Source organism: Gymnoscopelus microlampas (assembly GCF_963454915.1).
Source record: "Gymnoscopelus microlampas genome assembly, chromosome: 16".
Taxonomy (NCBI): Eukaryota; Metazoa; Chordata; class Actinopteri; order Myctophiformes; family Myctophidae; genus Gymnoscopelus; species Gymnoscopelus microlampas.
In genome coordinates this window covers 49,053,713-49,123,054 of record NC_139953.1, presented here as the reverse complement: position 1 = coordinate 49,123,054, position 69,342 = coordinate 49,053,713, and the positions used below count along the sequence as shown (strand labels likewise).

The following is a 69,342-nucleotide window of genomic DNA, read 5'->3' as shown; positions in this document are numbered from 1 at the left end:
AATGGATTGATTGGTCTTTAAAGCATGATCTGAAAAGGCCCACCCATCTGTCCACTTAACACGGCTGCCATGTTAAGTGGTCAGATCCAGAATAAGGTTGAGAACCACTGATTTACACATTTCAAAGATCTACAACTACAGCAGATGAAAACATAACCCTATGGATTAACACTCTGTACATGAACATTTAATGAAAGATCTACAACTACGGCAGATGAAAACCTAACCCTATGGATTAAGTACATGAGCAACATGTAATTAAGTTTCACAATTAGATTGACATTTTTAGAGGAACTTTATTTTATTTAACATTTTTTTAAAGCTCTGTGGACGTTGTTTTACTTTGTTTTAATAAAAACCTGATAATGCTTTTAATCGGGTAAATGACATATAGATCACAAAACTTACAAGTGTGAAATAAAATCTTGACTCCTCCAACCAATTTTATATTTTTAAAATTTGTAATAATGTAATCATTTACAGACCATAAATGGGTAGCTATGTTAACATCTTTTAAAAAAATAAAAACCGATTGAAGAAAAGACTCACTCCACAAAAACCTTATGAAAAACTCCTTAGACAGAGACTAAGTAAATATATTAGTGTTTTATTTTTTTATGCTCATAAAGAGCTCTAAGTGCTAAAAGTGAAAAGTGCAGCAGCAAACGTTTGGGTCAAAGGACCATTATCAGTGCATCGCCTACTGACCGCTGTGAATAATGAAGCTTTACCCACAAATGACAACACAGAAATCCACATCACATACTACACTACACTACACTACACTACACTACGGTCATTATGTGATGTGGACTGACGTGATGAAGCTTTAATTGCACTGACGATGGTCCTACGACCTAAATGTGTGTTGCTGCACTTTTCACTTTGAGCACTTGGAGCACTTGATGAACATAGAAAAAATAAAATAAAAATATATGTTCTTAGTCTCTGTCTAAGGAGTTTTCCTTGAGGTTTTTATGGAGTGAGTCTTTATTTCTGCCAGTTTTCATTTGTTTTTGAGATCAGTCAGTAAATATTCCTCTTTCCTTTTAGTATCCTACATTTGTTTTACATGAATAAAATAACATATTTAGAGTAGTAAAACGTTCTTATGTTTCAAAAGAACCCGATACATTTAAAAACAAAAATCAAAGAAATTCCATTTAAAATAATAAAATAAGAGTAATGAAAATAGCAGATCTACAAGCCGAGCTTGCAGCAGATCTGCTATTCTCACTAGGTCCCAGGGAGACATCACATTTCTCTTTTGGGTCTCGAGCTAAAACGTTATGAAAATCTTTACACTGAAATGTTTACATTCCAGTGTGTTTTTGCCATTGCTTGTTTATTGATCATTTCAGATCCAGATTCAAACATTGACAAATTTTTGTTTGGGGTCAAATAGTAAAATTAAAATGAATTAAAAGCACATATAAGAAGCAAGCAAAATAGAACATGTGCTATTTCGTGAAAACAACAAATCTAAGCAATAAATTAGAAACAAAACAAAAAAAAGAGGTTGTGAAAATAGATTTACATGCTCGTTGTGAGCTTGCAAATCTATTATCTTCACTAGTTTGGGTCCTGAGCTAAAAGGTTTGGGAACCTCTGCAGTGGCACAATGCCTGGTAGCTGTTAAATATAGAGCTTACAAATTTTGAATGACATCAGTTATGACTGTAATGTTTAGAATGCAATCACACAGTTATGACTAAAGTTTATTTTATTTTCCAGGAGTAATACAGTCTACAGTGACTGAACTGCCTCTTACACAGTGTCACAGTGGCTGCTAGCTGATGCCTATGAGTTCAATTCAAAGTTTACAATTTAAATGGTGAATTTATCTATAGTACCTTTAACCAAAGCACTTTGTAATGTGCATTACATTCACCAACATACTTAGCAGGGGTTGAGATAGAGAGATGAGGGATAGAGATAGAGAGATGAGGGATAAAGAGACAGAGAGAGGGATAGATAGAGAGACTCGTATAATTTACATCATTTGTGAACGATTGACATAAATCATACGAGGCGCATATGGCAACAGCATTCTTTGTTTCATGTTCTCTGCATCAGTCTCAGTCCAGCATCAGTCCATTTTCTTCATTATTCTCCTGCCAAATGACGAGCATTGTACGCAAACAACGTGAAACGAAGTCCACATCACATACTGGTCATATGGTTGTATGTATCGTTTATATTATATTATTATTATATTATTATTATTATTATTATTATTATGTGATGTGGATTGACGTGATGAAGCTTTACTCGCAAATGACGGCACAAATAACGAGTAACTATACGTGATGCACATGCCGACATCCGTCAAACACCTTCACATCACATACTGGTCATATGCGATGTGGATTGGCGTGATTAAGCTTTACCGCAAATGACGCAACGCAAAATCAATTGTGCCAATATTTGTCAGCAATACAGCAACAGCATGAATGACATTAGAACACAACACTATGAATGACATTAGTACACAATATACAACACTATGAATGACATTAATACACAACACAAGCAACAGGAATAACCAAAGTCATTAAATGCATATGATATGAATGATGGCCCTACATCTCTCCCTGTTCTGACCTACTGTAAACAACGGCGTGTACCTCGCCTAAAAGAAAAAATTGCCGACCGATGTGAATGACGAGCTATCCGCAAATGTCGTGAAATAATCACAAAATCACATAAATCCACATCACATATAACCCTAACCCTACGACCAGTAATGTGATATTATTATTATTATTATTATTATTATTATTATTATTATTATTATTATTATTATTATTATTATTATTATTATTACCCTTATTATGTGATGTGGATTGACGTGATGAAGCTTTACTCGCAAATAGCCTGAAACGGTACAACGGCAATAAAATTTCGCGAAACGACATGCATCACATACCTCCACATATGTTCATATGTGACGTGGACTAACGTGATGATGTTTTACCCGCGTATGTTGTGAAATGACACAACACAAGACATACATCACATCAATGCACATCACATACGGCCCCCGTGTACGGTCATATGTGATGTGGGCTGACGTGATGAAGACTTACCTGCATATGACGGAAGCGACGTGAAATCAAATGTAATTTTTACCCGCATGTGTTGTGAAATGACAACACATACATCACATCAATCCACATCACATACTACACTACACTACACCATGGACTTATGTGATGTGGGCTGACGCGATGAAGACTTACCTGCACGGATATGACGTGAAATCCTGAGACGCGACGCAAATCAAATCAAAACGCAAATGACGCGAAATGCTACGAGACATAAATCACACAAACGCTGGCTGTGACCCAATAAAAAAAAACTGGTCCAGTCCCTTACATATTCTTCACGAATGACGGGCATTGAACGCAAACGACGCAAACCGCTGGCCCGCCACCCGTTAAATGACGCAACGCAAGCGCCGCTGATAGTGCAAATTTTACAGTTAAAGCTAAAAAAATGTTTAGTTGATACTATGACAGGGCAAAAAAATGCTATATTTTTAACTTTATCAAAAATAACAAACTCACATAGTTTACATACTGTACCCTGTCACTATATTATACAGCTTAGCGTAAGCCTACATATACTGTACCCTGTCATTACATAAACAGCCTGGATACGTATACTGTCAGTACTACAAATAGAACCAAATGGACCAGAGTCCATTTGGTTCCATTTGTAAAAAACTCAAAGACACACTAGAAGGAAAAAAAGTTATAACTTTATTCAAGCAAATAATGAAGAGAAAAGAGGGGAAGTTAAAGTATGGAGGTCAGGCAGAAACCTTGTATGTCCAAAATTGTTACTTTTTAAAATAGACACAAAATAACCTGTGTGCCAATGGATCCAATGTAATTATCATGATCTTTTGCGTTGTGAGCTTGTAGATCGGCTGTTTGTACTGCTTTAGTGTGTGACACCGTCACACGGTATGACCAAGTAAAGAAATGTATTTACGACAAAAAAATAAATTATATATATATATATATAGATATATAGATATATAGATAGATATATATATAGATAGATAGATACAAGGTTTCTGCCCGACAACCAATGATAGACCGTGTCACTACTATCACTTACCTTGAACAGCAGCCACGACTCAGACAACAGCAAATGAAATTGAAAAACACTAAGAAAGAAGCAAATGACACATCGGACATCATTTGCTTTCTCTTTTAGTTTGCACAGACCTACAGCATAGATGACTGTTAACACAGTGTTAATGGGGCTACATGCTACCATAATGATACCAGACATAAATCACATAGCTCCACATCACATACATTTGTACACACAAACCACTAGTGAAGTGCAATAGACAGGCAAGAAGAAAGAAATGTGTTTGTGAAAAGAAAGATAGACAAAAATAAAAAATCGATCAAACAACTCAGACACAAAAGTAAATAAAAACAAATAATCTTGTTATTGCTTTATTAAAGCAAAGAATAGAGAAAAAGAGGAGAAGTTACGACCACATATGGTCGTATGTGATGTGGACCGAGCTTTGGGCGCAAATTACATGAAACAATAAATAAAATCACATAAATCCACATCACAGAAAGGCACATGGTCCTATGTGATGTGGACCGACGTGATGAAGCTTTACCCACAAATGACGCGATGCAAATGACGTGAAACGATAGACGACACAAATGACCACATACATGGTATGGTAGCATGTAGCCCGCTTAACAAGCAGCAGCTGCAATCAAAAGGTTCCTACCTTCCTGCCATCTTCACTTACGGACGTCTTCTTCTTGTCATCTTCGTGTTCTGTAAAGACACAAAAAAGAAAACAAAAACGTTGAGTTGAGCAGGCCTTACAGGGTGACATTTTGGAAGCCAAGATGGTCTGTAGAGCCATAAGCTGGTCACTGACAGGGCTGTGTCACCATTATGGCATTTTACTTGAGTAATTGTCACAAATAATTGTGATTAAGGATTTAATTGTATTGTACATGAACATGGAACATGTTTGAAAATAAATCAACATCCTACTATAATTCTAGTAACCTCTGTCTGTCTGTAGTGGTGTCACTACCCGGTTCTCCTCAGTGGCTGGACCAATTACTCTGATTTTGCACACAGCCATTGACCATTACCATCTGAACTTAACTGTGAAGCCCGTTTTTCAATTTCATCAAATCTCAGCTTCTTATTAGCGTTTATGTGTCAAACAATGTCGCCTCCCGGGTTGCCAGATCATGTGCGCATATCCCCCCACGGATGCGTCGACCGGGTATGGTCTAGTTTTTGTAACTAGAAGAGTGGGCACCTGGGAAAAGTGGGCACTTCAATGTGTAATTGGCCATTTCTATTCCTCAAAGTAAGTAATTAAGTAACTTAAGGAGTAGTTCACCCACCCGGTAGGAGACACAAAGTCAATTATTTGTGTCTCCTACCGAAAATACACCCGGTCATCAAATTATTGGCTTAGTAATGAGACAAAAACTAAATCATGAATTCAAGGCTTCATGGGGTGTGCAATTTATAGAAAATAAGTATTTTTTTGGGTGAACTACTCCTTTAAGTACATGCTTTGAAGATGCTTGACTGGCCTACAGCCACTGTGGGCATAAAACCATATGTTTTAGGTCTGATAATGATGTACCCACCCGTACATGTTCACATCATGTATACTTTACATTACTTAAAAAGGGATAGTTCACCCAAAAACATACTTTTTTTTCGATTAGTCACCCCACGGAGCCTTGAATTATGGACCGGTAGGCACAAAGGAGACTCTTTGTGTCTCCTACCGGAACCGCTGCCGGTCATCAAATTATTGGTTTAGGAATGAGACAAAAACAAAAACATATCCATGAATTCAAGTCTCCATGGGGTGACTAATCCATAGGAAAAAGTGTTTTAAACTATCCCTTTAAGACAGGGGTCTTCAACGTTTTCAGGCCAAGGACCCCTTAGCTGAGAGAAAGATGAAGCAGGGACCCCCTCTATATTGTAGAGCGCGAGGCGTAGTGAGCTTGTAGATCTGCTATTTTTGGCTTAAGTTCTCCTCAGCAAAGGGATGCTAGGGTTCAAGTGGTTAATGTAAAAAAATATTTGGCGGACCCCCTGTAGTAACTCTGGGTCCCGGACCCCCTGTTGAAGACCCCTGCTTTAAGAACATTTTGCAAATTCTTCATTTGCTTTACATTTTGGGAGAAACATTGCCAATTTAACAACGAGGTGCCGTCTATTCCTGTATCAAACACCATGTTCAAGTAAAGTCTACAATGCTTATCATTTCATCAAGTTTCAGAAACAACTAAAGACATTGGCTCTCAAATGTTTCCATATCAAGGACCCCCACATGAATATTCATTTGGCCAAGGATTGGGCCTCTTCCTTACTTCCTTCACATTACCAATGATACAAATGAAGGCTCTGTTCCATTTAGTGTAGCACAGTGGTTCTCAAAGGACACCCATAACTCTGAGAGTGTACAAATGGAACCAAATGGACTGTAATTTGTTTCCATCTGTACACTCAAAGAGTTACACACCCGTAAGGGTCCATTTGGAACAGAGCCTTCATTAGCATCATCGTAACACCTGTGAAGGGAAATGAGGAAGAGGCCCGATTTATTTCCAATATGGCCGCTGATTCCAAAACTCCAGTTTGTGCCTCCTACCTCCAGCATGGTTGTGTGTTACAGTGAAATTGGTGACCTTCAGAAAACATGCGACCATCTCGTGGACTTCACAAAAACATCACCATGTCCAAATGTAAATAACAACCGTTTGTTTATGAACAGAGCAACTCCGTTCATAAACTAACAGCAGTGATTTACTTTGGATGTTTGACATGTGATGGACACGATGGACACATCTTTTGTCAGGTCACCAATTTATCCATAACACTGGAGGAGGCAGAATGTTGAGGGTTGGGATTCGGCTTAAAAATAAAACCACAGACGTCTTGGTTCAGCTCTGAGCCGCTAGACCAGTGGCTCTCAAAGTGATGTCTGATATCAGCCATCAGTTACCATGAGTATATACTAGATCGGTCACAATTATTACGCAATAGCCTAATTGCAATTATTTGAATTTGCAATTATGTTTTGCATAATCGTCATAACCATTACCATGTTAAAAATGTCCATATATTTTCAAACATTTTGTGGAAATAGCAGATCTACCAGCTCAAAACGTGTTGCGATGCGACACGTTTTGAGCTTGTAGATTGGCTATTTCCACTCTGCTAATCCCACTATAAATGTATTTGTTGTAATTAAATGATGTATATTATGTGTCATATCTACCTTGTGCAACTTTTGTTTACGAAGCCCTAAAAGCCAAAAATAAATTACATTTGTTTTCATAATGTTCCAATGCTCAACGTCAAACACAATTAAATCTTTGATCACAATCAATCATGTGACAATGAATCGTCAACTTCCATTTTGTAATGTGACACAGCCCTAGTTTATAATGGCCAGCAGTGGTGGAAGAAAATACTGATTTGTTTTTACTTAAGTAAAAGTATCACTACTGCAATGTAGAAATACTCTGTTACAAGTTAAAGTCCAGAATTCAAAATTCACTTGAGTAAAAGTACAAAGGTACAGGTATCAAAATGTACTTGAAGTACCAAAAATAAAAAAAAGTACACATTATGTAGAATATCCTGTTTCACAAGTTTTCAAAATATATTAAAATCTTTTGAAAATAGCCGATCTACAAGCTCACAATGAGTTGCATCGCATTGTGAGCTTGTAGATCGGCTAATTTCAAATGGCCAAAATGTATGGCTGAAGTGGTTAATACATTTTTTGTAATTATAGTCAAAATCTACAAAGTAACTAAAATAAAGTTTTCAAATAAATGTAGTGGAGTAAAAGTAAAAGTATTGAAATTTGGAAATACTCAAGGAAAGTACACATCCCTTGAAATTGCACTTAATACAGTACTCAAGTAAATGCACCCAGTTACTTTCCACCACTGCTGGCCAGGGGTGATCCAGGTACGTACCGTGCGGGGCCTTCCGCCGCGTGGTTGAAGATAGCTGGTATTAATAGAGCCGCGTAGGTTGTATGGCACCACGTCCCGAGCACCGTACGCCTTGTATCTCAAACGGAGAACGTTCGTTGGCACCGTTATACGTTTCAGCTCTCAGGGCCTCGTTGCTGCGTCGACGCCATCGAGGTTCCATCTTCAAGCCCCTTGTCCTGAGTTACAGACACTCTATTACCAGCTATCTCCTGATGACTCCATCCATCCTTTGAACCTTCCCTGAAGCATTCATACAGCGAGTCAAACGCTGAGTCATAGCTAGGAGCCATGACTCAGCGTTTTTAACTCACTGTATGAAGTAGATTTAGTCCACTCTGCAGAAGGTCACATGATTAACCTGCAAGACACAGATATATACCAACATTAAATTTAATACATTGTATAATAATAACAATAATAAAAGAAAATACAGTTTTTAAGTAGGCTATAGCAGTGGTTCTCAAACTTTTCCGTGCCAAGGACTCCCAAATAGACACTTATTAGCCCGCGCGGACCCCCATTTGAAAAGATAAGCCAGGGACCCCCATAATAGAATATTTTTACGGCTCTCTAGCAGTGATTTTCAACCATTTTAATTTCAAGGACCCCCAGTGTGACATGCATTAGGGCTACGGACCCCCATTTAATGGTATGTCTCTGGGACCCCAATTCACATTGTAAAATCAATGTTAATTTAACTCTGAGAGTGTACAAATGGAACCCGTTAGGGTACATTTGGTGCCTAATCTATCATTTAGCTGGGGACCCCCCGGAACTCCCTCAAGGACCCCTGGGGGTCCCCGGACCCCACTTTGAGAACCAATGGGCTATAGTGCAGGGGTGATGCAACTTTGATGGTGTAGAGGGCCACTATATTTCCACACTCACTCCAGAGGGACACATTGCATATTATTGTTGTTGTCGGGCAGCCACCTCTTATCTCCATATTTTTTACTTTTTTTGTAAATTAAATTCGTCATTCTAGTATGTCACACAAAAGTAGCAAAAATAGCTGATCTACAAGCGAATTGGAATCCTGACAGTTTTTTTTTTATTTAATTTCAAATGGATTTACTTATAATTAAGTTAACTTTATGAACTTAAATACAAATACATTGGATATAAAGTCATTGAACTAATAATATAGACTGAAGTAATTAAAGCGGGTCATGATTGCATGTTTGGAATTGGAACAGCTGAAATCAATAATATATATCACTATTAACCTGCATTAAGCCGCATTACGTTAAGGTGAGGGCCGCCAGCTGCCCATGTATGCTATAGTGTTAACCCTTTAAGACCGGGAACGCGTCAGTGTAAACACCTTAACCATTATCTTATACTTTGGCTATTCAAAAATAGCAGATCTACAAGCTCATAGCGCGGCACCGAGTGCCGCGCTATGAGCCTGCATATCTGCTATTTTTTTTAAAATTGTGAACATTTCTGAATTTCTTTTACTAAAATTGTTGCTTCTGGGGGGTCCCTGGAACAAATATACATATCATTTTGGGTGGTCCTTGTCCTTGACATGAAAAAGTTTGATTATAGCAACATGAGTTTTTTTTCAAAAAACGTATGATTTAGAACATTGGTTCTCAAAGTGCAGTCCGGGGACCCCCAGGGGTACTTAAGAGGGTTCCAGGGGGTCCCCAGCTAAATGATGGACAGGGACCAAATGGACCCTTATGGGTCTGTAACTCTGAGAGTGTACAAATTGTACACTCTCAGAGTTAAATTAACATTGATTTTACAATATGAATTGGGGTCCCAGAGACATACATGCCATTAAATGGGGGTCTGTAGCCCTAATGCATGTCAAACTGGGGGTCTTTGAAATTAAAATGGTTGAAAATCACTGCTAGAGAGCCGTAAAAATCTTCTATTATGGGGGTCCCTGGCTTATCTTTTCAAATGGGGGTCCGCGGGCTAATAAATGTCTATTTGGGGGTCCTTGGCACGGAAAAGTTTGAGAACCACTGATTTAGAAGACATTTGTAGAATCTCCCCAGAAGCAAATATTAGTGTTAAAAATGTTCGCTTTAAAAAAACATATTGAAAAATGTGGACACATTTTCAAGTAGTACCATCAACAGTAGCAGATCTACAAGCTTGAAACGTGGCACAAAGCAACACGATTTGAGCTTGTAGATCTGCTACTTTTGCCATTTTTTAAATCCTGAAAAGTAACAGTTTGGGACATTCTATGGTTTCCTCCCGACAGAGACGATATTATAGTTTCATCTTAGCCTTAGATCAAGACTCAGATTTCATATCGATTTTGATATTGATATTTAGTTTAGATTACTTATTATCCTGCCTGAGTGTTATTTATCTTATGTTACAATTTAGCTCAGTTTAATCTCTATCCAATAGGCTTTTACATTTGTTTTGTTCTAGATATTTCATGAAAAGTATAAAATGTGAAAAGTGCTGTACAAATAAAATGACATTATTATTATTATTATTATCCTCCTATCTTTGACATTCTTAACACTCTCTAAAAATAGTGTTTGTAGTTAGTTCCATGTTAAAGTCTCAAACATCTTGATAAATGTATGTTACTCTAAATATAACGTGTTTATCCCAAAGCCACAGATGTTATCCCACCATACAGATCCTTTATGTTCAGTAATATTCCGTATTATTCAATAAATAAATGTTTCAATCTGGTCTGTCTGAACATCACTGTATATATCATTCAATGGGTGTAAGTGGCGCTGTTGCAGGTGAACACCGGTATTACACCCCATGTAATCCAGGAAATACAATGATGTTCATCCACAGAGGGGATTAAAACACTTCTTTATTAATCTATACTGAACATTAACTGAACACTAACACCCCGTATGTACGGATAACATCTGTGGCTTTAAGATAATCACTTTATATTTACAATGCATACATAAGTATAGACGCACGAGCCTTAAGCACAGAACCACAAACTATTTGGTAAAGTGGCGCTGTTGCAGCAGTTAAATGTCCATGTAAATGTGGAATTAGAACGGCGTTCAGACACACGTGACTAAAACGCGTCTTTATTAAACTACGTAATATTACGGAACACAAAACAGACCGGTATGGACGGGTAACATCCGTGTCTTTGTGTTTAAACACTTTATATGTTGGATTGGGTTCATTTATGGGGATTTATGATCCGTTTAAAACTACCAACAAACATCAGACTCGACCACCATAAATAATACAATCCCTGACGGGCCGTCTTGGTCCAAGGCTAAAGTAGATTTATAAACACACATGAACATATGGCAGGGTTAGATCTACAAACCCCCACACAGTGAGTGTTTAAACTTTAGATATGAATCAAACATTAGTTTACCTTCAGCAGAGCGGCGCGGCGTGTTGCAAGTCAAAATGTTTGAAAGCACTGCCAAGCAGACGTAGTGCGCCTGCATCTAATTTAAATCCGTATTCACATCCGGTCTAAAGCCCCGCCCAGCGGCGGACTGGCCATTTGGCGTACCGGGCAAATGCCCGGTGGGCCGCTGGGCCAGTGGGCCACTGGGCCAAAAAAAAAAAAAAAAAAAAAATTTTTTTTTTGCAGAGTGGTCCGGACCAAAATGCCAGGGCTGAATTTGGGTCCCAGTCCGGCCCTGGCCCCGCCTACTGGATCCGGTGCGTTGAACACGTTCACCCGGACGTCACATGGACAAACCATTTCCGTTTTCTGACCGGATCTTCATCCTGCAGAGTGAATAGATCCACAGACTGCTTTTCACTCATCAACACTAAATCATCTTCACCTGTGCAGAGCAGCGGTGTAAAGTAACTATGTACTCAAGTACTGTACTTAAGAAACAATTTTGAGTTATTTGTACTTTACTTGAGTATTTCCAATACTTTTACTTCTACTCCACTACACCTCAGGGGCAAATTATTGTACTTTTACTTCACTGCAATTACTTGAAAACTTTGGTTACTTTATAGATTTTTTATATTATTACAAAACGTACATTAACCACTACAGTCCTATGTAGGCCTATACTTAGGCTATTTGAAATCTACAAGCTCACAATGGTTGTGAGCTTGTAGATCTGCTGTTTTTTTTTCTTCTTTTCAAAGCATTTTTACACATTTGGAAACGTGTGAAATGGGATATTCTGAAAAAATGAGTACTTTTACTTTCAAGGTTCAACTTTATTAATGTCCCAAAAGGGCAAATAGGTTTACAGTTAGCAAAACATATTACATACATTAAACATATATCTCTCACTGCCGGTCTCTGCGTGCGCATGCGCCCTGTTCCCTCATTGCAAGCAGAGGGAATCCTTTTATTTTTACTTTCAGCACTTAAGTATATTTCAATGTGAATACTTTTGTACTTTGCATATGTGAATCGTCTATATGGACCCGTTAGGGTCCATTTGGTTCCATTTGTACACTCTCAGAGTTACAGACCCACAAGGGTCCATTTGGTCCCTGTCCATCATTTAGCTGGGGACCCCCTGGAACCCCCTCAAGTACCCCTGGGGGTCCTCGGACCCCACTTTGAGAACCAATGCTCTACAGCACGTGTGTGGACCTTGTAGATCTGCTCACAAGTCACAATGCGACCAGTTATTGAGCTTGTAGATCAGCTATTTGTGGCCTTGTAGATTTGGTGTAGAACTTTAACGTCAACATTAATGTCACATCACAGCCTGGTTTACAGGTGAAACACAGCAGGTGGAATTATGTTGCATTTTCCAGGAAAGGGAAGAAGAATAGAAATAGAACGAAAGAACAAGAAAACATTCACACTTTCCTGATGAGTGAAATATAAACTATAAAGAATACATCACATGGATGCACCTGGGACGTATCATCAGTGTTGTAGCCTGGGGTCATCGGGTGTTTCGGGTCTCGCAACAACATACACCCTCGCCCAGGTGACCCAGCCGGGGTCGATCAAGCTCCAACTTACATCCCAGGTAGCTGACCCACGGTCAGTCCTCTAGGGAAAGACAGGGCCACTCAGTCCGCTTCGCTGAAACTACTCTGCCTGAACACGGGGGAGGCTCTGGCACATGGAGGGACTAGGCTCTGTGGATGGCCTCCTGGCGCACCTGATTCGGATGCTATCAATGCATTGAATGGGACATTATCACCTTTTATTAGACCATTGAATGGGCGAAGTAGGCGACCTACTTACATACCCGCGATTTATCAGACCATTCATTGGGTGTTATCAAGACATACTGACCTACCGACGGAGATGACTTAAATAGTTCAGTTTCGGTTTTGGTTGTGGTTGTTTCGGTTTCGGACCATGACGGAGGCGCGCAGTCTCAGGCGAACTGGAGCCCCGCGAAGGACCACCGAGGGAGCTAAAGCGACCGAGTTGCCGTCCTGAGCGGTGCGACGCTCGCCTGAGCCTACTCAGCGCCGTTGGAGTTATGTACCGATAGGCACAGAATCGTAAATATTGTTGTGGGACTGCTCCGCCTCCAAAGTAGGTCAGTAGCTCCTGATTACGCCCGATGAATGGTCTGACAAATCGCGGGTAGGTCCGTGTATCGCCTACTCAGTCACCTACTCGTCACCATTCAATGGTCTGATAAAACGTGATAATCTCCCACTCAATGCATTGATAGCATTCGAAGCCGGTGCCTGGCCGGGCTCCTCCTTCGTCTCACCAGGTCCATGACCTGAGCGCCGTACCAAATCCGCTGCATCGCCCCGATCCAAACATTTCCTTCTGGCGTAGCAAGTAGGTCAGATATGAAATGAGGCAATGTTATGAGGCAGATACAATATATGTAACATATATACAAACATGAGGTTAAATTGCTTTTCACTGTTCTCAGGTCAAATATTGATATGCGATTAAAATGCGATTAATTGTGATTAATTAATTACAAAGCCTCTAATTAATTAGATTAACTTTTTTAACCGAGTCCCAGCCCTAGTTAAAACATATAGCAGCAGATATACTAACCAGTGGTGTGAAGTAAATGAGTACATTTAATCAAGTTCTGTACTTAAGTACAATTTTGAGGTCTTTTTTTTTTACTTTACTGGAGTATTTCTAATTTTCAATACTTCTACTCCACTACATCTCAGAGACAAATATTATATTTTGACTCAATTTTTACTACGTCCTGATCTTAAGGCTATAGGAATGTATAATACATAGTTCAATGTTAAAATATAACCCTACTACACACATTATAGAAGATAATATATAGGGCTCCCCCAAAAAATGCACAAGTCTGTAAACTGTTATTTATTTAAAGCGTTTGCTTCGTCTCATTTGACAGGATTTCAAACACAAGTAGGCTGGATATTCAGTGCATGAAGACCATTAACTCTTCCACAGGCAGCAATAGAAAAAGTGGATCATATAAAAACGGTACAAAAATAAATAAATATGCTGATATATAAAATAGAAGGAACAATAAATCCCTCATAGGTTTGTGGTAGAAAAAATATACAGTAGGCCTATGTTTGTATCCAAAATCATGTACAAAAAACAATTTCCAGACAATATTCGATTGAGAGACACAAGGTGGCAGAGTGGAGTTAGGCTGAGGAGAGAAGGAATGTACTGAGGTGTAACAGTCCATGCTAGGAGCGACAGAGGACATTTTACTATAAACTATACAGTTCCACAGAAGCCTTGGGAACCAATGGTTCCTAAGCCATGTGGCCCCATAGATCAGGAGCCTTGTTGTGTGTCGTACTCAAAATCACCGAGATGCTAGCATCGGTATCGGTGAGTATGTCAGGCTATAACATTCTGATATGTAATTCATCACATTTTTTCTTTTTTTCTATGGATTAGTCACCCCATGGAGACTTGAATTCATGGATATGTTTTAGTTTTTTTTGTCTCATTCCTAACCGGCAGCGGTTCCGGTAGGAGACACAAAGAGTCTCCTTTGTGTCTCCTACCGGAACCGCTGCCTACCGGTCCGCTGGTCATCAGATTGGAGCTCTGGAATGAAGGATCACTGCCGGCCAATTAAAAATGTGCGTGTAATGAGCCGATCCCCGAGAGGACGGAGGTCACAGAGAATATTCCATGATGTTTCAAAGGTACAGTAAGATCGCCGCTTTCACTAGCAAGGGGACCGGAGACGGATTAGTTAATGAATTAATTCCCGACAGTGAATGAGTTAACTATTAACACATTGACTGCCAATCACGTAGATCTACGCGAACCTATTTAAAGCCGACACGACACATTTCATTGTAGCACCGCCGGAAACGGAATTATCCGGGATCCGTTTTTTTCGATCCCATCCGCTTCCTGTCTAAAACGAAACCTAGAAGTCGATCTCGGTTGTTGTTTTTCTCCTCGCTGATCACTGTTTAGCGTTCACCGCTGTAGCTTCAAGAAGGCGGATCGCAAAGCGAAGCAATCTTCACTCTCAGAGTTACAGACCTGTAAGGGTCCATTTGGAACCCCCTCAAGGAACCCTGAGGGTCCCTGGACCCCCCCCCCCCCTTTAAGAGCCAATGTCCTCTTTTTAAATGACTCACTGGTATCGGATACTCGATATCGACCGATACGCATGTTATGGGAATCGGTATCAGGAAGGACAGAATGGTATCGGTACATCTCTAATTCCTGTCTTTGTCTCAACGACGGTGCAGCAGACATTCAGTCTTCATCCTCATCCATCGTTGAAACCGCAGCCGCAGCGCTGCTGTACCAGGGCATTTTCTTCAGAACAGGAAACACAGCCGTTAGTTTTGGTTCTTGTAGCAGAGACAGGAATTCCCTGCATTGTGGTTCTCCCTTTGAACGTATTTTGTCCACAAGTTCACTAGCTGCCCGGGACGGGGGAGAGATGTTCTTCAGGTCTTCGTACTGAAAATCCACCAGTAGCTCTGCTTCAAACACCCACTGGATGACTTGTTTAATTTCTGCCGCGAGGATAGCTTGAAGAGTTGACTTGTGTTTTATGATCAGCTTGTCAGCCGTCATCCCTGGAAGAAAAGGGATCAAATTAAGACTTTCATTGCTCATGAAACATTTCCTCTGCTCCTCCCTTGCAATGAAATGGTCCTGGACTCTGTGATGTGAACCATCATATTCTGTAATATTATAAAACCATCAAATATCTACTCAGACACACAAGACACATTTATATACCGATACGGACTGCAGATTCTGTTCATATTAATGCCATGTCTGATATGTACTGACTGTTTTTCAGTACTACACTCCACTACAGAATGTTCACTGCCACCACAGACAGACAGACAGACAGACAGACAGACAGACAGACAGACAGACAGCTGCTAATGCAGCTTGGGATGGGATCATCACAACACATGCACCTAAACAAGTGCAACTCCTAAACAACGTTAACTACTTAACAACCATCTTTCAGAGGCCATGGGCTGTTGTTTTATCAAAGGTTACAGTTGTCACAAATTCATTAATCTCATGAGTAAGGACATGTAAAATCACCTGGCTCCTGTAGGAGACAACATCTCTTACTGGGAGTTTCTTCCTCTGCTGCGTCGCATCTCTGTGTTCCGCCTGTAAAAGAGAACATTAATTACACTCTGGTTGTAATAGAGATGGACATTACACTCTGCTTCTAAAATGCTGAAAATACTATTATATCACACAACATTAAACTAATGTATCATGCTTACATAAAGTCCTTTTGCTTGGCCTTTTCTCTGTGCTGCACACCAAGTCACCTGACAAGAGAACAAAAGATAGGCCTCCTCATTCAGAAACACACTGCAAAGTTACATAATTATATACAGTATAGCACAAATAAAAAGAGACATTCAAGTACAGAGTAAGAACTCAAAACTGTCACGTTTGAATAGAGCTGACCTCATAATTTATTTATTATGAACGGCGCTGCACACAGGGCCGGCCCACTCAATTAGCATACATTTTCGACCCGAAGCTGTCAGGTCGGCTCGGGTTCGAATTTGAGAACTCAAGGCAGAAATGAGCAGGGCTTGTATGTAGAGAGGAGATTTCTTTTTTGACGGTACGACCTATGATTCAAGAATTATAGTTTTATAGATGCAAAGAACAGACCGACAAACGAACAGGGGCAAAAATGTAATCTCCGGCCTTTGGCCGTCCGCAGATAATAAATAGATCTACAAATAGATAGACTGTGTACATCAGTACCTTTTAGAATGGTTGTAGACCATACAGTATCGCCTGTACCACTCGCTTTAAGCTGGAGTTGAAGTATGAATTTGATGCAAGGTGGCTCATCGTACTGTACTTCAAAGAAGCCTTTGAATAGCATTTCTTCCAGTGTGAACATCAAGCCCTGCAAAGGCATATCATATGAATGATTAACTTGCGTCACACATTCATAATAAATACATACAGTACAGTATGTGGTATTAGCTACACACCTGAGGATCAATTCGTACTCCAGTTTGGTCGCTCATAAGATGGTACTTGTTCGTCTCTACAAGTATACAGTAGGGATTCTTCTCAACTCTACCGAAACGCTTCGTAGAGCAGAGCAAATCCTTCTTGATGTCCTACCACACACAAGGACAACAGGTGGACAGGGTGATGGTGGTTTGGGAGGGAAGAGAAGAGAGAAGGTAGAAAACAAAATCCAGTCAGTTCCTTCCAGCTCAATATTGAAGAACATATTCGACCCAAAGAAATTGAAATAAAGTGATTAAAAAAAAAAAAAACATTCTTGAGAATTGGGACAAATCATGTCCTACCAAAACATTTCAAATTATTATGAATTAACACACTACCGTAATTTAAAAAAGAGTTGGGTGAAAAATATTCTTAAAGGATGTATATATATGAATTACATTTTTTATACAATTACAATTTATACAATGTTTCAGTCTGGTTTCCTGGTTTTATATTTAACTTGCACTCTGCCATAAAACACCCTTGTCTCAGACAAAGATTCACAACTTCAAACATTTTATTTATGTTTGTGTTAAAAGCATTAGAAAAACTAACCATGTGTATAATTGATAACATAGGTGTAAGAATGTACAATTAATATCATCTTTGTTTATTTTTTATTTTTTTGGTAAAAGATGTGCCCTTTAAAGTTGTGTACAACAAGCTGTCATCTCTGTCAGATTTCTAAACATAATTTAATCAGGCATAAACTGGTTTAGCTATATCCTAGGGTCCCCTGTCTTACTGCCTGGTTTAAAAAAAGGCAGGAAAGCTGCGGAAGCTCTGGTAAGCTTTCTATCTTTTGATAAATGCATTAAATAATATCACTATCTGGTGTGTTCAACCATAACATGTCAACTCCATCAGTCCTTCTAAATCCAAACCAAATAAAAAATATATTTTACAATGTGTAATTCTATTACACATCTATAGCATTAATAGAACTTTTAATACAATAATTGATAGAATTGTAAACTCACTACGACGTGTGTAATAAAAAAAATACAAAAAAACATTTTGTCAACTCCGTCAGATGTCAACTGTGTCAGATATGCCATCTTATGGAGTTGACATCTAAAAAAAACTGTGGGAGGTTGGCCCATTACATGGTTTAATATTCAACACTTTAAGACCTTTTGAAATATCCTTTCCCAGCAAAATTGAAGAATATTAAAAATACATTTCATGTTTTAGTATAGTCATTTAAATATAATAGCTGCTCATTGATCACTATGATCAGTAAGTATTTAAACAGGCCTGTACTGTGCTCAATGGCTACATCCAAAACAGATCATATTTAGGCATTATGTTTTATTTCATATTTGTCTTGACTTCTGCATATCTTTTGACTGAATGTAGTGTTGTTACAACAGTCAGTTCAACCATACTGGCCACTAGTCTAGTTCTAAAGAAGAGTCATGTGTGATGAGTCTAAACCAAAGTTAAACTGTCTCTCTGTGTCTCTCAGATAACCCAGTACAGGTCAGGGAGTGAATGAGTCTTTCAACCATATAGCCTAATCTATACTGTGTCATCTCTGTATGAGATACTGCTGGAACTATGAGCCATGGCTTCACTCACACAGTATTATTGTTCACAAGTAGATCTGAGCTCCATTGCACTCATTTGTGTTAAAATAGCCTATGGCTTCAAGAACTCTAAAAATGTAAATGCCATGATGCAGTTATGATGATTAAGGAACAAAAAAGAAAAAAGTAAAAAGGTTACTCTAGGCCCAATGCTAAACTGGAAGCACAAAGGCAATCTTTCTGTTTCCACCTTGGAACAATCCTCACCTCAACATGTGACGGGCTGTTGTTGGGGGCGAGGTAGATGCGTAAGATCAGAATCTCATCGTCGCTGCTCAGATCCTTGTAGACCATCACCGCTCCGTGGTATTGGTCCGGCGGGGTCTTCATGACGATGGAACCGACAGGAGACAGGGAGGACACCGACCACTTTAGATGGCTACCAGAGTACTCCACTGGCTCGATGACAGGATCCTCGCCAGTGATGTGTAGGACACCAAATACCTTCTCCTTGTCCAGGCCTGGGTGAAGACAAAGTGAAAGCTTTGCAGAGACAACAAGACAAAATGCATTGAAGACAAAAAAGTCTGAACACAGACAGTGAAACACATGGAAGATGTTTAGCTGTACACCAATAAATATCTGTGGTCCACCAATGAATTCCGGAGGGAACAGTGTTGCTGTCGGGCAGAAACCTTGTACAGTATCTCCATATTTCAACTTGTTTTAATTTATTTTAAATGAATGCCCTACTTCATAACACAAAAGTAGCGCATAGGCTTGTAGGTCGGCTATTTTTGCTATTTCTATTGAACCCACAAGCTTGTGACTAAATAATAACTACATTGGATCTTTGGAACCCAGGCTCTTTTTTCCATTTCCTGAAAGGTACCCGATAAGGACATACAAAGTTTCCACCTGACAGCATCTATATATTCTCACCAGTCAGGCACATGGAGTGGGGGAACTGGATGGACTTGAGGGCAGATTCATCCTTAGGGACCGTCTCCACGTTGAATATGGATCCAGCGATCATCCAGGGGTTCTGGAGGAACTTGCTGAACTTGGACCAGGGCAGGACAGAATAACCAACCACCACTCGCTCTGACGCCTCAAATATCAAGCCTGTCAACACACACTCGTATGTCCCTTCTGCTTCCAGCTGTGCTCTGGACACACACACACACACACACACATGCACACGCACACGCACACGCACACGCACACAAGCGATGGAAATACATTTTTGGTTGTGTTTATGTCATGATGAATCAGTCTATAATTAAAGCAGATGACAGATGATGTCAAAGTGATGTTCAGACTCACTGATAGCGTCCTCTGGAGAGTTTCTCAGGAATTATCTTCTTACTGCCGTAGCTCTACCAAGCAAACACACACAGGAGATCATTTAGGATCATTAACAGACAGAAACAAGAGTATCTGCTTTGAATAAACTGACCTGCTGGACGTGTTGGCATCTTTCACAGCATGATCTTCTGTACACCTCATCTGGAGAAACAAATAACAATAGTTACACATATGATACAGATATTGGTGGTGATATTAGATATATTATACAGTATGTTTCCCACTGAAAACTTTAACTCCATGCAGGACCAGGATTTAACTAACTATCAGAGTCATCAAACCAAATCCTATCATGATAGGAAAGAGGTCAACCTATTGAGAGGTGATGTGTTCCAGAATGTTATTTTGTGTCTGTCATTCATTCATTAATATCTCACCTACCATTATCAGAATCATCCAGGTCAGGTTTCATGAGCTCTGCAGGAAGACATTAAAGAGAATAAATATAGGTAATCCTTCATTTTGTGCAGGAGACCAGGACTGAGAGATCATTGTGCGTGCGTTGCCTCAATGACTGGTTGGTCTCTGTGACCACAGCTTGCAACATATAAACAGCGTCACTAGTCTTCTCCTCCCTGGATACCTCAGCTTCACAGCCCTAAACTGCCCTGATCTTCTACATTGTTCCCTTGTCAGGTATGAAAAGTGTTGACACTCTTCGTAAGTCAACATTGGGAACACAGCAACAGAACAACGATCAGTCAGATATAGAGATTCTACCAACCTGTTCACATACGTTTACTACTATTTTGTTTCCTACATTTTTTATCCCACGATTTTGTAAACCCATTTTTTACACCCAGTGCCAATTGTCTATGTAATCCTGGGCACTACCTTCCCTCTGCCAACCTAGGGAGGCCAGGGCCGAGCTCATGCCTCCTTCAATGCATGAGAGCCAACTGACCTTATAATCACCTGACAGGGGAGAGCACGTTATTCCAACCAGTTCCTTTCCCCTCCATCAGGCGCCCCGGCTGAACAGGGGGAGGCAGTATAGAGACCAGGATTACTACATGTTTTTGTGGGGGTATTAACTACCCTAGGAGACACGGGGAGAACATGCAAACTCCACACAGAAAGGCCCTTTCACCAACCCCACCTAGGGTATGGGCACTGATGACGCGGAGGAGAGAACACGCCCCCAGCGCCCACAGCGTACCCAGCTAGAAGCAGGACCTTCTAGCTGTGAGGCGACAGCGCTACCGTGCCCCCTGGTTTATTACTATTTAATCCTAACTGTTCTATCTGCTAACCTGCTTTTAAAATATATATATATATATATATTTACCCCAGTCCTGTTTTGTTTTTTTGTCACTGTATATTTGCACATTTGCACATGAAATTTGTCCCATCCTATAATCACTAGGAGCAGTGAGCAGCCATTGTACGGCTCACTGGGAGTCTTGCTCAGGGACGAGAGCAAGACTCTGGAGCGAGAGGATATCGCACCAGAGGAGTCAGAGCGCGGTGGGAACACAACGATGATCCATCGCCCCTCAGCTATGGCCACCCTGTGTGTGTCTATTTCACGCAAATATAAGCCCTTACTATCTGTATATACATAGTTGAGATCAACTTACATACAGTATCTGATCGTTACACTATGATCCTGGCCAAAATAAAAAAGTCTGTCAGTGACCAGAAATTACAAAGTATTATGATACTACACCTTATCATCAAGTCATTATAAAGTGCTTTATAATGTGTTATGGTTCTTGTTATAAAATATTCTGAATATGTATGTGCATTATAGTGCTTATAACTATAAGTATACAGTGTTTTAAGCAGAGTGTAATACATCATAAGTAAGTATGTTTAATAATGTATTATAGACATGTGGGCTTCATGATATGGCTATATGTAATGTCATTTTCCTACTTGTCTCATCTGTTTAAGAAAGTAGGTAGCTGATATATTGCACTTTTACCTTAGCGTTAGGTATACTCTTAGTTGCTTGTTTTAGAAGAGAATGCACTTAAGACTTCTGGTGATTAGTAGTTTTCTTGCCTACCTAGGTTGAATGCACTTATTGTAAGTCGCTTTGGATAAAACCGTCTGCTAAATGACTGTAATGTAATGTAATAATGATACGTTTTATCCATGTGTTACCTTCCTCTTCGCTTTCTATCTTCAACATCTCCATCATCTCCATCCAGCGTTCTGTTCAGAGTAGAGACAGAGGACAGTTAGTGGATCAGAGGCAGTCTGGAGGCTTACAGGATAAAAGAGGAACATGATCCATGACTCACCAGAATCCTCATCATCTTCTTCCTCTGATGAGCTTTTTACTGACTGCATCTGGAATGATGAGATCAAATCATTAAACTTAAATTCTGACAAGATATGTTCATGAACGTACAATTGACCACACTGTACATGAATGGGCTATTTACAGATTTTGGATTTGGCCAGTCTACAAAAAATAAGAATGCTATTATACAGCATCATTTTATGTACAGAAAGCATTATATAATGTACAGCCTACATTGCAAATGCTTTGCAGATCCTGCATAGAACCAAGAGCAATTCAACAGGGAGACATAATTATTCATAGATTTGTAAAAAGACATCCATTGACCAAAGACTTCAGATATCTCACAGGTATTTCATGGACTTAAGAATGATTTACCTCTGTCTTCATCGGCTTCTCTTCCTTGAATGCATCAGGGAGTTCAGAGGTGGTTGATGAACCACCTAAAAAAATAGAGGATACAGTATGAATGCTGCATACATATTGTATAAGTTATTTTGTATTAACATACTCTACCATACATATTCTCACCTACCATAATCAGAATCAGAATCATACAGGTCAGGTTTCATGAGCTCTGCAGGAAGACATTAAAGAGAATAAATATAGGGCTGTGTAATCCTTTATTTTGTGCAGGCAGACCAGGACTGAGAGATTATTGTCTCCGCCAGGCCGAAGGCATGGCGAGAGAGTATGTTTTACCCTCCGTCCGTCCGTCCGTGTGTCCGTGTGTGTGTCCTGTCTGTGTGTTAGCAGCTAATCTCTGGCACCGTTGGCCCTGTCGCTGCGATACTGTGCACACACACTCCCTGGATGCCAATTCAGAACCTCTGCCTCAAATTTTTCACATGGGTCTGTTATAGCGCCACCTGGAGGCCGATTTGTGCAAAACCCATTTTTTTACATTACTCCTACAGATTTTATCCAAACGTCATGCAAATCGGTACACAGTATCTCTATAGTCATGTGATCAACATGGATCTGTCCGATTTTCCATATTCCATCCTCATTGGCTAAGGTTTGCTTCCAAAATTTTGTAGGATTGGTCCGTTTTGAACAAAATGCCTCAAATCATGAACGCAGCTGGCCATTTACGTTAAATTTCACAAAAACATTCCCACTAGGCCAAGGAAGAAATGCCACCCTTTTTCACATTGGCATGTTATAGCGCCACCAGCAGGTCTAATTTAGCAAAACACATTTTTGGAACAAAATGCCTCAAATCATGAATGCAGTGTCCGATTGATGAATAAATAGCACCCTTTTCACATTGGCCTATTATAGCGCCACCAGGAGGCCACAATATCGTCCCTGACCTGGCGGAGACCTGTGATCCGAGGAGCACTTTCTCTAGTTGTGTGTGCGTTGCCTCAATCACTGGCTGGTCTCTGTGACCACAGCTTGCCAGATGTGAAAAATGCAGGGCAAAGGTTTTTCTTTGACCTCTAGGGAGTGTGCATACAAAGTTTTACACAGATCGGTGCAGTTATAGGTAAAAACATGAATCGGCCTGTTATAGCGCCACCATGAGGCTGATTTGAAAATGTTCAAGTGGGATTTCTTCCTTGGCATAGTGGGAATGTGCGTGCACAATTTCACAGAAATTGCATGCTGTGTACATGATTTGAGGCATTTTGTTCAAAACGGAGCACTCCTGCAAACTTTGGAAGCCATTTTTCACCAATCCAGATGGAATATGACAAATCCGAAAGACCTATTTTATCTGTAGGAGTACTGTCAAAAAATGCGTTTAAAAAAAAGCGGCCTCCTGGTGGCGCTATAATAGGCCAATCTGAAACATTTGGGGCAGAGGTTTGGCTTTGGCATCCAGGGAGTGTGCGGCCGTGCCAACAGTGCCAGAGATAGGCTGTTCACATACAAACACACGGACACACAGACAGACGGACGGACGGACAGAGTGCAAAACATACTCTTGCCATACCTTTCGGCCTGGCGGAGACAATGAGGCTGACACACCCACCGTCATCAGTGGAAAGAGGGTTGTACCAGGGCATTGTCTTCAGATCAGGAAACACGTCCGTTAGTTTGGGTTCTTGTAGCAGAGACAGGAACGCCCTGCAAGTTGTTTCTCCCTTGTTCAACATTTTGTCCACGAGCTGCCAAGCTGCAACGGCTGGGCTAGAGATGCTCTTCAGCCTCTTAAAATCAAAGGCCACCAGTAGCCCTTCTTCAAATACCAACTGGATGATAAAGTGATTGTCTGCCATCAGAATATGTTGCAGTTGTGTCTTGTTTTGTCTGATAACATTAGCTGTCATCCCTGGAAGAGAAGGGGAAATAATATTGATACATTCATTGCATATGAAACATTTCCTCTGTTCCTCTTATATGTAATATGTAATACATGTTCTCTACCACAACCTTCAAATGGATATGAAACTAGAAGATCAGAGCTGATCCCAAGTTGTATTCAGTGAATACACGCAAGTTAAGGGCATACAGTAGGTGTGTTCTATGGCTGTGTATATGTAATACAGGAAATGTATGGAATATCACAGCCATTGTAGGGCTAAAGTAGGTTTTATTTGTTCAAGTTGCATCTTGTTTGCTGCGGTAAACAATGTATAATATGCGGTTTAAGGGGTTAACAGATCACTTTAAAAGAAAAGGCTGGGAAAGTTCTATATAGGAAGCGGTGTGTGTGTGTGTGTGAGAGAGAGAGAGAGAGAGAGAGAGAGAGAGAGAGAGAGAGAGAGAGAGAGAGAGAGAGAGAGAGAGAGAGAGAGAGAGAGAGAGAGAGAGAGAGAGAGAGAGAGAGAGAGAGAGAGAGAGAGAGAGAGAGAGAGAGAGAGAGAGAGAGAGAGAGAGAGAGAGAGAGAGAGAGAGAGAGAGAGAGAGAGAGAGAGATGCATCAAAAGTGTACTTTACTGTTGATCCAGTCTGATGAAAAATAAAATAATAATAAATGAGGCTGACAGACCCACCTTCAGTGGAAAGAGGGTTGTACCAGGGCATTGTCTTCAGATCAGGAAACACGTCCGTTAGTTCTGTGTCTTGTAGCAGAGAAAGGAATGCCTGGCAAGTTGTTTCTCCCTTGGAAATCATTTTGTCCACAAGCTCAATAGCTGCCATGACTGGGTCAGAGATGCTCTTCAGCTTGCCATACTGAAAGCCCACCAGTAGCTTTGCTTGAAATACCAACTGGATGATAAAGTGGATGTCTGCCATCAGAACATCTTGCAGTTGTGTCTTGTTTCTTATGATCAACTCTTTAGCTGTCATCCCTGGAAGAAAAGGGGAAATAATATTGATACTTTCATTGCATATGAAACATTTCCTCTGTTCCTTTTATTAACGTAATACACGTTCTCTACCACAACCTTCAAATGGATATGAAACTAGAAGATCAGAGCTGACCCCAAGTTGTGTGTGTGTGTGTGTGTGTGTGTGTGTGTGTGTGTGTGTGTGTGTGTGTGTGTGTGTGTGTGTGTGTGTGTGTGTGTGTGTGTGAGAGAGAGAGAGAGATGCATCAAAAGTGTACTTTACTGTTGATCCAGTCTGATGAAAAATAAGATAATAATAAATGAGGCTGACAGACCCACCTTCAGTGGAAAGAGGGTTGTACCAGGGCATTGTCTTCAGATCAGGAAATCTCACTAACCGTTGGACAGATCAGCAACAATCTTAGTATGCACAATAGGCCATACACCTATCTCCACTGTTCTTTTTTCATATATGCTTTATACTATTTATACAAGAGTTTAAATGTAATAATAGCAGTCAGTTGACCCATGTTATACCAGCATGATTTGACAATTCAACCCAGGAATTACTGTTATTCTTATTGGAATGTCATCGTGTTCAGTGACTGCTATGGAAACTATTTGAATCTCCATTTATAGTCAATCAACTTTAAACAGCACTCACCTGAGACAGATGGAGACGCTCCTTCATGTTGAGCTGCGAGTGGAGTAGAAGGCTGAGAATCCCTCCTGTGAGATGCAATATATGTTTACTATCCATAAATCTACCAATCCTAAATATTATACTGTACTACTGCTTAGGATCAAACATTTAACAGTTACTTATTCAAAGCTTATGAACAATGTGAAAAATACATACAAGTACAAAAACCCCAGAATACATTGTTTGTCCCTTGAAGATCACTTTGCGTGAAGTTAGCACCACAATAAAAAACAACAAATACAATTTAAAAAATACAAACATAAAAACAACTACATCCCTGTCATAATAATGCAAATCCAGGGGAGAAAAAAATATACTATTTGTAAGAATTATGAATTGAAAAAGGAACAATGAGTAAGATAATACCTAAAGATTCATGGCCTGAAAAGGTAAATTATCTTGTATTATTACAAAGTTTGGCCTAAAAATGAATTTAAATGAGAATTACTTACAGATAAAAAAGAAGTAACGGCTCGTGTTCCTCAAGACCTTTGTAGAAAATGACTTTGGATTTGCTGGAGTTCAGGTATTTAGAGATGAGTTCCCTCATCTTATCCTGACTGGTGGGCTTAGACATGACATCATCGTAGCCCTCTTTGGTGATGACACCCTCCTTGTAGAGCAGATCCAGGATGGGGTCGACCCTCGTCACCCTCTGAACCAGGGAACTCTGGTGTTGGTCAATAAAGTCTGAAGATAAGGGGAATGAAAATTGAGATGTGTTGGTGAAACTACATGTATTTAGACTTAGGTTATAGGTTATTTAAACACATATTTTTCTCAACAAAATAACTATAGGGAACTTAATACAGTATGTAGAGCCAGACCCATATACAGTATCATATAACATTAAACTTTCTTGATGACATCTGATCAGTATCAGTAGTTAGTATTAGAGATGCCACGATCCGATTAACAGATCGAATATTGTCAAGATGTCAGCTAATATCGTTTTGGCTGAATATCAACACTCGCTTTAGCGACGCAAGCCTCTCTCTCGCAGTGGTGTAAAGTAACCAAGTACATTTACTCAAGTATTGTACTTAAGTACAATTTTGAGGTATATTTTACTTTACTGGAGTATTTCTAAATGTCAGTACTTTTACCTCTACTCCACTACATCTCAGAGGCAAATATTATACTTTTACTCTACTACAATTATTTGAAAAACTTTAGTTAATAGTTACTTTGTTGGTTTTGATTATTATTACAAAACATACAGTAACCACTTCAGCCCCTATATACATTTCGTCCATTTGAAAATGGCAGATCTACAAGCTCACAATGTTTGTGAGCTTGTAGATCTGCTATTTCCACCACTGCTCTCTCGAACCTGGTGATTAATCATTAACCCACAGGATTTATTATGCCTACATAAAAGGGAAACTTAGATGGCGTCTTTTGCAACATAGTAGTCCTAGCTGTCCATCCAGGCTCTTTCTTTGCACTGATGGGGACGCATTTGGGATAAAAGAGAAAGTGATTCAGAGATTTCAGCAAAATATTTTTTCTTTTTTTCTGAGCGGTGTGCGGAGGGGGGGTCAACATGAGATATACAGTATTATAGAGACTATTATGTGCCGTATCGGATCGGATCTGTTTTGATGCTGCCTGATCAGAATCGGATCTGAAAAACCTTGATCGCAGCACCTCTACTAGCAACCAACTCAACAATGAAACTTTGATTGAACTTGCAACTCCTTGTGACTGGGCAATACGCTGCATTATGACTGTTATAGGCAGCAAGTAAGGCTCCAAAACAAGCCAGTCTAATAACGCTGCGACCTCCATGTCCAATATTTACTGTAGCTGTTGATATTAGCTGTTTAACAGTGTTCACGTCATGTCAATCAAACTGGCCACGTCATGTCGACTAGTGGTATACCGTACTTAACAACCACATCATGTGTTATCATAGAACGCTGAAAGGCACTGATTATGGATTTCCTGCTGTATCCTCACCTCCCAAAGGTACCTTACCTGGAGGTGCCTCTTCCGGCCAGCGGTACTCTTGCAGCAGCACTAAAACACGCATGAGACACAAAAAATAAAATCACACCCAGTGTGAAGTGAGCGGTGTTATTTAGCAACAACAGTGGTCATCACAGTGATGGAAGCTCACGTATTTTTTTTTAAGTGCGTGGTGCTATTTATAGGGTATTAATTTCATCATGCGTTTCGCTAGCCAATCACAGTACTGAGCAAAGGGTGTGAATAGAGTCAGCCAATCACAGTACAGCGAAAGACAAATTTTCACTACAGCCTTTTCACGACGGTCCCAAACCCACTTATAGGAGCGGCTACGCCGCTCAAAAATGACAGGAGCGTTGTGGTTGCTGCGGGGTATTTAATCACACCTAGTATCAATTTGTGTGCCCCAAGAGGATTGCCATGGGCACATTCTCCAGCCATTGCTCCTGCTTTGACGAGTAGCAAATGCCGTGATCTTAGTTTTATATTAGTTTTGTAGTTTTATGATGTATTGTTGTTATTAGCCTTTTAACTTATTGAGTGCCAGGATTGCCAGAATTATTTCAGAATTGATTCTGAAAAGTGCCAGAGTTTTTTTCACAGAAAACAAAAAGTGCTTAGGAAGCGAGATACAGCCTTTTTCAGTTCTAAGTTAAACAAGGAGTGGATGGAGCTGCATATCTTCAGATGATATCTTGGGGTTTGAACATGTTTTTCAAAAAAAAGAAAAAGAAAATGTATGCTAATTTTTCAAAAACACGTGAAACACGTTAATGGCACCCAGCGCCATAGCGGTAAAAACACGTGAAACACGTTAATGGCACTCAGTGAGTTAATAATTAGTCTGTATTTGGTGCTATTGGTAGTAGATTTTGGTATTACGGATGTCATGTTTGTCTTTCTTATGTCCTGTAATGTTGTTACTGGCAGAGCTGTGTAACATTTATTTGCCTCTTCTCTTGGCCAGTGCACACTCGTAAAAGAGACAATGGTCTCAATGTGATTTTACTGGTTAAATAAAAAATAAATTAAAAAAATACCGTATGAGCTCACTGAGTTCACATTGTAATTAGTGCTGCTGTGAATGTGGTTCCGGCACCTACAGAGAATGTGGTCCACGTGAAACTCATGGAAAAGTGGAGATATTACTAAATACACGTTTTCTGCCACAACTTTCAAATGGATATGAAACTAGATGATCAGAGCTAACCCCAAGTCACAGCAATGAATTAATCAGTGAGCACACATGCAGTTTTTATGGCTGTGTATATGTAATACATGACACAAATGGCATATCACAGCCATTGTAGGCCTGAAGTAGGTTTTATACAAGTTGCTTCTTCTTTGCTGTGGAGAAATACCTCCAACCAGTTTGTTTACATGCATTCTGATTTGGTCTATATATAATAATAATGAATCAATACTTTGACTGGACATTTTAATTCTTGGTATAAGAGATTAGCTGGAAATCCTACATATATATAGACCTACAGTACACAACTTTCACATTAATGTACATTTTGTGTAGGGTTAGGGTCCTCTGTTCGTCAGTTCTTGTAAATACCTTTACATTTTGTAAATTTTACTATCAAAATATACTTATTTAAACTTTAACCAATTGAACCTGAATATAGCAGATCTACAAGGTCACAATGTAACACGTTGTGAGCTCATAGATCTGCTGTCCTCTGTAAAGATATTTTGTGTAAAGAGGAAAAGTAAGGGGCTTTCTATACCCTGGGGGACTACGGTTTAAGGGGTTAACAGATCACTTTAAAAGAAAAGGCTGGGAAAGTTCCATTGGGAGTGCTGTGTGTGTGTGTGTGTGTGTGTGTGTGTGTGTGTGCGTGCGTGCGTGTGTGTGCGTGCGTGCGTGCGTGCGTGCGTGCGTGCGTGCGTGCGTGCGTGCGAGAGAGAAAGATGCATCAAAAGTGTACTTTACTGTTGATCCAGTCTGATGAAAAATAAGATAATAATAAATGAGGCTGACAGACCCACCTTCAGTGGAAAGAGGGTTGTACCAGGGCATTGTCTTCAGATCAGGAAATCTCACTAACCGTTGGACAGATCAGCAACAATCTTAGTATGCACAATGTCAATAGGCCATACACAATTTATACAAGAGTTTAAATGTAATAATAGCAGTCAGTTGACCCATGTTATCCCAGCATGATTTGACAATTCAACCCAGGAATTACTGTTATTCTTATTGGAATGTCATCGTGTTCAGTGACTGCTATGGAAACAATTTGAATCTCCATTTATAGTCAATCAACTTTAAACTGCACTCACCTGAGACGGATGAAGACGCTCCTTCAAGTTGAGCTGCGAGTGGAGTAGAAGGCTGAGGATACCTACTGTGAGATGCAATATATGTTTCACTATCAAAATATAAATCTACCAATCCTAAATATTATACTGTACTACTGCTTAGGATCAAACATTTAACAGTTACTTATTCAAAGCTTATGAACAATGTGAAAAATACATACAAGTACAAAAACCCCAGAATACATTGTTTGTCCCTTGAAGATCACTTTGCGTGAAGTTAGCACCACAATAAAAAAACAACAAATACAATTCAAAAAATACAAACATAAAAACAACTACATCCCTGTCATAATAATGCAAATCCAGGGGAGAAAAAAATATACTATTTGTAAGAATTATGAATTGAAAAAGGAACAATGAGTAAGATAATACCTAAAGCTTCATGGCCTGAAAAGGTAAATTATCTTGTATTATTACAAAGTTTGGCCTAAAAATGAATTTAAATGAGAATTACTTACAGATAAAAAAGAAGTAACGGCTCGTGTTCCTCAAGACCTTTGTAGAAAATGACTTTGGATTTGCTGGAGTTCAGGTATTTAGAGATGAGTTCCCTCATCTTATCCTGACTGGTGGGCTTAGACATGACATCATCGTAGCCCTCTTTGGTGATGACACCCTCCTTGTAGAGCAGATCCAGGATGGGGTCGACCCTCGTCACCCTCTGAACCAGGAAACTCTGGTGTTGGTCAATAAAGTCTGAAGATAAGGGGAATGAAAATTGAGATGTGTTGGTGAAACTACATGTATTTAGACATATTTAAACACATCATTTTCTCAACAAAATAACTATAGGGAACTTAATACAGTATGTAGAGCCAGACCCATATACAGTATCATATAACATTAAACTTTCTTGATGACATCTGATCAGTATCAGTAGTTAGTATTAGAGATGCCACGATCTGATTAACAGATTGAATATTGGCACGATATCAGCTAATATCGTTTTGGCTGAATATCAACACTCGCTTTAGCGACACAAGCCTCTCTCTCACAGTGGTGTAAAGTAAGTAAGTACATTTACTCAAGTATTGTACTTAAGTGCTTGTGAGCTTGTAGATCTGCTATTTTTTTCCACCACTGCTCTCTCGAACCTGGTGATTAATCATTAACCCACGGGATTTATTATTGTCCGTCTTATTAAAAAAGACAATGCCATCGAGGCTCTTTCTTTGCACTGATGGGGACGCATTTGGGATAAAAGAGAAAGTGATTCAGAGATTTCAGCAAAATATTTTTTCTTTTTTTCTGCGCGGTGTGCGGAGGGGGGGTCAACATAAGATATACAGTATTATAGAGACTATTATGTGCCGTATCGGATCGGATCTGTTTTGATGCTGCCTGATCAGAATCGGATCGGAAAAACCTTGATCGCAGCACCTCTACTAGCAACCAACTCAACAATGGAGAAATGAAACTTTGATTGAACTTGCAACTCCTTGTGACTGGGCAATGTGTTGCATTATGACTGTTATAGGCAGCAAATAAGGCTTAAAAAAACAGGCTAATAACGCTGTGACCTCCATGTCCAATATTTACTGTAGCTGTTTTTTTTTTTTTTTTTGTTATTCAATTTTTATTGATTTTACATTTTCACAAACAAATATGCATTACAATAAAACAATAATCATAAATAACAACATTATCCCCCACCCCTCTCCCTTTACCCCCTCTTCAACCCCCCATCCCATCCCTCCCTCCTTCCACATAGTCACACAACACAACTCCAGCATTATCGAGTCAATAGATCTTTCAGATCAGATATCAGATTTGTCCACAGATCGATTGTGCCCTGTTTGGCATGATTAATCCTGGCCGATGACAGTTCTAGATAGGCAATGTCCAAAAAGCTCCTTAGCCAATGTGTTTTGGATAAGTCATGAGGAGGTTTCCAGCGTTGGACAATAATCTTTTTGGCTGCTGTAAGTCCTGCTAGCCATACTTTGCGTGCCTTTACAGTAAGAGATAGTTTAGAGTCATCATTCAAAAGATGTACAAATGGATCCATTGGCAGTTGTACTCGCATTAATTCTGATAAAGTCCCCAACACATTCCCCCAAAACTCCATAATCCCCGGACATTCCCATACCATGTGTACAAAAGAGCCCAAGGTTCCCGGGGCACAGAATGTGCAATACGGGTCAGGTGCCAGTCCCATTCGGTGCCTGATTCTGGGCGTTACATATGCTCTGTGACAGAACTTAAGATGTATATACTGATGATTTGGATTTTTTGATGCACCAGCTACGTTGTCCCAAATAGCATCCCAGTCCAATTCTAGCCCTAAATCTGTTATATCACAATTCCAGGCTTTCATCCCTGCTGAGGTTGTATATTTTTGAGAATTTAATTGATCATACAAATATGACACTATTCGTTTAGGAGCTCTCTGGAACCAGCTAAGAATGGGATGGTCTTTTAACTCAGTGCCCCAGGGAACCCTATTGGCCCTACAAACGGATCTCACTTTGAAATAAAAGAATAGAGAATGCCTATCGACACCATATTTTGAGACTATATCTTGAAAATCTAGAATGTTAACCGAACCATTAATATCTTGGAGAGTCCTAATGCCCTTCTCCTCCCAATTTCTGTTAACCAGTGGTCTCCCCCCAGACAAAATGTGGTTGTTATTCCATATCGGAGCTGCTTTACACCATTTACTTTTAAATCCTATGAATCTCTCTACTGTTCTAAACACCTGTAACAAATATGAAAAAATCGGTCCATAGTATAGATTACATTTTCTGGTAGAAATACCCATCAGGAGGAAATCCTTCAATTGTACAGGGGCTAATAAGTCACACTCCAATTCTTTCCATGAAGATGTAATAACATCCTCCATCATGACATTAAGACTTCTTAATACAAATGACCAGTGATACAGTTTGAAATTAGGACATGCCCATCCCCCATCAGACTTTCTGTATTGAAGCACAGACCATTTTATGCTCGGCTTTTTACCATTCCAAATGTATTTTCTTAATGAGGTATCCAGCTTTTTCCAATATCCCGCTGGTGGTGCCAACGGGACCATTGAGCTGATGAAGTTGATGCGTGGTAAGATATTCATCTTAACCACCGCTATACGCGCTGGTACTGACGATGGCAGATGTTTCCATCTATTGATATCGTCTTCTATTTTTGTAGAAACTAATGAAAAATTTGTTTTAGCTATAGCCGCTAGAGAAACACTAATTTTGATACCCAAATAAGACACTTCATCAGTAACAATAATCTGGGGAGGAATGGTCACGTCACATTGGTCCACATTCACAAGCATTAATGCAGTTTTTGATAAATTAACCTTACAACCTGAAAAGTACCCAAAATTCTCCAATATTTCCAACACAACCGGGAGTGATCTCTGCACATCCGCCATATATATCAATGCGTCATCAGCATACATCGAGACGGAATGTGATGTCGTGCCCACCGTAATAGGAGAGATCCGAACACAGCTCCTAATCAATTGCGCCAATGGCTCGATGGATAAATTAAAAATGAGTGGCGAAATCGGATCCCCTTGCCTAACCCCACGTTTTATATCAAACAGTTCCGAGAGGCCTCCTCCAACATTGACCCTAGCTGATGGAGTAGCATACAAAGTTCGAATCATATTGATAAAATGGTTTCCAAATTTGAATTTTTCTAATACCTTCCATATATAGGGAAACTCCAAGCGATCGAAAGCTTTTTCGAAATCAATAAACAGTAGGCCACATGCAGGAGGAATCTTGCCTGTTGCACTCAGAATGTGGAGGAGTCTACGAATATTGTCAGCGGCGAGACGGCCTTTAATAAATCCAGTTTGATCAGGACTAATTATTTTCCCAATGACCGTCTCAAGCCTGCTGGCCAGAACTTTAGAAAATATTTTTAGGTCTGCATTTATCAATGAAATTGGTCTATAATTTGCACACTCCAGGGGATCCTTTCCGGGTTTTGGAATAACTGTAATCAGAGCTGTGTTCAGGTCTCTATGAAAAAAACCCTTTTCAATTGCATAGTTCAAAGTTTCCAACCATATAGGACCAACAACCTCCCAAATTGCTAAATACAGCTCCACTGGGATACCATCTATACCAGGTGAACGGCCCTTGTTAGTATCTTGCACAGCTTTAAGTAATTCCCCTAATGAAATAGGCGCATCCAATTTCTCTGTCTCCTCTGATGTTAAACTAGGCAAGTCCAGTCCTTCAAAAAACTCTGTAAAGTCCTCCTCTGATGGGACACCACCCCCTGTATATAGGTTTTTAAAAAAATCTTTAAATGTCTCATTTATTTCCTCTGTTGATGAAACCACACCTCTTTTAACACATTTAATAGCTGGTATAGCCCTCTTAGCTTCTTGTCGTTTAAGTGTTAATGCCAGTAAATGGCTAGGCCTGCTGCCCTCTGCGTAGTACTTGTGTTTAGTTATGTGAATCATGTATTCTGCCCTGCGTCTTAATAAATCATTTAATTCTGCTTGTTTGGATTTAAGCTCGTTTTCTATAGACATGGTGTAGTTCCTTTCAAGCGTGTCTTCTAACTCCTTACATTGTTTTTCCAACCGGGAAATATCTTGCAGTCTGGTTTTATGTAGATGGGAACTAAACCATATTGCATTATTTCTAATAAACCCTTTAACCGTGGCCCAGACTACAGTCATATCCGCAACACTGTCTTTGTTTATAGAAATAAACTCAGCCAGTTTCGTCCTCAATTGAGTAATAAATTCTTCATTTTTCAACAAAGTGCAGTTAAACCTCCATCTCGAAGCCTTATTTTTAATATTTCCGTAGTCAAATGAAGATATCACCGGGCTGTGATCCGACAGAAGCCTGGGTAAAAATTCTACTGAATGTACAGTGGACAGCAAGCCAGAGGAAATTAAGATGTAATCAATTCTACTGAAACTTTTATGCCTAGGGGAGAAATAGGTGTAGTCCTTCTCAAAGGGGTTGTGCACTCTCCATACATCCACCAGGTGGAGATCTTTAACAAAACAACTTAATGCTTTGGATGCAGAGTCCTGAACAGATGCCATAGATAAAGAGGATTTGTCTATTTTGCTATCAAATAGAGCATTCATATCTGAGCCGATATATAGCTGATAATCATTTAACTTTAGAAGTTCTGCAGTGATTGAGGGGAAAAAGTCAGCTTCAAAAACGGTTGGTGCATAAATGCTAACAAATGCAACTTTTTTGCCCTGAATGGATGTACAGCAGAATGCCAAACGTCCCTTCCTGTCTGCGCCTATCTTATCAACGGTAATATTTATGTTGCGCCTTGACAATATCATCACTCCTTTTGTACGCGTACCATCTGATGAGGCCACAACTGATTTATAGAACTTATTTTGAACTCTGGGGGTGTCTTCAAGTTTAAGATGCGTTTCCTGCAAAAGAGCAATGTCAATTTTCTTCCTTCGTAAGTAATCTAGGACCTTAGAGCGTTTTTGTGGTGTGTTTAGACCTCTGACATTAAAAGATAATACATTAAAGGACTCTAACCTTCCCATGTCATTAACCTTGCCTTGGATTTGTTGTGATTTGTTAGTGGAACTTCGAGGAGTCCTTCCCCCCACCCCCCTCCCTCTGCCCGCCCCCTCCCACTCGCCCCCCCCTCCCTCCCACTCGCTCCCTTACTTCCCCCCACCCCCCTCCCCTGACTTTGTAACATCAGTGAGAAACACTTAGCAACGTCTGTCACTGAACACTGTCTGCCCCCCCCCCCCATTATTAATACAATGATGAAACCTTACCCACAGATACAAAATAAATGATAGAAAAATAACCTACATAATCCTAGGTAAACACAACTCAAACATACGTATTCGTTGATACATACTTATTAACTATGTGACCGAAAAGACCATCACACCAAAGGGTGGCGTCACTCTCACCGCGGCTCCAGTAAAACGAACGGAGAAGAGAAAAGAAAAGAGAGAAAAAAAAAGAAAAAACATTGGAGCACGGAGCCTTTCGGCTACCGTGGCGCAGTTAAAACTCAACCTAAACATACACCTCTCTTCCAGGTTTAGCAGTCCACCGCAAAAGAAAAGAACATTGCATTTTAAAAATAAAATAAATAAAAAAATATATATAAAAATATACAGACGACTATTTACCTCGTATAGTCTTATCATATGCAATGCCCTGAACACAATATACTATATGGACTGTAAAATACTTTCTAAGGTGCCTTGGTTTTCTTCAAAACAAAAAATAAAACAAACAAGCGAATATGCATATAAATGTTTCAAAAAATCAAAAAATTAAACCCCCAGTGCAGTCGCTTGTCCATGTCTGCCCACTCCACAGCTCACCCATCTCCATTACGCATCGTTGTTGTCGTTCTCGTTGTCGATCTCCGCAGCCTCCTCCTCCATCGTCTCGCCCTCCATCGCCGCTGGATCCAAGGCGTCTCTCGCTTCCTCCGCCGTGTTAAAAGACATTTTCCTGCCCTTGTAGTTGACTTTAAGAATGGCCGGGTAGATGAGATACGACTCGATGCCTTTTTGCCACAATTTGGTGCGTATTTCTTTGAACGCGCGGCGGTCTTTCGTCGTACCAGGGCTGTAATCGGCAAAAAACAGCAATTTGGCTCCCCCAGGTAGAGTCGGCTTGGCTTTCCGTGCTCCCTCCAGGATCGCCTGTCGGTCGGGGAAGTGTAGAAGCCTGAAGATCATCGTTTTCGGTCCCGATTTCTTGTTGGAGAAGATTCTATGTGCCTTGTCGACGGTCACCACCGCATTACGCAAGCTCTTCATGGTTGGAATCCATTTGGGTAACATCTTCTGCAGGTAACCCCTCGGATCATCTCCTTCAGCACCAGTCGGCAAACCGACCAATCTGACATTATTAATTCTGGCCCGATCCTCCAGCTCGTTCAGCTTCTTCTGGACCCTAATCAATTCAGCAAGGCAGGAATCATTGATTCCCTCGCCCGTGCGTACATCCGCTTGCAGGCTATCTAATCGGTTGGACATCGTGTCAAACTTTTCAGCGTGGACCACTAGTTGCCCTTTCAGGGACTTAAGCATATCGCCATTATCTGCCAAACCTTTCTGTATGGGGACCATAGCTTGGCCAATTGCATCTTTTACGATGGAAGCTACTAGTCCTTGCCAGGTTCCCATCTGCGATTCAATTGTTTGTTTGATTAGCGTAGCTATATCCCCCGTTAGCATGTTAGCCCTCGGTCCGTCGCCCGGCTCTTGTTGTTTGTAAGGCGAGGAAGCGAAAGGGTCGGATTGTCCATCCATAATGGTGAAGTTTAGATCTTAAATTGTATCAACGTTGAAAAAATTGTGGAAAAAAAGTAGTCTATGAGTCGAAAAATATATATAAAAAGAGGAAAGTTTGTCAGCGCTCAGTGCCGTGCGGCCATCTTGCTTCGTGCCTCACGTTTACTGTAGCTGTTGATATTAGCTGTTTAACAGTGTTCATGTCATGTCAATCAAACTGGTCACGTCATGTCGACTAGTGGTATACCGTACTTAACAACCACATCATGTGTTATCATAGAACGCTGAAAGGCACTGATTATGGATTTCCTGCTGTATCCTCACCTCCCAAAAATGCCTTTTCCGGCCAGCGGAACACTTTGTGGGGGTTAGCAGCATCGTTCTTGTTATCAGACACCAATTTAAAGCCCTTGGCACGGAGGGCACTGCGGAAGTTCCTCATCCAGACAGAGGTGTCTCCATGAGCCTTTCCATTACCACTGACCTCTGCCCAGGCCTATAGACGGACGATCACAAAGGACACAAAGTGAAAGAACACGAGAAGAAAGGATTAAACCGGTCTGCTGACATCAGAATTACAGTATATGGCACATCATGTGTGATGGATATGCATGTCAAATGTATTACAGATTATTATGCATGATGAAACAATAGGTTTACCTTAAAGATTAGCACATCCCTGCTAGTGGAATCCTGTCTCAAAGCATGCTTCCATGGGATGGAGAACGCTGTATGCTCTGGATTTGTCCAGACAACCCCAGGGTACATCTCACTGTCAATCTTTGTCCGTAACCAAGGAATGAGGAGTGGTTTTGAAAAGGACTTTTCTACAAGATCACCAGAGACAGAAATGTCAAGTAGCTTCTGTGACTGAAAAATGCTTTCACTTTGTAGACTTAATTAGGTTTAGCAATAGAATGGCTGTGATATCACATACATTTATGTATTACATATACACAGCCATAGATCATGGGCTTTGAGTGATCATTGCTTCCTTCAATAAGTGATTCACAGCAGCACTAAAATGTTAACGTCCTTCAATTAACACGTATGGGGGACAAGAAATGACAAGAGCGTTATGGTTGATACGGGGTATTTAATCACACCTAGTATCAATTTGTGTGCCCCATACCGTATGAGCTCACTGAGTTCACATTGTAATTAGTGCTGCTGTGAATGTGGTTCCGTCACCTACAGAGAATGTGGTCCACGTGAAACTCATGGAAAAGTGGAGATATTACTAAATACACGTTTTCTGCCACAACTTTCAAATGGATATGAAACTAGAATAGATGATCATAGCTAACGCCACCTAGGGTACTTTATTAAATAAAGTAACAAAGTAGAAGCCATGCCTGGACTCTTTCATTCTCCTTAAACAAGGGCAAATAGTCCCACAGATTAATGCACTATACCACAATAGTTAACAAGTTAATTCTGACAAGCAATAAAGAAAGAAAAGAAAAGAAACACATTTTATCAATCAAGCTAAAAGGAGACCAAAACAAAAACTATGGTCTCGTTGCCCACATCGACAAACAAACAGATACAGACATACGCAACACAATTATAGCAGATGAGGTGACCTAGGGGAAGGCTTTCCTGAACAGATGTGTTTTTAGAAGTGATTTAAAAGATGTCAGAGAATTGGCTTTTGTGATTGCCAGGGGTAGGGCGTTCCATAGCCTAGGTGCTTGGACGGCAAAAGCCCGATCACCCTTTATTACTAGGGGTGTCGTGGGGACCTGTACGAGGTCCCCACGACACCACTTTCATCCTGTGTGTTTTATGTATATATATATACACACATTTAACACATTTAACTTTTTTAATTATTTTTATTTAACCTTTATTTAACCAGTAAAATCACATTGAGACCAATGTCTCTTTTACGAGTGTGCACTGGCCAAGAGAAGAGGCAAATAAATGTTACACAGCTCTGCCAGTAACAACATAACAAGACATAACAAAGACAAACATGTCATCCATAATACCAAAAATCTACTACCAATAGCACCAAATACAGACTAATTATTAAAAGGCTAATAACAACAATACATCATAAAACTACTAAACTAATACAAAACTAAGATCACAGCATTTGCTACTCGTCAAAGCAGGAGCAATGGCTGGAGAATGTGCCCATGGCAATCCTCTTAAAACTCACTAGGGGGTCAAAGAAGCCAATTTTAATCTGGTCTGTAGGTCATTCCACGACCAGGGCCCAAAAAATGCAAGGCTTTTTTTCCCTGCCTCAGATTTGGTGTCTGGTATGACGTAGCGCATCCAAGCATTTCATCTGAGGTTAAGCGAATTTTGGACTAAATTAAATTTTGAACAAATATAACTAGGGAGATTACCAAGAATGGCTTTGTAGATAAAAGTGTGCCAATGTAGCAACCTGCGAGATGCTAAGGAGGACCATCCTACTAAAGAGTACAGAATACAATGGTGTGTCCTGTAGGTAGAGCTGGTAATAAACCTCAGTGCAGCATGAAACAGGGGATCAAGTCTGCCCAATGTTGAGGAACAGGCAAATCGGTACACAACATCTCCATAATCAAGTTGCGACATAAAAAGGCTAGTGACCAGCCTTTTCCTTGAGGCAGAAGAAAAACTTTGTGCTGTAAACTCTGGCAGTGGTGGAAAAAGTACTCACATTTCTATTTCTTACTTAAGTATCAATACTGCAATGTAGAAATAGTCAAGGTTAGGAATTCTAAATTTACTTGAGTAAAAGTACAAAAGTATTGACATCAAAATGTACTTGAAGTACCAGAAGTAGAAAGTACTCAGCGCAGAATGTCCCGTTTCACATGTTATCAAATGTATGAAGATCTTTTGAAAATAGCAGATCTACAAGCTCACAATGTGTCGCGATGCGACGCATTGTGAGCTTGTAGATCTGCTATTTTCAAATGTCCGAAATGTATATGTAGGACGTGCATGATATTTAGATTCTCAGACTCGAACAAAGTGTGTGTGTGTGTGTGTGGGCATGGGGAAATCATGGAATGGTTTTAACTAAGATAATGTAAAAAAGGCCTTTTCCCTAATTCCAGTTTTATAATCTGACTTTTTATTTCACAACTTATTCCCCCACTTCCATTGGGATCTATGGAGCAAATGAACGAGTGTGGCAACAGAGTATTTGGTTTGGAACAGACCCATCTTGTCTCTTTCTGTCATAGTGACATTGTCCTGCATCAGATCATGTGTCCCTATCCAAATCAGGTTCTCCAATAGCCTCTTCTGGGTTTTTTTTGAGTGAAAAACAAAAACAAACAGTGAACAAACAGACAGACATCTGGAATGACCTACACAAACAAATGACGTGTTTCACACACACAAACCACCTGGTTCACTCCTGCCAGTTAACTTCCTGCAAAAAGTTTCCACCAATCACGGGGGGTTAAATAATGTATGTTTTGTGATAATAATCAAATCTACAAAATGACTAGTAATTTAAGTTTTCAAATAATTGTAGTGGAGTGAAAAGTACAATATCTGACTCTGAGATCTAGTGGAGTTGAAGTAAAAGTACTGACAATTGAAAATTCTCCTAGGAAAGTTAAAAAAAAAAAATCACACCCTGTGTGAAGGTAGCGGCGCCTTTGATGAGCCCCGTGCTCATCCATGGAGAGTTTGTGTTGTCATCAATATTTGTTTATAGCGCAGCCAATCAGAATAGCGGACGGACATACACCCGACCCAGACACGCGACACGCACACGGACAAAGTCAGATATATAACATTGTACTTAAGTACAGCTCTTGAGAAAATGCACTTAGTTACTTTCTGTGGTGTGATTGTGGTGTGCCAGAAAGACTACAGAGTCGACGTGCTATGACGTCACTAGTGTGCGACCGAGCGGGAGCAACACACTAAACTTGCAGTGAATCAGAGAGAGAAACATGTGAAAGAGTTGAATAAAAGTTAACCACGTGATTAAGACTTAATAACTTTTAGTCCAACTGTACTTAATAATTAAGTACAGTTGGACTCACGTGTGCGTTATTCAATAACAGACACTTTCCACTGAACTCTGTCTGTCTGGACATCAACACAGTCTAACTGTTAGACTAACTGAACTTACCCTCCATTCTTCACACGTTCCTCTGTATCATCAAGTCAGAAACATCAAAGGTCTTCTTCTCTTCAGTTGATGTACAATCATGAAATAAAAGTAAACATGTTAATGACCCGTTTAGAGTGTTTTATAAACAGATAAAGTGTCGTGGACGACTCGACCAGTCCAGCGTCTATGCGTCCATTGATGAACGTTGACTGGGCAGGCTTGAGGCTTCAACCAATAGGAGAGAAGCGCAGAGGTTGAGCCCACGTGGCAGCCATTTTGTTTGTAGTTTTCTTTCAATGGAGCCTACACTCCAAACGAACTACAAACCACAAAATTGTCTACATGCCTAGCCCCATATAGTACCTCTCCCTCCGCTATGTAGCTCCGAGATGAGGTCCTATATCGTTCTCTGCCGTTCGGCTGAAAAATGTCCGCACATTTGCCACTTTACATGTTTCTTACCCCTTTCTGCACATCGTATCCAAAAAGTAAAGATATTCTGAAATGATCACAGATGTTTGAAATTTAACTCACCATAAAATCTAACAAACGAGTTGAAAAAAGTGTTTAAATCGCTTCTCTCCTGAGCCAGTTCAATAATATTATGCATTAGAAGATGCAATTCAACATTTGACCAGTAGGGCAATCAGTAATGTTATCTCTATGGGCGCAACTCTTGCGCAATGTCTTAAAAACATGTAACCGGCGGAGGAGAGAGGCGAATAAAGTGCTTTTTTCAACTCGTTTGTTAGATTTTATGGTGAGTTAAAATTTCAAACATCTGTGATCATTTCAGAATACCTTTACTTTTTGGATACGATGTGCAGAAAGGGGTAAGAAACATGTAAAGTGGCAAATGTGCGGACATTTTTCAGCCGAACGGCAGAGAACGATATGGAACCTCATCTCGGAGCTATACAGCGGAGGGTGAGGTTCCGATTGGAGCTACATGCCCACAACAACCCCACAAGACTAAACAAGTTTTACTATTGTAATTAGCTTGTTTCAAAGTAACATAATCACTGCTGAGATAAATGTCTTTAATGTGATATTTATAGTTTTATAGAGTAGTTATCTCCTCACTTTCTCCTCACTGCTGTTGTAGTTTTAGTGTTGTGCCACTAGAGGGCAGCCTGTACCTATCTACCACAGACAGGTGTGTTGCTTTACATTAGAATGTGACTGTGATATGAAATGACTAACTTGTTGTTTTACTTGTTGGTGTTGTAATATTAACATGCTCGTTGCCGATGAATACATTTTAAAAAATGATTCTGTATTTTAGGACAATAAAGAGTTAAAAGCAAACCACGAATTATAATCATCATCTGAGGAACGCACTTTTATTATATTTTTCTTTAATTAAGTGGATATGTTTGATGAATATAAATGTGGGTTTAGACTTCTATCTATCTATCATTCTACCTATGTTCCAATCACTACTACATTATGATTATTTATGTGACCTCACTCATAACATCAAATATTGTATATAAAAATAAAAATAAAACATGCCAGTACTTTTTCCACCACTGAGCACTGAAAAGTCCATTCTCTTCAGGTTTTCATGTTGTGATGAAGAGTCTCTCCTGTCAATCTTCCCTCTTCCTCTTCAACAGTATCTGGTTTATCTTATCAGGGTTCACAATCCCATTGACATCAAATGAAATAAAACAGCAGATCTACAAGCTCTACAGCGCGTGTGTGGACCTTGCAGATCTGCTCACAACGCGACCATTTATTGAGCTTGTAGCAGCTATTTGTGGCCTTGTAGATTTGGTGTAGAACTTTAACGTTAAACTTTAATGTCACATCACAGCCTGGTTTACAGGTGAAACACAGCAGGTGGAATTATGTTGTATTTTCCAGGAAAGGGACAAACATTCACATATTCCTGATATGAGTGAAATATATACAAGCAGGTGAGATATGAAATGAGGCAACGTTATGAGGCAGATAAAATATATGTAACAGATATATACATGAGGTTAAAACATATAGCAGCAGATATACTAACCAGTGGTGTAAAGTAATAGAGTACATTTACTCAAGTACTGTACTTACTTAAGTACACTTTTGAGGATTTCTTTTTACTTTACTGGAGTATTTCCAAATACTTTTACTTCTACTCCACTACCTCTCAGAGGCACATATTAGATTTTTACTCCATTTTTACTCATTCCTGATCTTAAGGCCATAGGAATGTATAATACATAGTCCCCCCCCCCCCCCCCCCCCCCCCCAAAAAAAGCACAAGTCCATACTGTAAACTGTTATTTATTTAAAGCCTTTGCTTCGTCCCATTTGACAGGATTTCAAACACAAGTAGCTGGATATTCAGTGCATGAAATGCATTTAACTCTTCCACAGGCAGCAATAGAAAAAGTGGATCATATGAAAACGGTACAAAAATAAATAAATATACTGATATATAAAATAGAAGGAACAATAAATCCCTCATACAGTAGGTTCATAGTAGAAAAATATACAGTAGGCCTATGTTTGTATCCAAAATCATGTACAAAAAACAATGTCCAGAAAATATTCGATAGAGAGACACAAGGTGGCAGAGTGGAGTTAGGCTGAGGAGAGAAGGAATGTACTGAGGTTGTTTAACAGTCCATGCTAGGAGCGACAGAGGACATTTTACTATAAACTATACATTTCCACAGAAGCCTTGGGAACCAATGGTTCCTGAGCCATGTGGCCCTTAGATCAGGAGCCTTGTTGTGTGTCGTACTCAACATCAGCAAGAGAACACACCTTACCAACAAGAACCTGTATGAGGAAATACCAAGGGTAAGCGAGGACATTTAAGCAGAATGAGACTGTCTATAACAGACTGTCTGCCAAAGACATCAAGAGCTGCCAGCTTTTGTCACATCACAGGTTTACAAAGGTAAAAAAGTGGGTGAAATGTGTTTTTGTGCATAGTTCCCATCATAATTATCATTATTTCCATAGAAAAAAAGAAGGGGAAGAAGAAGATATAAGATATCTTATATGTAGATAAAAACAAAAAGTTGTCTACATATTTACACAAGTACCTGAGATAAGATATAAAGGTGCGTGAGCATTGCAGCAGATGTATACTGTGCATGATATACTTATGGAAAGCTAGAAAAAAAACACAATAGGGAGGACGTCCCACACTAACAAACATGGACGTACTCAAGAAAGACACAGGAGCGCGAGGCACTGACGAGCTGGTCAGGTGTATGGAGAACCGGGATGACTGGAAGCGACGAAGGAGGGCTCGTCTGAGGACCGCCTAGAGATGTGGTGTGATGTATGAGTACAATCCCTGAATATGATATTTGGTATGTCGCAGGGACCCTTGATGCAGAGTGTCAAGCAGGGAGACATCGGGTCCCATTTTTAAGTGTCTTTTGTTTGACCCGGTTGGGGAATTGAACCCCGACCTCCCAGTCTCAGGGCGGACCACTGAGCTGGTCCAGTTCCACAGGCGGCATTAGAAAAAGTAACCCCCCCCCCCCCCCCCCAAAAAAAATCATTCATTGCTAGTCATTGCTGTGTTTGTTCAGTAACAGGGGTCACATTTTACCATGTTCCAGTTCCAATTTTGTCTGATCAACTTTTTTGTTACATCATCCCATACCCTGTATGAGTTACCTCTCCTGATTGGAGAAAATTGGTATCCCGACCTGCAAATGCTTTTTCTCTGTTTACTTAAGTTCCATGTGTACAATCTCAGAGTTAGACCTGTAAGGGTTCATTTGGAACCCCCTCTAGGAACCCTGAGGGTCCCTGGACCCCCCCCCCTTTAAGAGCCAATGTCCTCTTTTTAAATTACTCACTGGTATCGGATACTCGATATCGACCAATACGCATGTTATGGGAATCGGTATCAGGAAGGACAGAATGGTATCGGTACATCTCTAATTCCTGTCTTTGTATCAACAACGCTGCAGCAGACATTCAGTCTTCATCCTCCTCCATGTCCATCTCTCTAACCTGAGCTGCATCAGAATAACGTGTGGTTGTGTCCGTTGAAACCACGGCCGCAGCGCTGCTGTACCAGGGCATTGTCTTCAGAACAGGAAACACAGCCGTTAGTTTTGGTTCTTGTAGCAGAGACAGGAATTCCCTGCATTGTGGTTCTCCCTTTGAACGTATTTTGTCCACAAGTTCACTAGCTGCCCGGGACGGGGGAGAGATGCTCTTCAGGTCTTCGTACTGAAACTCCACCAGTAGCTCGGCTTCAAACACCCACTGGATGACTTGTTTAATTTCTGCCACGAGGATAGCTTGAAGAGTTGACTTGTGTTTTATGATCAGCTTTTCAGCCGTCATCCCTGGAAGAAAAGGGATAAAATTAAGACTTTCATTGCTCATGAAACATGTCCTCTGCTCCTCCCCTGCGATGAAAATGTCCTGGACTGAAACCAGTCTTTGTAAACTCTGTGACGATGTACTTCCATGTACTGTTGTTCTCATATCTTACTAAATAAAGTACATCAATCAAACATGTGAACCATCATATTCTGCAATATTATACAACCATCATATATCTACTAAGACAACATTTTTAAACAGATATGGACTGCAGTTCTGTTCACATTAATGCCATTTATGATATGTAGTGATGTTTTTCAGTACTACACGGCACTGGAGAATGTTCACTGCCACCACCTAGTCAGACAGGTAGGTTACAGTTGTCACAAATGCACAGGGCCGGACTGGGACCAAAATTCAGCCCTGGCATTTTGGTCCGAACCGGCCGGTTCATGTGCAGCCCAGCCCTGCACATGAACTCTGCAGCCGCACTGAGGCCCCTGCTGGAAAGCATCCCAGCCCAAACATTAACATAACTAATAATTGGGCCGCGCGACCCGGAAATTAGCGTAATAATCCTAAAACGGGAGCAAAAATATTAAAAAAAAATATATATATTTTTTAATATATTGTTTTGGGCCCAGTGGCCCACTGGCCCAGCGGCCCACCGGGAATTTGCCCGGTATGCCAAATGGCCAGTCTGCCGCTGCAAATGCATTGACCTCATGAGTAAGGACATGTAAAATCACCTGGCTCCTGTAGGAGACGACATCTCTTACTGGAAGTTTCTTCCTCTGATGCGTCACATCTCTGTGTTCTGCCTGTAAGAGAGATGAACATTAATTACACTATGGTTGTAAGAGAGATGAACATTACATTATGGTTGAAAGGGACATGAATTTTATACTATTGTTGTAAGAGAGATGGACATTACACTATGGTTACAATCCTGATATCACACAACATGAAAAGAATGTATCATGCTTACATAAAGTCCTTTTGCTTGGCCTTTTCTCTGTGTTGCACACCAAGTCACCTGGCAGGAGAATAAAAGATAGACCTTCTAATTCAGAAATGCACTGCAAAGTTACATCTAATATAACGTCTACCGTTTAAAAACGTCCGACTTGAGGACCATTTCTCTAGCCCCAGTCATATATACAGTACAGTATATAGCACAAATAAACAGAGACATTCAAGTAGACAGTAGGAAAGTGTCTTACACGTGGGAGTGTGTCCAGCGCAATGGTCCCATCTAGAGGACACTAAAATGTGGCCGCTATGTGTCTGAGCCTAACTGGCTCTAAGGGCATTGAATTGTTCATCATGGGTGTGTTTTTGGCATTTTGTTGGTAAAAAAAAATCAATCAGTGTCGGTTTCCATTACCTTTAAGAACAAGGTTGTGGCTTGGCGTGAAGTGCAGTGCTATCTAAGTGGTGGAGACCAAAAGACGCACAGAATTCTTTCCTACTGACAAAACCAATGTCCTGCATGATGTGAACGTCTATGGGCGCACTTGGAGCAGCATTAATAATGTGATTTAATGATGTCAGGGGACGGGGAAATAAAATCTCTCTGCTCAGCAAAACACTGAAACAGCGATTCATCAGCTGCATGAAGATGTTTATCCCTCTATCTCTTTTATCACAGAGGCTCTGTATTTTGGAGAGCTCTGTGACGCTGCTGTCCAAAATGTGCAGTGTGCACAGATTCTTCATTTACTTGGTTGTGCGCCTGCTAGAGCTGCTCCAAAAATATCTCACTAAAAGCTCACATTGCATTGCTCTGTCATGCGTTGTGAGTTTGTGGATCAGACATTGTCGGCGTGCATGACTGCAGCACGCAACTAAATTGAGGCATGCACCTTCTCTCCATCACCGCTCATCTGTTAACACGCATTAAACAAGTTATTAAAGCATGACGGACGAATGTGTGCGACGTGCGTCATCATCTCCTGTTTGATGATGGCCTGTAATGTGCTGAGCATCTTTGTGCTGTGTAGATAGATACTGATAAACAAGTTGCGCTTCACTGCGCTCACAGATAAGACGAGATTGTCTTAACTTGGAGTGCGAAGTCTGTGGGGTCTCTATCTATCCATCTATCCATCCATCCAATCTATAAATGGGCTTGTAGATCTACTATTTTATAATATTAATGATAATGAATAACGTATGTTTTCCCACTTGGGTCCCCGACCGTACAGCCCCCCCCCCCCCCCCGCCAAGGGAGGGTTGGTTTCCGCACAACAGCGGTGAACAGGTGAATATGTACATACATAGATGTTTGGTATATTAGTTCCGGTTTCTTATAGAACACAGGAAAGCAAGGTTTACCATTAGGAAACATTGCATTCATGGAAGTGGTATTTAGCTAACAGGATAGTTAAATTCATTCAAATACAGGATTTCAAACGTGGGTTCACTGCAACAATGACCAGATGCTTACCCATCTTCTGTGTGCTTGGCTGTACCTCTGTGCAGTGGTCCAGGTCATCTGACATGAGTAAAAAGGTTAGGAGTTAGGCAAATGTCATTCAGAAATACACTGCAAAACATACAAGCAAGCAAGCCAGCACACATAAATAAACTTAAATCCAAATAGACAGGTGACTATTTACATGCGTACCTTTTAGAATGTTTGCACGCCATGCTGCCTTATCGTCTGTACCACTCGCTTTAAGTTCAAGTTCAAGTTGAAAATCGATGCACGGTGGATTCTTATACTGTACTTCAAAGAAGCCTAGGTATATCATTTCTTCCAGGGTGAACAACAAGTCCTGCACAGACATATAATATTAATAATGAACTTACATATTCATAATAGATAAATCTTAACTCATTCAGTGCCAATTAAATACAAAAATCATTGCGTATATTTTTATATATATATATATATTATTTTTTTTTCCCCACAAAATGGACGTATTTTTCGTCAATGGCACTGAATGAGTTAGCTACACCTCATCTTTAGAAACAAAACATGAATAAGCACTGAGGAGACAAACATACCTCAGGGTCAATTCGTACTCCAGTTTGTTCACTCATGAGATGGTAATCAGTCACTACCAGTCTACATCTCGGATTCTTGTGAACTCTACCATAGCGCTTCATTTGGCAGCTGAGCAAATCCTTCTTAATGTCCTGCCACACATGAGGACAACAGGTGGACAAGGTGATGGTGGTTTGGGAAGAGAAGAGGCAGAGAAGGTAGAAGTATTAATCCAAACGAGAACACACTGATGTGGTTTGACTAGTCAAGTATTATTCAGAACATAGCTGAAATAAAGTGAAGTCTAGCAATTATTATGGCAGCTACAAAGCTAAAAGCTACCATTCATTGAAGCCAGCGACATGAAGATACAAAGCTACAGGCTACCATTTAACTTTTCAGGGAAATGAATTGACTTTGCCCTTATTTGCACTAAAATTGGCTATGGCTCCAAAAAATGTCATGATGTTGTTTGTCATTACACCTTATTCTTGGCCCAAAGCTAAACTGGAAGCACACATGCAATCCTTCTGTTTCCACCCTGGGGCAATCCTCACCTCATCATGTGACGGGCTGTTGTTGGGGGCGAGGTAGATGCGTAATCTCAGGATGTCATCATTACTGCTCAGATCCTTGTAGACCAGCACCGCTCCGTGGTATTCCACCGACGGGGTCTTCAGGACGATGGAACCGACAGGAGACAGGGAGGACACCGACCACTTTAGATGGCTACCAGAGTACTCCACTGGCTCGATAAAGGGAGCATTGCCAGTGATGTGTAGGACAGCAAATACCTTCTCCTTATCCAGGCCTGGGTGAAGACAAAATGCATGGAAGCCAAAAAAGTGTGAACACAAACAACAGTGTAACAAAAATACTGCTGTAGGATACTGTGGTTTGGATTCACTGTGTTGTAAAATACCGAACATGGAAGATGTTTAGCTTTACAGCCAATAAATATCTATGGTTAAGGTATGTAGACGCTGTTAATACAGCGTCTATATATTCTCACCAGTCAGGCACAGGGAGTGTGGGAGCTGGATGGACTTGATGGCAGATTCATCCTTAGGGACCGTCTCCACGTTGAATATGGATCCAGCGATCATCCAGGGGTTCTGGACGAACTTGCTGAACTTGAACCAGGGCAGGACAGAATAACCAACCACCACTCGCTCTGACGCCTCAAATATCAAGCCTGTCAACACACACTCGTATGTCCCTTCTGCTTCCAACTGTGCCCTGAAAGGTGCACACGCACACACACACACACACACACACACACACACACACACACACACACACACACACACACACACACACACACACACACACACACACGCACACACGCGATGGAAATACATTTTTGGTTGTGTTTATGTCATGATGAATCAGTCTATAATTAAAGCAGATGGACAGATGATGTCAAAGTGATGACCAGACTCACTGATAGCGTCCTCTGGAGAGTTTCTCAGGAATTATCTTCTTACTGCCGTAGCTCTACCAAGCAAACACACACAGGAAATAGTTAGTGTGGTTGCCCTAACAGGGCAACCAGACTATATAGTAATCTTCGCACTTTATTATTCTTCTAGATAAACTTTATTTTGCCGGGGATCTCCTCCGACAGTTTAGTGCCCAATTTAGTGAGATTGGTTACACAGTTTAATTGATATTGATTTATTAGTGCATTAAATGTCCCCATCCACTTTAATGGAAAAATTAAAAAACTCCCATTAAAGTATTTTTTTCTCAGAAACCGTAAGGGTTAGAGTTACAAGACTTTGAGGGAAGGTTCATAATTTAGTGCAAAATGATTTAAAAAAATGATTACATCAATCGGCCTCATGGTGGCGCTATAACAGCCCACTTTACGTTTTGGCCTATAACTCTTGAACCGTTGGTCGTAAAATAAAAATATTCCTAGATTCCTTGGGTCATTACGCAACTCCCTATATAGGCCACGCCCATTTGCGTCAGGATAGATTTTCTGCCATTTTAATTTTCTTCAAAACACACTTTTAACTCCTCCTCCCACATATTTTGTCCCAATTTCACAAAAATCGGTACACATGATCTCTGGACCCATGCGATAAACATCTCCAAGCGGAATTTTGATAGTCCGTACCGTTCGTCCGTAAATGGCTTCCAAAGTTAGCGGGAGGGGCCTGTTTGACAAAAAAATGACATAAATCACGAACGAAACGTCCGGTCAATCCCAAATTTGAATCACATGTCAAGGGTGGTTTACTAAACGAAAGCCCAAACGCATTTCAACTTTGATCCTTAGGGGGCGCCACAAATGCGCAAAATGTAACCGTTTGATGCAAAAAACATTATTTTGGGGGGATCAATGCTCTCAAAATAAAACGCAAGTGATCTAAGGAGTGACGTGACAATGTAATTGGCGCAGCCTCCGACGGTATTCCTCCCGGCGTATTTAAAGAGAATAAATATAGGGTTGTGTCAACATCCTTCATTTTGTGCAGGCAGACCAGGACAGAGATCATTGTGCGTGTGACCGTGCGTGTGTTGCCTCAATGGCTGGTTGGTCTCTGTGACCACAGCTTGCCACATATAAACATCTTCATCTCCAACATGGTGGTCCTCAGCTTCACTAAGTAAAATGATGCTTAACCATAAACTTATTTCTAACCTTATTTGATTCCGTTCTTTTTGGGTTAGCAGAATCTTGACTTATAATCTTGACTTATAAGTCAAGATCTTGACTTATAAAGTCTAAGACCTTATAAGTCATTATAAAGTGCTTTATAATGTGTCATGATTCTTGTTAAAAAGTATTCTGAATATGTGCATTTTAGTGCTGCAATGTTTTAAGCAGATTGTATTACATTTATAAGTAAGTATGTTTAGTAATGTATTATAGACATGTGGGCTTTATATGAAATGTTACTCATTTGTTACCTTCCTCTTCGCTTTCTATCTTCACCTTCTCCATTATCTTCATCAAGCGTTCTGTGCAGAGAAAAGACAGTTAGTGGGTCAGAGGCAGCTTGGAGGCTTACAGGATAAAAGAGGAATATGATCCATGACTCTCACCAGAATCCTCATCCTCCTCTTCCTCTGATGAGCTTTTTACCGACTGCATCTAATGAATCAATGATGAGGCAGAATAAACAACACTTACATTTTGATGGACACGTTCATAACTAAAAGTAAGATTTCCAGATTTTGGATTCAGTCAGAAGAAATGAAAACTAAGAATGCTACAGCATCATTTTGTGTACAAAAAACATTGGATAATTTAAAGCCTACATATAACAACAATATTATGCATCATACAAATACTTTGAAGGTCCTGTGTAGAACCAAAAACAGCTCACATGAAGGGAAATATTATTTATAATTAGGTAAATCACTCAACGTAGATTTGTAAAAGATATCCATTGACCAAAGACATAAGATGTCTGATAGGTATATGCACTTAAGAACGATTTACCTCTGTTTTCATCGGTTTCTCTTCCTTGATTGCATCAGGGGGGACAGAAGTCGTTGAAGCACCCGGCCCCTCCTCCCTGGGCAATGAGGTCACATCCATTTGCTCTAATTCATAGTTTTCAAGAATCTCTTTAACTTTGGTGAGATTCTGCATGTTCACAATTCTCTTCACATCCTCTTTCACTTGGTTAAATGTGTCATTCTTGTGAATGGAGGTGTAGTTGTCGTATGCCTCCAGTACATCAAACCTCTGTCTTTCCACTATCTGGATGATGATTCTGGGAAGAATGCGTGCCAGGGGTTGGGCGTACTCAATGAAACTCTGGGGCTGTACTTTCTGGGTCTTATAGACATAGCTCCCTGTGTGCATTGCAACAACATTACAAAACTCATCAAAGACAGGAGAGCCAGATGATCCAGAAAGTATTGACCAGTAATGAGCTGCATTCCAACCTCTTCATAACGATCTTTTAAAACCTTTTCAAAGTCACCAACTGGAATGGTAAAGCATGGGTTTGTCTTTTTCACTCCTCCGTCTGGGTGTCCGATAATACAGATTCCACCCTTGAGGTGAGGTTGCGATGTCTTCCAACAATCCGGAAGGTAAGCAGTGGGCAAAAGGTGAGTCAAGCTCCAACAAAGCCCAATCATGATAACATCCTGAATGATCCGTAAGCTTTTCAAAGACAACAACCTCACGTTTAACAGGCACTGAATCCCTCTGGCTCTCTAGATCTTCAAAACAGAAAGAGACTGTGACGTCTTGCTTCAGCTGTTTTCTACTATCATCATAAAATGTTTCAATCACATGAGCATTTGTGAGAATGTACTTATCAAACAGGAGAAAACCACTTCCTATAGCTCTTCCCTCTACTCTCACCTGACAAACAGAGTCAGCCCGGAACATTAACTGGCTCTGCATTTTCAATGTATAGCATCTTTCCACATTCTTTACATATTCTACACGGAACAGCTCTTTCATAGATTTAGATTTTCTTTCTCTGTCTTTCATGTGCTTGACTAAATATTTAAACTGTGCATGTAGGAGATCAAGGATTTCCTTAGAATCTGCAATTGGACGTGGTTTGGCCCGAGTAGGAAATGCAACCCTGAAGGTTGAAGTCGTTGAAGCACCCGGCCTCACCTGGGGCAACGATGAACTACCTACATTCTCAAGACTCTCTTTACATTCTGAATCGTCTTGTGGACAGAAGAAATGTATGAATTCCATGATTTTCTCAGAGTCTCCATCATAGTTTTTAAGAATGTTTTCAAATCCACTGAGATTCTGTCTCTCCACTATTCTCTTCACATCCTCCTTCACTTGGTTAAATGTGTCATTCTTGTGAATGAAGGTGTGGTGGAGGTATGCCTCCAGTACATCAAACCTCTGCCTTTCCACTATTTGTCTTATGATTCTGGGAAGAATGTGTGACAAGGGTTGGGCGTACTCAATGAAACTCTTGGGATGTGCTTTCTGGGGCTGTCCTTTCTTAGTCTCATATACATAACCCCCTGTGTGCATTGCAGCAACATTAGAAAATTCATCAAAGACAGGAGAGCCAGATGATCCATAGGAAAAGCATGTATCATAACTTAAATCTGTATTACCAGCTAAATCCGAGCTCAAGTCAAAGTACTTTTGAGTAATTAACTGCAAGTTAGCTGCTTCATAATGATCTTTTAAAACCTTTACACGGTCACCAACTGGAATGGTAAAGCATGGGTCTATCTTTTTCACTTCTCCGTCTGGGTGTCCGATAATACAGATTCCACCCCTCTGAGGTGAGGTTGCAACGTCTTCTAACAATCCGGAAGGTAAGCAGTGGGCAAAAGGTGAGTGAAGCTCCAACAAAGCCCAATCATGATAACATCCTGAATGATCCGTAAGCTTTTCAAAGACAACAACCTCACGTTTAACAGGCACTGAATCCCTCTGGCTCACTAGATCTTCGTAATGGAAAGAAACTGTGAGCTGCTGCCTCAGCTGTTTACTACCACGGTCATAAACCTTTTCAATCACATGAGCACATGTGAGGATGAACTTATCAAACAGGAGAAAACCACTTCCTATAGCTCTCCCCTCTACTCTCACCTGACAAACAGAGTCAGCCCGGACCATTAACTTCCACTGCATTTTCACTGTATTGCATAGTTGGTCATTCTTTCCAAATCCCACACGGAGTAGCTCTTTGGTAGGAAATGATTTTCCTTCTCTGTCTTTATTGAGCTTTTCTAAGTCTGGAAACTGTTTACGCAGGAGAGCTAGGATTTCCATAGTATCTGCAATTGGATGTGGTTTGGCCCGAGTAGGAGGGGTATTTTGTCTTGCTGTGTGCTCTGACATGTAAGTATAAACTGGCACATTTGTTGCTAACTGCTGTGCAGAACTGGTACTGGGACTAGTCATACTGGTATTGGTACTAGAACTGGGAACTGAACTATTTGACTGCTTCTCCAGTGGAATGTTTTTTGTATCCAATACGACCTTGAATGTTTTGCCATCATGGTCGTCAACAAGACTGGAAATGTTAATGGTTCTGTTATGTTCTTTTACATCTTTGAGTTTAGAGAAAACATCACCTTTGAAGCGCCCGTCCCGTTTCAGAGCTTCCTCTATCGTTTCCCTTTTGTATGCATAAACACTAAGGAACGTGGCTTGTTTTGCTGTCAGGGCTGTGCTGCTCACCAGAATTTTACCATCTTTTTCTACATGAAAAACGACGAGGTCGTTTCGGGTTGTCTGTGGAAGGACACTTACATGGTTTGGGTGTTGATAGTTTTCCTTAGCTTTTAGATATGTAATTATAAGATGCTCCCCTCGATCAATTAAACAGCATGGAAAGTGTGTACTGATAGCTTTAAAACTACCAGGTTTACCTCTCACAATTACAAGTTCTTTTCCTTCATTTTTTATGGCATTCTCATTAAATTTGGGGCATGTCATTAGTACGTCTATAATGGTCTGGAGTTTGACACAGTTTAGTGTCTCCTGTTTGCCTTGATGGCCTTTATGACCAATGGAATAAATGAAGGAATGCAGCTCTTCATCTTCATGAGGTTGTAGATCCTGTGCACAGAAAATAAAGACAGTCTTACAGTCTTTTTGTACAGCATATCAACACAACACACAATCTGTCCACCTGCAACATCGGCCCTTTTAGGCACATTGAAATGAAAATGCATATTAGCAAGAAAGAGAAGAGCCAGTGAATGACACTTATTCTGTAGTCCTAAGCATAGAGAAGACAATACTGTATGAGCTCAAGGTGAGTGAAGACATTTTAAATGCTTGTGGCTTTGTGTATCATCTATATTAGTGTTTTATTGCTACTGTATATAGTTACAAATCAGTTCATAAAAGAGTTTTCACCAAACTTTATTAACTCATTAAACTTGAGGGACAGCCGTCTAGATATTCTGTGCTTGTTCTGTTTGGACAGGCTAGTACGCTACACAGCTGCAGCTAATATAATTTATAATGGGTGTGTTAGAGTCATGGGTGTTCCAATGAACAAGCATAGACTGAACAGTATTCTAACACACCCATTATTCATTTGATTATCTGTTGCTTAAAATGTAGTCAACAGATAATTAACAACACACACACATTATTTTTTACACATTCAAAAATAATCTGCCGACCCCCTGAGGGGTCGAGACCCACAGGTTAAGAACCCCTGGCTTGCATCAATGTGTACTATATATAGTCGGCCTATAATGCAGCCTGGCAGGCTTTATTTTTTCTTTTACCTTGCTGTTTTTAAACTGAACCAGAAAACATACTACAAAATCAGCCTAGGGTTTCATCCCCTTTTTGGGTGGGAACCCCTATTTGTAACTATACCTTTCAGGACGGGAACCCCTTTTGGGGTTCTTGTTGCTATGTACAGTATATAGCAACATACATTTTTTCAGAAAACTTAGGTGAGGATTTAGACGGTGTTTTTAGAATCGGCCTCAGGTCTAAATGGGTTAAGGGTGCAGTCACACCGAACTTTGATTCTGCCAATGCTTTTCAACGGGAAGGGAACGGAGCGGTTTGTTGCCAGTCGAGGATTTAAAAAAAAAAAAAAAAAAAAACCCGCTCCATTCCCATTGAAAAGCTTTGGCAGAACCCGCCCGCATAGGCAGAATCAGAGTTCGGTGTGACTGCACCTTAATGCTGTAAAATGAGCTTGTAATGAATTAGATAAGTTCTACTGTACTAAAACCGTATCAGTGAGTCATACATTGTTGTTGTATGTACACATTCAAAAGTGGAATGGTTGTTTAGATTGTATATTAGACCAGTGGTTCTCAACCTGTGGGTCGGGACCTCCAGGCAGGTCCCCACATGAGTTTTGGTGGGTCCCCATATGACAGTGAAGTGACAATTTAAGGACCTTTGTGACCTTTTTAATACCATTACTGCATCAAAAGTAATCATCAAACTACACTATAAAAATGGGTCAAATCCAATAATATAACATTTCAAAATGGCCGATCTACAAGCTCACGTTGCGAGGCGTTGTGAGCTTGTAGATCTGCTATTTTCGCAATATGTATCTGGGGGTCCCCAGTTCAAATATGATTATTTTGGGGGGTCACAGCCTGAAAAGGTTGAGAACCACTGTATTAGACCGCTACAGATATAGGGATTTATGCAGCTACTGGAAATAAAAAATAATTTGGATAGAAAAAGATTACCTTGAAATCCATTTCTTCAAACTTAATTGTCACAGGGTCCAGGACGACCTAGAGAGACAATAGTGTTAAAACACACACAATATCACATTGGGTTTAGTTTGACCAACATAGTAATATAAATGTTATAAATGTGTTATTATCCCACTGCCCTATTTATATTTTGTATACAAATAAGGTTGCACTGCCCTATATATATTTAACAGTCCCATTGTGACTAACCTTCCTGGCCTGCTCCATGTTTATCCTACATACTGACCTCTGTTGAGGCCCCACTTTGATCTTTCCCACCATGATATTTGTTTTAGAATGATATTTGCTTTAATCTGAGCACAATGGTTTTACGAATTTGTGACATGTTTGTGCAGATTTGTTCTGTTGTAACGACTGATTTGAGAGGTTGTAATTGAGCGATTTACATACACATGTAAATGCTGGTGTAACTGGAATTTACGCGCGCGTGTGTGTGTGTGTGTGTGTGTGTGTGTGTGTGTGTGTGTGTGTGTGTGTGTGTGTGTGTGTGTGTGTGTGTGTGTGTGTGTGTGTGTGTGTGTGTGTTTGTGTGCCCACATCTTAAATGGGTGCCATGTATACAGGGGACTCTACATAAGTAGGCATGACAGAATAGTGGATTTGATATCTAAAGATATCACTTCTATTTTCAGGTCCTCCTTCATGCTTTATAAGCATTCTACTGTGAAGCAGAGCATGTGTAACCTGTGTAACGATGATTCTGTGTTCTCTAACATCTCAGCTAACACCCCTGATGTCATTGTTAATCAGAACCATAGGGAGGTGTTCATTCTCGAGGTCGGCTGTACTTTTGATTACAGCTTAGAGGAAGCCTTCCTAACCAAAGTGCTGAAATATCAACAGCTAGAGCAGACCATCTCTCAGCTAGGCTACAGATGGAAACTTTTGGTTTTTATCTTTGGTAGTCTAGGACACGTGCACAAGTTGGTTGTGAGGGGCCTGCAAATGGCCGGCCTCTCCAAAAGGAGGCCTAAACAATTAGCAAGGTACTGCTCAATATCAGCTATTATAGGAAGCCGCTCAATTTGGAGGAGGCGTTGCTTCCTTTACCCATGATTGCTGTCCGCTGTGTTCGACAAGTATGCCATCTTTTGTTTTGTATGTAACATTGCTCTGCTTTACATGCGCTGTAACTGGCTGTTTTCCCTTTATCTGACTGCACTGGCAGTGTTTATGTCCTTTGTACATCCTGTACTTCTTATTATGTGGACATAAATAAATATTTCAAATGTGTGTGTGCATTTTTTCTGTGACCTCAATTTGTTTTCCTTCCTTCAAATCCAGATTATGTGTGTGGATGACGGAATACAGATTGAAAATTCCAACCTACAACTGTTCTGATTGCATATTATGGCTGCTCAAATCAAATCTATTTGCTCACGAATTATGCAACATATCTATATCTCCATATGAATGTCTGGACTCTGGAGCAAGATAAATCGCCAACTAGTCACGCCATGACGAGGTAACTACACAACCCAAACCTCTACCAAGGTGTTCTTGTGCTTTAATGTTTAATGTAAAGCTATTTTAATCAGCTTGTTGCTATAATGTTCTATACTGTACTAATAAACGTGTCTTACCTAAAGAAAGATGCAGGTCAGAAAGTAGTGGAGAGCTCCTCAGATGTATGGAGGATGGAGATGCTGCCTCAGGGCTCCTTCTAGAGACCACCTAGAGAGACAATAGAGTTAAAACACTTGTGAGGAAAATATCACATTCTGAACATGCACAATGTATTAAACATTTAATTTCAAATTAAATGAACATTAATCAAGGAAAAAAATAATCTGTGAAAACACTGGACACATTTTAATTATTATTACTATTATTACGGGGCCAGGCTGCCAGCATGGCTCCTGGCCCTGTCTTAATCTTGGCATTATTGCAGTGCTTACACATGTGCCTTGACTCATGAGGAACACATGTATCATGTTGACCAGTAAGCTCCGCCCTTAGATTTTCCGCAATTTTGAGCAGTTTGAAAAACACTGAGACCCAGGATTTTTCAGCTATTTGCGTGAAACTGTATCATCGGTGTGATCTCCTTTTTCACAGGAGCTTGTCTGTTGGTCTAATGGCTTCTCGCTTAAACGTGTGCGTTACAGCCTCAAGGTCGCCAGTTCAAACCTCACTTGATGCAGGCTTCATTAAAGTTGCATTGCACACAACATGATTGTGTCAATTAATGCATGTGCAATTGTTAAAGATAACCTCAAATAGTATGATATACTTCATTCTGAAAATAGCCGATGTACAATCTCAAAACCTTTCAGATAGCAACGTGTTTCTGAGCTTGTAGATCGGCTGCTTTCCCTGTTTTCGGTTGCAAGGATACATACAATTTCTCTATTGGTAAATGGTTTGTGAACGATTGATCTTAGTGTTAGTGAAACAGGGGCTTGGTTCATGACAGAAGGCAAGAGTTTATGATCTTCAACAGACAACATCAGCCTGGACATAGTACTATAGATAGTGTTGCAGCCTATTAGTCCAAAGGTTGAGAGTTCGATTCCTGTTAATGGCAATAGGTTGAGTCTCTCTCTCTCTCTCTCTCTCTCTCTCTCTCTCTCTCTCTCTCTCTCTCTCTCTCTCTCTCTCTCTCTCTCTCTCTCTCTCTGAGGAGACGTACTATTTCGGTAGATGGTTAGGGAACCAGCGATCTAGAGTAGTTAGCAAAACAGAGGCTTGGGCCATCAGGGACGGAAGGACGTATATATATCAACAGACACTACCAGGGCTATCATATCTCTAGCTCAATGAGAAGAAAGGCAGCCTATGAGTCCGGAGGTCACTGGTTCGATCCCTGTCCCCGACGAAGTGTTGAGGTGATCATGATTTGGCATTCGTAGGCTTACGCATAGTATTTCTTGAGGTTAGGGGAAGGCATAGTTTCACTGAGGTTAGGGTTAGTGAGGGTTTAAAATGCTCATTTGTTAATTGCATGGTCTTCTTTCTCTCAAGTTCAGTCTTCTAAGTTTCTATGGCTTATTGTGCATATTACTTATTATTGCTTCTTTCTTTCTTCTCTCTGCAATCCCTGGCCCCGTATTTGTATAAGAATGGACACTGTTTGAGGGGACTGGGTACTAGTTGTCAGTGGTGTGAAGTAACTGAAGTACATTTACTCTAGTTAGGCCTACTTTACTGGAGTATTTCAAATTTTCAGTACTTTTACTCCACTACATCTCAGAGGCAAATATTGATACAATTATTTGAAAACTTTAGTAACTAATTACTTTGTAGATTTTGATTATTATTACAAAATATACATTACCCACTTCAGCCTTATATACATTTCGGCCATTTGAAAATAGCAGATCTACAAGCTCACAATGCGATGTGACGCACAACACAGAAAACTAGTTTACAACTTGATCTCCTCCCGTCCTCAAAGCCAGCAATATCTATAATAACCATAATGACCTTTAATACCCACATATTCACCTTTTATAGCTAAGTGGTTCTGTTGCTCATGTACCTAGTGGTAGGACTGTCATGAGTATGACATTTTACCTGATGATTCATTGTCACTCATAGTTGATTGATTAATAATTTAATTGTGTTGCCGTAGAACATTCTGAATAATGATAATAAGGGTAATAATAATAATAATAATAATAATAATAATAATAATAATAATAAGTGATTATCTCAAATAATTGTGAGTAGGCAATTATGTTAGAATTGTGAAAGCACTACTATCAGTACTGATAAGACCCATTAAATGAAATGCCTGTCTGCAAGAAAGGTAGCATGCAGATGCTTAAAGTGGCCAACAATGATGTCTTGAGGATTCTACTTAAGGTCTGTAGATGGCATATATAGTGCCAGTCATAGGCAATTTTAGTCTTTGTCAGGAGGGGGGCAAGACTTTGTCATGGGGGGGGGGGGGGGGGGGGGGAGACAAAAAAAACATCTGTGAGGAAGTGCACAGCATATGGCATGGTTAACTTGGTATATGGAATCCTTTCCGTAGTATAGTACTTTCCATATACAGTCAGATAATCCTTATACCAGATAGATGCACATTAAATCCAAAGTATTTTATCCCCTTTCCAGGCCTATAGCAATCATATAGTGCAATAATGATGAGGCTCTATATACACCAGTGTTCTATCAATGCACCAAGACAGACCCCAGCAAAGGTGTCACGTAACAAAAAGAACACATCTACAAGCTAAAAGGTATCACGGTCAGGGGTTATCATGTGCGTACACAGACAAACGTGTCCGTGGCGCGACTTGTCAATGTCCGTGGCCCATTTTATTGGCCTTATTTCTTTTGGATTTTTATAGTTATGGTCTTTTTTTTCATGATAATATAAAAACATACTAAATATTCACAGTCTAATCTTTGAATTCAAATTGGTTTGAATAATGTTGGTGACTCAAAGTATCGGGATGACATGCATGCTCATTAATATGTTGAAGGAGATTTGTGGTATTGTACATGGTACTGTACAAGATTTCATCAGGTGAGGACAAGACAGCTAGAAGTAATGTTTGATAATAGCCATATACCTTAATTCCCTGAAAATAGCAAAATGTGTGTTCAATCCTTTGTTGGAGAAACCTTTTATGTTTTTAAGACTGCGCCACTGTGGCATGGTGATGACCCATCCTGGTGGTGTCCCTATTCATCCTGGTGTCCCTATTTGTATGTTTAGGTTTTTATGACTCGTCTTACCTCCACCTTCAAGGGTGGTGGTTTGGTCATTTAAAAAAAAAAAAAGTAAACCAAAAACCCATCACAGTACTACTTCCTCGTAAAGTTTCAGGTTATGTGTTAATAATATAACCCTTCATAGCTGAAAATAACTTCCTTCCAACTCAGGCACCCAAGTGACTAGATTACAGTGATAATGAAAATCAGTTGACTTAACCTTTAACTTCTTGGTTCCTGCCTTCCTGTTGTAAATAGTTTAACTTACTCTCCATTCTTCACACGTTCCACTGTATCATCGTCAGAAACATCAAAGGTCTTTCTTCTCTTCAGTTGATGTACAATCATGAAATAAAAGTAAACACCGGAATGTTAATGACCCGTTTAGAGTGTTTTATTAACAGATATCAGCCTACGTGAGAAGGTTGACAACTCGACCTGCGTCTACCGTATATGCATTCACACTGATGAACTTCGACCGGGCAGGCAGGTATCAACCAATAGGAGAGAAGCACCGAGGTTGAGCCCACTTGGCAGCCATTTTGGTTTGTAGTTTTCTTTCAGTGGAGCAGATCTTGTACCCACAACGAGCCGACACTCCAAACGAACTACACAGCACACAACTGTCTTGCGCTGTTGCGCATTAGCCTGGTAAACGGTAAACCCCTCCCTCCGGTAAACTCATTTTCATTTGCTTATGCAAATGATATGTCCGGAGGGAGGGGGGTTTACCCATAGAGTTTACCAGGCTAGTTGCGCATGCCCACATACTAAACACGTTTACTATTTTAATTAACATGTTTAAAATTAACATAATCACGGCTTTAATGTGATATTTATAGATTTATAGAGTTTAAACATTTCTCCTCAATGAACACTGATGTTGTAGTTTTAGTTTTGTGCCACCAGAGGGCAGCCTGTACCTCTCTACCACAGAAAAAAATCTGTATTTTAGGACAATAAAGAGTCAAAAACAAACCAATTATAATCATCATCAGAGGAACGCACTTTTATCGTATTTTTATTTCTAGTAATTAAGTGGATATGTTTGATGAATATAAATGTGGGTTTAGACTTATATGTTCAAATAATTGAATTACTACATTATGATAATATCTGTGGCCACACTCATAAGATCAAATATTATTTTCTGTAAAAAAAAAACAACTCACTTCCAAGTAGGGCATAGATATTATGCTCTACTATCAATAGCATAATTAAAGTTTTTCCACCACTGGTGGTTAAACATGACCATATTTTTAATATGAGTAATATACCATTGAAAAGTCCATTCTCTTCAGGTTTTCATGTTGTGATGAAAAGTCTCTCCTGTCAATCTTATACCTTTTCATTTTCAACTGTATCTGCCTTCTCATTAGCCTGGTAAAGCCCCTCCTCCGGAATTCTCGGAGGGAGGTGCTTTACCAGGCTACCTTCTCATAGCAGCTAGGGTTCACATCCCATTGACATCAAATGAAATAAAACAGCAGATCTACAAGCTCTACAGCACGTGTGTGGACCTTGTAGATCTGCTCACAACACGACCAGTTGTGAGTTTGTAGATCAGCTATTTGTGGCCTTGTAGATTTGGTGTAGAACTTTAACGTAAACTATTGTCACATCACAGCCTGGTTTACCGGTGAAACACAGCAGGTGGAATTATGAAAGGGAAGAAGAATAGAAATAGAAAGAAAGAACAAGAAAACATTCAAATAGTCCTGATATGAGTTAAATATATACACATAAAAGTAGGTCAGATATGAAATGAGGCAATGTTATGAGACAGATAAAATATATGTAACAGATATATAGCAGCAGATATACTAACCAGTGGTGTAAAGTAATCGAGTACATTTACTCAAGTACTGTACTTAAGTAAAATGTTGAGGTATTTTTTTTACTTTACTGGAGTATTACCCCGTTTTCAATACTTTTACTTCTACTCCACTACATCTCAGAGGCAAATATTATACCCCCCCCCCCCCCCCCCCCCCCCCCAAAAAAAAGGAAAAGGCCATACTGTAAAGTTGTAAAGTGCTATTTATTTAAAGTTCGTCCCATTTGAAAGGATTTTAAACACAAGTAGGCTGGATATTCGGTGCATGAAAACCATTAAACTCTTCCAAAGGCAGCAATAGAAAAAGTGGATCATATAAAAACGGTACAAAAATAAATAAATATACTGATATATAAAATAGAAGGAACAATAAATCCCTCATAGGTTCATGGTAGAAAATATACAACATCATGTACAAAAAGCAATGTCATAGTAGAAAAAATATATATATATAATAATAATATTATGTACAAATAGCAATGTCCAGAACATATTGGATTGAGAGACACAAGGAATGTATCGTTGCTCTTAACCTTTTAAAACCGGGAACGCATCTGTGTGACCAGTTAAACCATTACTTTATACTTTGGCTATTCAAAAATAGCAGATCTACAAGCTTGTAGCCCGGCACCGAGTGCCGGGCTACAGGCTTGTAGATCTGCTATTTTAGAAAAAAAAGTCCTATTTGACTGGTTTAGGAGAACTACACTGGAACTACATGTGTTACGTAGGCGACGTCGTTGCTGATTGGATGTTGTTCAAACGAATCACGAATCACAACGATCACGACGTTTTTTTTTGTCCCGCCCCCCGACCACCACAGACCAATCAGAAGCCACGGCTCGATTCCAGCCGTTCCGCCTCCCTTGGAGATCGGAGGCTTTCCAGACTGAGAAAAAAATCTGCCGAACGTAGTGAAGGGTTAACAGTCCATGCTAGGAGCGTGAAGAGCACATCATGGTATCGTCGCTGTCGGGCAGAAACCTCGTATCTGCATATCGCACAAAAGTCATGCAAATAGCAGATCCACAAGCTCACAACGCACGTCACGTGCAGAGGCGTACGGTCATTGGGGCCAACGAGGCCGTGGCCCGGTCTGTAAACCCTGCTTGCCCCTGTGTAGGGGCAAGATCCGCCAGGGGAAAAAAAATCAACATGACAACATTAGCAGCCCCTCACCCTCTTCTGTTGTAGCCAACCACAGCAAGTCGCCTTTGTTTTCAAATGAGGCTCATTTGCAATCGGCCGAATTGTAAATGAGGACCAAAAAAATGGGGCAGAGTGTTTTGGGACGAGCGTTCCGTTTTCCACCCGGAATGGCTCGGTAATTCTCAATAGACTTATATCAGCCGGTGTTGCGCGACCCCCCAGGTTAAGATTCTGTCCAGGTCAACGTTAGAATTCACCATATGCCACTGGTCAGGCGTGGTCTTCTAGTAGTAACTCTCTGAAGAGCGGCTCCTCGTGCTGCAGCAGGGCGCCGAACAGAGCCTCTGCCGCCTCGGCGCAGGTCACCGTGTCCAGGACCGTCCTCATGCGGGCCTGGGGGGTTTTCTCTGCATGGACCTCGGCCGCCATCTCAGCACTCAGGAACCCCCCGCTCTGCAGGTCGTCAACGATGGCCTCCACGTTCTTCACTTTACTGACCAAGTGCCCCCGAAGCCTCGTAAACAAATCCTGTTTGTCTTTATGACAAATAAACGCATAACAAATACTGTAACACACAGTGGTGTAAAGTATCTAAGTACACTTACTCAAGCACTGTACTTAAGTACAATGTTGAGGTACGTTTACTTTACTGGAGTATTTCCAATTGTCTATACTTTTACTTCTACTCCACTACATCTCAAAGGCAAATATATGTACTATGTACTTTTACTCCACTACAATTATTTGAAAACTTTAGTTTCTAGTTACTTTGCAGATATAAATGATTACATTATAAAACATACATTAACCACTTTATATCTGTTTTATACATTTTAGTACTTTTACTTTTGGTACTTTAAGTACATTTTGATGCCAATACTTTTGTACTTTTCCTCAAGTAAATTTTGAATTCCAGACTTTTAATTGTAACGGAGTACTTCTACATTGCAGTATTGATACTTCTACTTAAGTAAAACGTTTGAGTTTTTCCACTAACACATGCCTTTACGACTGGTTAAGTTGAAAGGGATTGTGAAGGAACTGTGGAAAATAATGGGTTTGTACCTGGAACAGAAAGGCTGAGGCTGCTTCTCCTATGTGTTGTTGTAGATGATGGTCCTGTGGATGACAGAAGTGAAAGCCTTTATTAGTGTTTACACTTAATTCATATTATATAGTTAAATATTGAACCATCTAATTATATTAGTCTGGTGACCACCGGAGAGACGGTTGACAGCCAGAATGTAGACGGCATCCGGGAGCAGTATGGGTTAGCGCCCCTAGCCTGTGTCTTCCGTGAGGAAGAAGCCCAACAAAAGCCGCAAGTGGAGCCTGCAGTACCACCACGGCCCAAGATATTATAAAACCTTCAAACATCACAACACATGCGCTGATGCACCAAAACAAGTGCAACCTTAAGTCCTGAACAACCACCTTTAAGAGGCCGTTGTTTTACCAAAGGTTACAGTTGTCACAAATGAATTAATCTCATGAGTAAGGACATGTGTAAAATCACCTGGCTCCTGGCTCCTGGATCTCTTACTGGGAGTTTCTTCCTCTGATGCGTCACATCTCTGTGTTCCGCCTGTAAGAGAGATGAACATTACACTATGGTTGTAAGAGAGATGAACATTACACTATGGTTGTAAGAGAGATGAACATTACACTATGGTTGTAAGAGAGATGAACATTACACTATGGTTGTAAGAGAGATGAACATTACACTATGGTTGTAATAGAGATGAACATTACACTATGGTTGTAAGAGAGATGAACATTACACTATGGTTGTAAGAGAGATGAACATTACACTATGGTTGTAAGAGAGATGAACATTACACTATGGTTGTAAGAGAGATGAACATTACACTATGGTTGTAAGAGAGATGAACATTACACTATGGTTGTAAGAGAGATGAACATTACACTATGGTTGTAAGAGAGATGAACATTACACTATGGTTGTAAGAGAGATGAACATTACACTATGGTTGTAATAGAGATGAACATTACACTATGGTTGTAAGAGAGATGAACATTACACTATGGTTGTAATAGAGATGAACATTACACTATGGTTGTAAGAGAGATGAACATTACACTATGGTTGTAAGAGAGATGAACATTACACTATGGTTGTAAGAGAGATGAACATTACACTATGGTTGTAAGAGAGATGAACATTACACTATGGTTGTAAGAGAGATGAACATTACACTATGGTTGTAATAGAGATGAACATTACACTATGGTTGTAAGAGAGATGAACATTACACTATGGTTGTAAGAGAGATGAACATTACACTATGGTTGTAATAGAGATGAACATTACACTATGGTTGTAAGAGAGATGAACATTACACTATGGTTGTAAGAGAGATGAACATTACACTATGGTTGTAAGAGAGATGAACATTACACTATGGTTGTAAGAGAGATGAACATTACACTATGGTTGTAATAGAGATGAACATTACACTATGGTTGTAAGAGAGATGAACATTACACTATGGTTGTAATAGAGATGAACATTACACTATGGTTGTAAGAGAGATGAACATTACACTATGGTTGTAAGAGAGATGAACATTACACTATGGTTGTAATAGAGATGAACATTACACTATGGTTGTAATAGAGATGAACATTACACTATGGTTGTAAGAGAGATGAACATTACACTATGGTTGTAATAGAGATGAACATTACACTATGGTTGTAATAGAGATGAACATTACACTATGGTTGTAATAGAGATGAACATTACACTATGGTTGTAAGAGAGATGAACATTACACTATGGTTGTAATAGAGATGAACATTACACTATGGTTGTAATAGAGATGAACATTACACTATGGTTGTAAGAGAGATGAACATTACACTATGGTTGTAAGAGAGATGAACATTACACTATGGTTGTAATAGAGATGAACATTACACTATGGTTGTAAGAGAGATGAACATTACACTATGGTTGTAATAGAGATGAACATTACACTATGGTTGTAATAGAGATGAACATTACACTATGGTTGTAAGAGAGATGAACATTACACTATGGTTGTAAGAGAGATGAACATTACACTATGGTTGTAAGAGAGATGAACATTACACTATGGTTGTAAGAGAGATGAACATTACACTATGGTTGTAAGAGAGATGAACATTACACTATGGTTGTAAGAGAGATGAACATTACACTATGGTTGTAAGAGAGATGAACATTACACTATGGTTGTAATAGAGATGAACATTACACTATGGTTGTAAGAGAGATGAACATTACACTATGGTTGTAATAGAGATGAACATTACACTATGGTTGTAAGAGAGATGAACATTACACTATGGTTGTAAGAGAGATGAACATTACACTATGGTTGTAATAGAGATGAACATTACACTATGGTTGTAATAGAGATGAACATTACACTATGGTTGTAAGAGAGATGAACATTACACTATGGTTGTAAGAGAGATGAACATTACACTATGGTTGTTATAGAGATGAACATTACACTATGGTTGTAATAGAGATGAACATTACACTATGGTTGTAATAGAGATGAACATTACACTATGGTTGTTATAGAGATGAACATTACACTATGGTTGTAATAGAGATGAACATTACACTATGGTTGTTATAGAGATGAACATTACACTATGGTTGTAATAGAGATGAACATTACACTATGGTTGTAATAGAGATGAACATTACACTATGGTTGTTATAGAGATGAACATTACACTATGGTTGTAAGAGAGATGAACATTACACTATGGTTGTAATAGAGATGAACATTACACTATGGTTGTAAGAGAGATGAACATTACACTATGGTTGTAAGAGAGATGAACATTACACTATGGTTGTAATAGAGATGAACATTACACTATGGTTGTAAGAGAGATGAACATTACACTATGGTTGTAATAGAGATGAACATTACACTATGGTTGTAATAGAGATGAACATTACACTATGGTTGTAATAGAGATGAACATTACACTATGGTTGTTATAGAGATGAACATTACACTATGGTTGTAAGAGAGATGAACATTACACTATGGTTGTAAGAGAGATGAACATTACACTATGGTTGTAATAGAGAT

General features: G+C 40.0%; 3 protein-coding genes across 4 annotated transcripts; all 3 read right to left on the bottom strand.

The window, feature by feature from the left end:
* Positions 1–15,524: 15,524 nt before the first annotated feature.
* LOC311063275 (uncharacterized protein) lies at positions 15,525–25,668 on the bottom strand. 2 transcript variants are annotated; one of them, XM_084082640.1, is made up of 16 exons: positions 25,509–25,668; positions 24,545–24,844; positions 23,099–23,140; positions 22,942–23,006; positions 22,562–22,610; positions 22,422–22,472; positions 20,694–20,729; positions 20,404–20,453; positions 20,271–20,323; positions 19,887–20,113; positions 19,212–19,465; positions 17,391–17,522; positions 17,155–17,302; positions 16,656–16,703; positions 16,465–16,536; positions 15,525–15,977 (listed from the first exon to the last, which is right to left on the bottom strand). In XM_084082640.1, exons 1-16 carry the CDS (start codon positions 25,654–25,656, stop codon positions 15,649–15,651), a joined length of 2,004 nt encoding a protein of 667 aa, XP_083938766.1. In that variant the 5' UTR covers positions 25,657–25,668; the 3' UTR covers positions 15,525–15,648. The 2 variants fall into 2 exon arrangements, 1 of the variants encoding a protein (XP_083938766.1); XR_014602566.1 differs by lacking the exon at positions 15,525–15,977 and adding an exon at positions 16,846–17,015 and having other exon boundaries at positions 16,497–16,536.
* Positions 25,669–26,053: 385 nt separating this feature from the next.
* Positions 26,054–42,287, bottom strand: LOC311063065 (uncharacterized protein; the record flags this gene model as incomplete). Its single annotated transcript, XM_084082275.1, has 10 exons — positions 42,126–42,287; positions 38,690–38,856; positions 38,354–38,525; positions 31,251–31,488; positions 30,754–30,818; positions 30,460–30,513; positions 28,471–28,512; positions 26,943–27,180; positions 26,452–26,516; positions 26,054–26,082 (listed from the first exon to the last, which is right to left on the bottom strand). The coding sequence occupies exons 1-10, from the start codon at positions 42,130–42,132 to the stop codon at positions 26,054–26,056; spliced, it is 1,077 nt and encodes a 358-aa protein (XP_083938401.1). The 5' UTR covers positions 42,133–42,287.
* An 11,974-nt stretch (positions 42,288–54,261) lies between these two features.
* LOC311063939 (serine protease FAM111A-like) lies at positions 54,262–54,987 on the bottom strand (the record flags this gene model as incomplete). The annotated part of the gene is made up of 2 exons (XM_084083569.1): positions 54,556–54,987; positions 54,262–54,269 (listed from the first exon to the last, which is right to left on the bottom strand). Exons 1-2 carry the CDS (start codon positions 54,971–54,973, stop codon positions 54,262–54,264), a joined length of 426 nt encoding a protein of 141 aa, XP_083939695.1. The 5' UTR covers positions 54,974–54,987.
* Positions 54,988–69,342: the final 14,355 nt, after the last annotated feature.

Excerpts from the sequence above, each read along its gene's own strand:
- LOC311063275 (XM_084082640.1), bottom strand. The coding sequence starts at position 25,656 with ATGGCAGCTATTGAGCTTGTGGACAAAATGATTTCCAAGGGAGAAACA. Across the intron at positions 22,611-22,941 it reads AGAAGCCGATGAAGACAGAG|ATGCAGTCAGTAAAAAGCTC; the intron begins GTAAATCATTCT and ends TCATCATTCCAG. Across the intron at positions 16,537-16,655 it reads GCCAAGCAAAAGGACTTTAT|GCGGAACACAGAGATGCGAC; the intron begins GTAAGCATGATA and ends TCTCTTTTACAG.